Here is a 72,089-nt window from a genome sequence, read left to right on the forward strand (position 1 = left end):
CACCCAATTTTACATATTGAAACAGTTTCATTATCCTTGCATGACCTTTTTTGCATGATAGAGATGTGAGAAAGAGTATACTTGATGTTGTGTATATAAATGTTTAGGGGCTACAAAAAATATATCTCTTAGTGGAAAAAATATTTTATCATATTTCTTATTGATTGTTCAAGAAAGTTATGGACATATTTCATGAAGAAAACAAGTGATGTGTTTGAGCACTTTAAAACTTTCAAGAATGCTATTGAAATAGAAATAGGCTTGAAAGTTAAGTGCTTAAGGTAACATGGAGGGGAAGAGTACCTCTCTAATGAGTTCTTTTTGAGGTCTTATGGAATAAAGAGACAGTTTACTTGCAAGTATATCCCACAGTAAAATGGGATTGTAGGTTATGTATAGACAGTATTTACCAAATCTAGGTTATGTATAGACAGGTAATGATTCATGCCACCCAATTTTACATATTGAAACAGTTTCATTATCCTTGCATTACCTTTTTTGCATGATAGAGATGTGAGGAAGAGTATACTTGATGTTGTGCATATAGATGTTTAGGGGCTACAAAAAATATATCTCTTAGTGGTAAAAAATATTTTATCGTGTTTCTTATTGATTGTTCAAGAAAGTTATGGACATATTTCATGAAGAAAACAAGTGATGTGTTTGAGCACTTTAAAACTTTCAAGAATGCTATTGAAATAGAAATAGGCTTGAAAGTTAAGTGCTTAAGGTAACATGGAGGGGAAGAGTACCTCTCTAATGAGTTCTTTTTGAGGTCTTATGGAATAAAGAGACAGTTTACTTGCAAGTATATCCCACAGTAAAATGGGATTGTAGAAAGGAAAAATAAACATATTGTAGAAGCTGCATAGAAATTAATGTTGAAAAATAATTTTTAAAACATTTTTGGTCTAAAGTTATTCATACTATTGTCTATATTATGAACAAAACTCGCACAGTTGTAATTCATGGGATGATCCTCAAGGAATGCTTTAGAGATAATAAGCCCGATATGTGATACTTAAAAGTGTTTGGTTGTATTGCTTATGTTCATGTGCTAGATGAGCTTCAAAAGAAGCTTGATTCAAAGGCTAAAAAATATATTTTTATTGGATACTCCTTAGAAAAAAAAAGTATAATTGTTATAACCCTATTAAAGGTGAGTTGAGAATGAGCATGGATGTTATTGTTTATGAGATGAGTAGTTGGTATCCATCTAGTGGTGATGCATTAGATGATGATAATGATTATGATAATTATAAGTAGAAAGAAAATCAAGAATCATGGAGCCTTTGTTGACCAAAAATATCATCTTGTACTACCCTTGGTCTACGAGACTAAGGAGCAGTCCCATGTCTTCAAGTGCATCTACTAGTATTGCAAGCAAAGACAAAGGGAAGAAGTGTCAAATGGTAATGATGCATCTACTAGTCATTTAGAGTTTGATGGAGATTCTAGCGGTTTAGAGAGTTTGGATGATCATCTTAGTATTTCTTCAGTCAAAACACTAAGTGTACAAAGAGTACATGGTAGTTCAAAGGCTCCACTGAGTGATTCACTAGAGTCTAGCAAGGTCAAATACCCTATTAAAATATTTGGTTGTGAAGGTTATGTAGCTCACCATTTTGCTTATACGGTAAAGGTGGTTGATAATGTTAAGCCCACTTATTTTGAGGATTTTGTTGGTCATGCTTATATTGGGACGCAACAATGGATATGGAGATGGATTAGAAGCCAATAAGACTTGGGATCTAATACCATTGCCTAAGGAAAAGAAAGCTATGGGTTGTAAGTAGATCTATAAAATGAAGTATAAGGATAGGCTGGTTGCAAAAGGTTATGCTTAAACATATGGCATAGATAATAAAGAGACATTCAATCTAGTTGCTAGGATGGCAATTGTTAGATGCGTGATTGCTTTGACAATAGTCAAATGTTGGATTTTGCTAAAAATTGATATAAAGAATGCCTTCTTGCATGGTGAATTACAAGAAGAGGTGTATATGGAGCAGCCAATAGGTTATGAGGATGTAGAGCATCCCACATATATGTGTAGGTTAAAGAAGGTGCTCTATGGGTGGAAGCAAGCACCTAGAGCATGGCCTGACAAGATCAGATAGTATATTGTCAATATTAGCTTTTATATTTTTTATGTTGATCACTAAATTTATTTGAGAAATGGAGATGCACATTTGTTTGTTATAGTCACCAATGTGGATAATAATAAATGCTTTGGAATGGGTCATCCAATTAGAATGGCACTACTTGTTATCATTTCAACCTATTCAAAAAAGTAATTAAAGACCCTCAAATAAGGATATAATGGTTGAGTTATTATTCAAAGTAATCAAAGGTCATCCAATTTTCCCTATCCAACTTTGTGCCTTGCACCCTAATATACATTGGCTTAAGCATTGTTAGTGTTTTAAAAAAATATTTTCAGTAATAGATATGATAACCTTTAACTCAAAATTATGGAGGGATTTTTGAATAAAATTGCATATATTTACCATTATTATAGCTATAAATTTTAGAATTCTTAAGTTTTTAAACATTTTGTCTTAAATATTTTAGGCATTATCAATCTACTAAATTAATGTCATTTATACCAATAATGTTTTACATGGAAAGGCTATTAGTTCTAGTGTTTTTGACGTAATTGAAGGTTTTGTGCTACTCATAATTTTCATAGCTACCATTATAATATTGGTTGGGGCAAGAGTTAAAAGTTTTCTTTTCTTTTAGGGTTATGCACTCATCTTTAGTTCTTCTTCTTTTTTGATGTCTTTGATAGTAGAGCTATGAGCTTTGTCTTGCTCCTCCATTGTTGCATGCATCTTGAATTGCCCTCTTGCCATTATGTCCAATAATTTGATAGTAGAAAATCAACTCCATCCTTGAGAAATTGATGACTACATTGAGTCACATCTATCAGTTACCAATTTTTTATATATTTCATTTTATAAATCTTGCTAGAATCTACTTTATATTGAATGGCATTTCTAAATTATGTAGATATATGTACAACAAATATGGAATCATTCTAACGTAGAAACATACCTGTTACTTGTTTGACATGGAAATACTTTATAGCAATATATTGAACAATTGAGTCATGCATTTGAGATACCAAAATATCTAGGTGAAATGATGTATTGAATATGATGTCATTTAAGGGTTGTGGAATGCTATTACAAGTATAAGAAGTGAAATGCACAATGAGGGCTAATACATAAATAGTTACAGTTTGAGAATATGAATGGGGGTGATTTCACACAAATGTCATCTTTCTCAATATAACTATAAAGAATGACCAAAATTGTATAGTTTTCTTAGTATTACGTTATACCTTGTACACTTCTACACATTGGCTTACTAGATGTTATCAATCAAGCCAGAGTAGTTTAAGATCTATACTCAAGTATATGCTCTTTTCAATGAGATCTTTGTAGAGATGATTTCTCATCAAGTATGAGTAGGTAGAGTCTATATTAGTACAATCATCTAGCTCACTTCATAACCTTTGTTCTAAAAAGCTAAGGAGCAGCTCATTTTCTCTCCAACTTGTATTGGCTATAATAACATTCTAGTGGGTTTTGTAAAGTCGTATGTGAGGGTTTCTAACTCAATAAGGTCTTATAATGTAGGTCTAAGAAATTTCACTAGTAATTAAATTTTGTTTCTCCGTTAAGCTACTACTTTGAGTAAATACAAGATTTAATCTATTGGGATTAACTTATTATATGCTGATGGCATTTATTGATATTTTATACAACAAAATCACTAACATATGCTAATGGCGTATTTTTTGTACAAGGTGGCATGACTAAAATGTATAAACATGTAGTCAAAGGATACTAAACATAGCTCACTAACTAGAGGTAGAGAAATGAAAAGATAGGAAGGGATAAAATAGGAACATCTTACTATGGCATATCCTTGGGGAGTCCACCTCATAGAACATGTAAGATACCATGTGAGTTCAAAAGAAAGGGTATTATATTTAGTAAAATTTACAAGGTTATATTTACAAAAGGGGTTTTTTAATTGCAATTTGAAAGAAATCCATAAGTTTAGTCAAGTAAAAGGGGTCATTTTAAGACCTTGCAGCGTGTCAAGAAAGGTATTTCTTAATATCCTTTGAATTCACATTATATAGATGATTTATTATAGGTCGACCCCTTGGGGGCCTATCATTAGCCCTACTTGATGGAATGGGTCTACAAAATGATTGACATGTGTAATTATAACTTAGCCTCTACTACATGTCCTTTGGTACACAAAAGCAATCTTGAAAACATCAATAGCCATTGATTGCATGATAGTCCTTAATCTTGGCTCTTTCCTTGTTGGAACCTTTACCTTAAAGTACTTTAGTCCTGAGATCCTCATGTTCCTTATCCTAAGTAATAACTTAGCGATCTCAAGGATCATAGGATTATCAAGTATGGACACATATCTTAAATTTCAAAGTTCAACAATACTCTTGAGAAAGTCTTTTCGGATTAAGGCATTCATGATAGCATTACTCTTTCTTGGATGATATTTGATTTTGAAATGAACTCTTGTAGTGTCTCTATCAGTCTCTTGGCCTCATGCTTAATCCAATGATTGGATATCTGTGATATACCAAAATTGTCAATTCAATTCACAAGAGCTTTATTGGCTAGGACTAAAAACAAATGTGCTAAGCTATATAACCCAATGCTTGATTGTCAAAGGGTCAAGGTAGAAAAAATCAACATGCCAAGAGAATCGAAATCCTTAAACATTCCATAAATGAAATGGGAGTAAAAAAATATAACCTTTACGTTGGATGATCTACTACCTTTGGTGGGTATGATTCCATCATGTTAGTAGTGGATAGATTGACCAAAGTTGCACACTTGAATATGATCAAAACTACACAAGTCATTAGATGTTGCTCAAGTTCACCTATAAGTTTTGGGTCAAGACTCCAAAGTTCATGGCCTACCAAAGAGCATAGTGAGTGAGTCAAGGCTTCAAGTTCACCTCTAAGTTTTGAAGTTACTTATTTCAAGCAATCTAAACACAGTTACACTTTATTACTACATATTACCCACAAACTAATGGCCAAATTGAGAGGATGAAATGAACCATCAAAATTATCCTAATATCTTATCGTGGTAAAGAATTGAGCAATGGATTAAGCATTTACCTCTTATAGAACTTTCTTATAATGATACTTATCAATAAACAATCATGATATCGCCATTTGAAGATTTGTAGAGGCAAAAAGGCCACACACCCCTAAATTTTTTTAATCCCACTCTTAATATCAAAGCATCCAAGGCTACACTTGAAGAACTAGGCTAATAGACTCAAACTATCAAACATGATATCAAATACACCCAAGATGAATAGAAGGCATATGCTAACCTTGAAAGGTCTACATGCGTTGAGATGGCATGTTCAACACATATGGATATTGATGATGGAATGCCTAGTTAGATGGGTGTGCATGTTTATAGTTAGCATGTCGATGGTTATTATTATGATCCTCACATGACCACTAACTTATCACTTATTACATTTGGTTTATTGCACCTACATGCAGTTGGCATAGTTATAGCATCAATCGATTATTATAGTTAGTTATGCATTGTTTGACTTAGTAGGCCACATTCCTTTATATTTGGTTTGTTTCACATGCATACATTTGGCATAGTTATAGCATCAACCGATTAGTATAGTTTATTATGCACTTTTTGGCTTAGTATTTCAAGCCATCTTAACGCAGTTACACTTTAGAACTACCTATCACCCACAAACTAATGGCCAAACTAAGAGAATAAAATGAATCATCAAAAATATCCAAATACCTTATTGTGGTAAAGAATCAAGGCAATGGATTGAACATCTAGCTCTTATAGAATTTTCTTATAATAATGCTTATCACACAATAAACAATCAAGATATCATTATTTCAAGATTTGTATAGGCAAAAATGTTGCACACCCCTAAATTTTTCAATTTTCACTCTTAAGGTGAAAGCATCCAAGGCTATGCTTGAAGAAATGGACTAATAGATTCAAACTATTCTACATGATATCAAAATGCACCCAAGATTCATAGAAGCCATATGCTAACCTTAAAAGGTCTACATGAACATTCAAGGAAGGTGACATGGTTTTCCTAAGGGGTGAGACCAAAAAAGAGCTCCTTGTCCTTAGAAGATCCCTCTCAAACTCCATAATTTATTTCATATAAGCCTAGTCAAGCCTTATGTACCAAACCCAAAACATATACTTGATGTTGAACAAATAATCATGAGGAATTCTAGAAATGCAACCCTAGAAGATGCTAGACACAAGGGGAAACCCCCTAAGGACTCTTAACTCAAGAGAACACCTTGTCAATGAAAGGATTATCCTAAAGTAAAAACTAAATTATAACATTAAAATACACAAAACCTACACATGTTAAATTGGGATATTTAACATTGAATATGGAAAACATTAGTAGTATGGATGCACTTATCTTGAAAACTAATCAATCACTTTACTATTTTACAGTACACTTATCTAGCTCCCACCAATACCAAAGAGGTTACTAATGGCAAAATTCAATCCAAATCTGAAGCATGTCCCAAAGATGTTCTCAAACCTGCACAACTTGAAGAAATGATCATCACATGGTAATTGAGGTGGTTGTTATTTCTTACAACAATGATGTATGGCTAGGTAATTGGTAACCACGATTGGTGAAACAATTAAGGGTAAATTTTGAATTTCTAGAATTATTTTTAAAAAAATCATAGTTTTCATACTTATTCTATGCAATTGTTTAGATGTACTTTATAATAATTAAAAGAATACCCTTGGGATGGTTTAAAAACACATAGAATGAGTCTTTTACCTTCATAGATTATATGTGTTTATAATTTACTTGAGAAGAAGTTGGAAAATGTTGAAAACACATTAGAATTATTATTTGATTTTTAGTCAAGAACATGGTTTTAAAAAAGGGTAGCTATCATGTATAATATATACTGAAGTACTCTAAACACAATGTTTCTATAGTTATGACTATCTTTATTTTTATGAATATTTGAATATGTATCTTACAATTCTGTGCTAGTAACAATCAAAAGAATTGTGATGGTTCAAGTCATTGGAATCTGCAACCCCATACTCCTTATCATTTTGCAAAATGTCAAAAAAATCAACAAAGGGTGGGGACCCTATGGTCCCATGGAAGGTTGATGCTTATGCTTTTTTTTATCACTCAAGCACATGAGAGGGAAAAGAGTCGAGTGATAAAAGTAGCTCTACTATGTAGGATAAGTCTAGAGAGCGTTGTATCAAAAGGAGTATGATCATATACAGTCTAATCCTACGGGACTAGAACATTCTATCCTAAGCTGAACATTGTATTCTTTATAAAGAAAGGTTTTTGTGCCATTGTGTAGATTTATGATTTTTGTTTTTTTTTAATAATGGCATAAAGTGTTGATTTTTGAAATATTTTTCATGTGCTAAATATTGAGTTTAATGAACCTTGTTTAATAGAATAATAAAATGACTTTATTTTTATGTTTCAAAATAGTGTGATAGGATACTCTACCCTAATTAGAAAGCTAAAGCAAACATAATTAAGAAATGTGGGAGGCTTCAATCCTAAAAATCAAATGCGTATGGCTAGGTGGACCATATAAGATAGATAACTTTTTGATATTTGATAGATTTTTTTAACTTGTGACCCTCCAAACTTTGTAGGACTAGTTACTAGGTTTAAGACTATTTTAGGGGGCTAATGTTGAGATTTTACATTATGGATAGGGGAATTCAGTTATACTCTCCACTGTCTCTCACTCTCTTTGGACCAAGTGTAGTGCTAGTCATGCTCTAACCTTTGATTTATTAGAAAGTAATATTTCTTAAGTAAGCCCTAGACTACTGCTAGGAATGACCTATCTATGCTATCGAGAGATTTGTCATGTCTGACAACCTAAAACCACTAGCATTTTGGTAAGAAGAGCTTATAGAAAAGAAGCAAGAGAACCCAAAAAAGAAGGCAAGTAATGATTGAAAAGACTTAAACATAGGCAATGGAAAAAAATCCACATGTAGTTTGTATTTATCATATCGAAGCTTTGACTCAAATTGTATCAAGAATTGCATGGTGGGGGACTTGCTTGAGCTACTACACCAAAAACACACCATACACACAAGAGGAAGCCCACTCAAGAACATAAGAAGAGAGATGGAGGTCAAAACCTTTTCTTGCTAGTTTTTTCTTCCTCTTCTTCCTCACATAATACAATGTACACAAAGTATAGATAAGATTTAGCATAAAGGAAAGTGGCCTACTAAGTCAAACAGTGCATAATTGACTATACTTATCAATTGGTACTATAACTATGCCAACTATAGGTAGGTGTAATGAATGACAAGTCAGTGGCCATGTGAGGATCATAATGATTACCAACGTGCTAAGTATAGACGTGTGTACCCATCTAGCTAGGCGGTCCATCATCAATCTCCGCAGGTATTGAGCTTGCCATCTCAACACTCCCCCTCAAGCTCAACCATATCTTTGCAACTCCAAGTAAGCTTTGAAACTTTCGAAGCTTCTGTGCACTAAATTCCTTTGTGAAAATGTCAACTATCCGATCATGTGTGCTGACATGTACCAAGTCAATCTCTCCTACAAGTACCTTCTCTCTCACAAAGTAGTAATACACCTTAATGTGCTTTATCCTAGTAGTATGGAACACTTGGTTACTTGCTAGCTATATGCTACTCATATTGTCACAATGAATGACAATTGAACTATCTCCCTATATAACCAAATAGCCCAATAACTTTTGCAGTCATACCATCTCACATGCTACCATAGCAGCACCTTTATACTTAGCCTTTGTACTTGATAAAGCAACTATAGGTTGCATTTTGTTGCTCCATGTAATTGCTACACTACCAAGTGAAAACATAAATCCACTAGTAGATCTTCTGTTAGACATACTATTAGCCCAATCTATATATCTAAACACTTATATATCCTTACTTGCCCCATAAAAAGTCCATAATGCAAAGTGAACTTCACGTACCTCAACATGCATCTAATTGCATCCAAGTGAGGCTTTCTAGGCATCTATATAAACTCGCTAACAAGGCCAAAAGCATAGCTCAAGACTAACCTTGTGATAATCATGCAAATCAACTTTCTACTATGCTTCTAAACATAGTATGACCTTCTATCTCATCCCTAACATCAACACAAGTTCACATTTCAAGTCATACTACCTTTGGAATAGCCATATACCATCATCGCATCTTATCACCTCAATTCCAAGAAAGTACCTCAACTCACCCAAATCCTTCATCTCAAACTTATTTTTGAAAAAGTCCTTCGCTTCAACAATCCCATTGTCTCACTGTCACCTATAATAATCAAGCCATCCATATAGATGACTATGATGACCAAGCCTGCATCTCCTTTCTCACATAAAGTGAGTAGTTAGCATTAGAAACATAAAAGCTAATGTTGACAAGATACTCTTTGATCTTGTCATACTATGCTCTAGGTGCTTGCTTCAACCCATAGAGCACCTTCTTTAACTTGCACACATATGTGGGATGCTCTAAAACCTCATTGCCTGTTGACTGCTCCATATACACCTCTTCTTGCAAGAAGGCATTCTTGATATCCATTTTCTATAAATTCCAACATTTGGCTATTTCCAAAGCAATCACATATCTAGCAGTTGCCATCCTAGCAACTGGACTAAATGTCTCTTCATAATCAAGGCCACATGTTTGAGCATAGCCTTTTGTAACCAGCCTAGCCTTATACGTACTAAAATAGAACCATCTATATTATGCTTGATTTTTTAAACCCACTTATAGCCAATAGCTTTCTTTCCCTTAGGCAATGGTACGAGATTCCAAGTCTTATTGGCTTCTAATGTAGCCATCTCCTTATCCATTGTTGCATCCCAAAGAGCATGACCAGCAACATCCTCAAAACAAGTGGTCTCAACATCCTCAACCACCTTAACCATTTAAGCATAATGGTGTGTTGCATAACCTTTAAAACGAAATCTTTTAATAGGATATACGACCATGTTAGACATGTATACCACTAGATCACTTAGTGGAGCCTTTACATTATCATGTGTTCTCAGTACACTTGGTGTCCTAACTAAAGAAATACCAAGCTCATCATCAAAACTCTCTAAACCACTAAAATATCCATCAAATCCCAAATTGAAATCCTCCAAACTCCCTAAACTAGTGGAATCTCTATCAAATCCCAAATAACTAGTAGATGCATCATTACAATTCAACACTTTTTTCTTCTCTTTGTCTTTACCTGCAATACTTGTAGATGCACCTAAAGATATGGGGCTACTCCTTACTCTCCTAGACCAAGGGCTAATTATAGATGTAGTACCAGATGATGTTTCTGATCCACTACTAAGGCTCCATAATTCTTATTTTTCTTTCTATACATAACTATCATGATGATCATCATCATCCAATGCATTACCACTAGATGCATACCAATTGATTATCTCATCAAAAATAACATCCATGCTCACTCTAAACTCACCTATGATAGGATCATAGTAACAATACCCTTTCTATTCTAGAGAGTATCCAATAAAAATATGTTTTTCATCCTTTGGATCAAGCTTCTTTGAAACTCGTCTGGTACATAAACATATGCAATACAGCCAAACATTTTCAAGTGTGACATATTGGGCTTCTTACCTATAAAGCATTCTTCAAGGGTCATTCCATGAACTGTAATTATGAGAGTTTTGTTCATAATATAGATAGTAATATGAACAAATTTAGACCAAAAATGTTTTAGCATAGTCTTTTTAGCTATCAATGCCCGTATAACTTCTATAATATGTCTATTTTTCCTTTTTGCAACCCCACTTAGTTGTGGAATATACCTGCAAATAAACTCTCTTTATCCCATGATACCTCAAAAACTCACTAAACCCATTAGAGAGGTACTCTCCCCCTCCATCTAATCTCAAGCACTTAACTTTCAAGCATGTTTTTGATTCAATGGAAGCCTTGAAAGTTTTGAAGTACCCAAATACATCACTCTTTTTCTTCATTGAGTATACCCATAGCTTTCTTTGACAATCATCAATAAACATGGCAAAGTATTTGCTACCAAATAGATATATTTTGTATACGCCACAAAACATATGTATACATAATATCAAGTATATTTCTACTTACATCTATGTCATGCAAATATGGTTGTCTTACATGCTTACCAAAGTAACATGCTTCATACACTTTATGAAATTATGTAACTTTAAAGGTAGGCAATCCTGTAACCAATCCTTTGGACTGCATTAATTTCATTCTTTGCACATTTGTATGTCCAATATGTTTGTACCATATTTCAATGTCTGCAACTACTCCTTTGTCTTTAGCATACATGTCAGCATTCATAGCACGAATTCTAGCATCTAAAGTGAACATGTGGCTAGCTCTACTTTATTTTGTGGCCAACCTCACTTATCACTAAAGTCTTCTACAAAATAATATTTTGTATTAAATCAAATGTGCAACCCTTACTCTACTATTTGACCAATATATACTAAATTCTTTGTGATTGATGGTACATGCAATACATCTAACACACTCTTTGTCTAGCCATCATGCAAAGATAGCGAAATCTTTCTAATGTGTGAAATTGTGTGAAATTTAGTGGCATGTGTAAATCTTACATCTATCCAAACCATTCAGCATGACTAGTCATATGATTAGATGCACTTGAATTGACATACTATACATCATCATGTGTCCCCTTTCATGTAACGCTATTCATCATCATGTGTCCCCTTTCATGTAACGCTATTCATCATATAACACTGTATTAGAGAATTTGGAAATCTCCCAAGTTCCACTTTTAAATAAGGGATAAAGATTTGGCCATGTGCCTAAATCTTAACCCATGCTTCAAAGTGAGACTTGGAAAGACAACCTATATGGTAATTAGGATAGACTCCACTTTCAAGTAAGGGGACAAGATTTGATTATATGGCCAAATAGTGACTATATTGGAAATTTCCAAACTATATGAGAATTTCAAAATTCCCTAATATAGTGTTATATGCTACATAACTAATAGATGCTCATTTTTATATTCATTCTATCGCAAATACAATGCATAGTTTCCTAACCACAATTTACCACTGCACATATCATCCCTCTTAGCATAACAATGGGCTACAACATGACTTGTTTTGCCACAATAATGGCAAACAATACCAAAACCTCTATTATGTTATCCACCTCTTTCTCTAGAGCTCTCCATGTCTCTAAAAGTTCCATGACCTCCTGAAACCTGTATTTCACCAATTTGCTAATTTAACCTTCAAAATATACTCATTATTATGCATTTTTCCTTTCTTTAAAGTATTCAACTTTTGCTTGAGTTGAATCTTCCATGCCTTTGTAGTTACTGAAAATATGTTCTCAAAAATTATCCAAGCTACATGTAAGGTTTTTGCATTTCTAATATACCTCAGCACAATATTATCAATGACTGCAGATAGCCAATGCATTACCTTTTTGTCCTTTACATTCCATTCTTTCCATGCCTTTAGTTCTACAGTAGCATGGTTACTCAACTCTGGCTCCTTTTCTTCACCATAAAGGAACTCATAAATGCCTTTTCCAATAAGGAAGTTCATCATATGGAATTTCCATGATGGATAGTTGTTCTTGTCCAACTTCTAAAAAAATGGGGTTTCTAACATTTTTCACTAAATGCTCGATAGTATATGTAATCTCTAACCTACTTGCAAATAAAACTTATGTTTGCTTCTTGAAAAATACCTCAAAACTTATAGATTTAACATTTGTAACCTATGCACCCACTTTCAATCGACACAATCAAAATCACAGTATGTCCTAAAACTATTGTTCACAACCTTGCATGTTTAAAACAATGCTCAAAATGGACTGAGATGCCCAAAAAAAAAGTGGAAAAGCCCTAAAGATCTTATATGTAGAATTTGCATTGCTCTAATCACACACCAAATCTCACAGCAATCTGAGATTTTCATTCTATCTTGCTTTTGGTACCTCCACTCCTTTACTTCAGTCTTTAAAACCAACCTCTCTCAGTGGCACCACTCTGATACCATCTCAAGAATAACGTGGTGGAGAAGTTTGCTTGAGTTGCTATGCCAAACACACATCTTACACACAAGAGGACGCTCACTTAAGAATAGAAGAAGAGAGATAGAGGCCAAAACGTTTCTTTATTGGCTTCTTCTTCCTCACACAATATAATGTACACAAAGTATATATAAAATACAAAAATGTATTTTACTAAGTCAAATAGTAAATAATTGACTATACTAATTGACTGGCACTATAACTATGCCTGTTGTAGGTAGGTGCAACAAACTAAATATAATAAGTGAGAAGTTAGTGGTCATGTGAGGATCATAAATATCACTAATGTACTAATATAGACGTGCAAACCCATCTAGCCAGGTGGTCCATCATTAATGTCCGCACATGTTGAGCTTACCATCTCAACAAATTCAATACATCATATGTTTTCTCTTTCAAATAACAACCCTAAGACTATTGTTGTACATATCGAATGCAAGATATGCACACAACAAATGACAGAAGCTCTCCCTCTCACTCTTTTCTCATAAAATGAATAGGATGACTCACATAAGCCAAATTTAGACTAAAGAAGACAAAAGAAAAAGTAAAGTAGAATGAAGCAAGATACAACTTTTTTCCCATACATGTAGTGGGTTGCTTCTCCATGTATGTATTTATGATATATTTATTGAAGCTTGCTTTGGCCAAAGTAGATCCTTTACATCACTCTTTTGGTAAAAGAGTGTGAGTTCATTATATCAAAGGCTACTACTATTTGCATATCTCTTTAGCATTGAGAGCCCTCTATTATTTATATAATATCTTCATAAAATCTCTAATAAATATGTCATATCAATAAATAATTACAAATAGTTGTGCATAAGACATAAGCTAATCGATGGTATATCTTATTAAATAAATACTAAATAAGAAAATATTCTTCGAATGAAATTGTGTGTCCTACGTGTATCCAATTTTTCATATCTACTTTACACATCACTTGTCACAAATTCAAAAAATTATTGTTAGTAAAATAATTAACTAGATTAAAACAACTAGCCATAAATTATCAATTATCAATAATAAAAATTTCATTAAATACTAAAACAAATAGACATTAACACTTGTGATATGGATGTTGTGGCCTCACCCACAAACAAATTCACTCGTGTTCACACCAAGTTTCACAATCAAAAAGGATAGGCATCTCCATCAACCTTTTGCTTAAAGGAAATGTATCCACTCTTAAGAATGTACCCTGCATTAAAGGAGAATCATTTAAGGTACTCATCCCTTAAACGTGCACACAAGGAAGAACCATTTAAGGTACTCATCCCCTTGTATAGGTGCCTCCTGGCAACATACCCCTGGGATGGGATTGCAAAGCACATCCAATCATTCATTGAGCTTTCTCAATAGGATGATTTTGAAATTTTACAAGATATTGAGGATAGGTATTGATAGTATGGGTAATCATATAATCAATGTCTATGATAGAGTCAAGAATTAAAATTACATTATCATCTTCAATCAAAGGTGAGTGGTAATAGATAGGATGGATAGGAAGGGAACCTTTAAAGGAACGTAGAAGACTAATGTGGAATATATTATAAATTTTCCAATGTATAGGTAAGTCTAGTTTAAAAATCTTGGCATTGATAGAATGAAGAATTTTAAATGGTCCATCGAATCTAGGGGCAAGTTCCACATTAGGATTCATTTCCATACTATGTAATCTTCATTTCTCAATGCGCAACCATACATAAACTCCTCCTTTAAAAGTCATGGCTTGATGTTTCTTATTAGCTTGATTGGCATAAGATTACTGGGCCTTAACAATCAATTGCATAACTTGGGCAAAAATAGTGGAGTGATTATATATCCAATCATCAACAAATGGAGCTTTTTGAGTTAAATGAAAAGTTGGAGTGGATATTTTTCAACCAAAAATAATTTCAAAAGATGCATTGTGTGTGGCAGAATGAGGTATATTATTATAATCAAATTGTAGTAGATATAAATGTTGATCCCATGTGCCTGGGCAAGAGATAGTAAATGCACAAATTAAATCACGAATAATACTATTGGTAGCTTCCATTTCTCCATTAGTTTTAGGATGAAAAGATGAAATAAAATCAATTTATCCCATGGATAGTCTGGGATAGGTAAAGGCATCAAAATCCCATACTAATTACCATGATGTCTTTTAATCCTTTGGCAGATAAGACATTCAGAGACAAAGGAAGAAACATCATGATTCATACACGGCTAATAAAAGTCTTTGGTCAAATTGTGAAGAGTAGAAATTATACCACAATGGCCCATGTAAGGTGGATTATGGATTTCTTGAAGGAAAAAAATGTGAAAAGGTTGAGTAAAATATAAATATTTTTCATAAAAAAGGAATCCATCCAAGATAGGAAAATTATTAAAAGGAATCCATTGGTTTTGTGATAAATGTTGCCAAGTATCGTGAGAATCAAGATCATGTAAATAAGTATTTTTCATGGGATCTAAAGAAGATGTTAAAAGCATAGAAATATTATTCATAGAATGTTTACAACCTAAAGCATCAACTACGACATTTTCTTTTCTAGGTTGATATTGAATTAAAGTATGAAAAGATTGAATAAAAGAGGTCCATTGAATATCTTTGTCAAAAATTTGTGATTGCAATAGAAGATGTTTTAAGCTTTGTTGATCTATTTTGATAAAGAATTTAGAACCCATTAAATAATGTTTCCATATTTTTAATGCATGTACAATAGCCTAGGGTTCTTTATCCTAGATATTATATTCCAATTCAAAGGTTTTTAATTTACAAATGGAATATGCAATTGGATTATCGTATTGCATTAACATGGCACCAATGCCAAAGCCACTAGCATCAATAAAAACTAAGAAAAATGGCATATTGAAATCAGGAAGTTGTAAGACAGGTACATGTGTTAGTGCATGTTTTAACTCAAAAGATCATTATTGACTTTCACCCTAACAAAAACAAGTTCTTTCTTTAGTAACAAAGTCAAAGAAAGTAATGAAAATTTACGAATAAAATTGCAATAGAAACTTTCTAAACCTAAAAATGATCTAACTTCATGCACATCTCTTGGTTTAGCTCATGTATTGATGGCTTCAATTTTTCTTGGATCAACCTGTATACCCTTTACAAAGACAATATGTCCCAAATATTCAATCTCAGACTGGAAAAATGTACTCTTTTTTAGGTTAGCATATAAATGATTTTGTTTCAGCAAATGAAAAACTAAAGATGAATTCTATTCATGCTCTTTTTCACTTTTATTGAATACAAGTATTTCATCAATGAATACAATAACAAAATGTTGAAATTTTAAAAAGACTATATTCATCATTCTACTAAAACTTGCGGGGGCATCAATAAGGTTGAAAGGCATTACTAAAAACTCAATCGCTGAATTCGGTTTCAAAAGAAGTTTTGTAAATGTCTATTGGGGTCATGCGAATCTAGTGATAGCTAGAATTAAGATCAATTTTACTAAAGATAGTGGCACCTTGAAGTTTATCATCTATTTCGCTTGGATTTTTGCTCATGAGTATTGCTTCATCAAAGTCGGGCATACCTTCCATGTCATCAGTGGTGTCATATGCTCCAAGATAGTTGAGATGGGAAAAAGTTATAATTTCTATAATTCAAATAAAAAACTTGGAAAGAAGTGGAAATATTCCCTCTCCCAAATGAGGCTCAAGTAAAAAAGAAACCGTGGAGGGTTGTAGAATGTACACGGAAGAGGCATCCTATGATTCTATCTAGACTTGGGATTCTTCTTTGATCTCTTGCATGCCCATTGCATGTCAATACTATCTAGCTCCACGTATATATGTTTGTCTGTCAAGCCTTCCAATTTGGCTTTTTCTTTGTACATATATAGGAGTTGATGCACTAATTGCATCTTCTCTTCAAATGATGGGCAATTATAACATGTGTTTGGGCAACGCCTTTGCTATGTGATTAAAAATTGACCCATGGTACACCTAATTTCATCACATCATGTCTTAGATATTTGAAACACTACATCCAAACTCTTGAATGGCAAAGCCCCTTGATAGTAGTTAAATGCAATATGTGTCAACAAGTTGGTAACAAAATGGTCATATGTGCTCATATTGACACTATCAAAAGACTGCTCGAAGATGTCACTCATTGAACTCATATAAATATTGACATATAATTTCACTAATATGTTTTCTTTGACTCTTTCAAACACTGATATCATCACTTTCCATTTCTAAAATTAAAAAAAGAAAATTAAGGTGAGTAAGATTTTGAAACATTATTATTTAATTTATGTAATGTGAAAAGAAAAACCAAAAAAACACATTCAAAACACTCTTGACTCAAAATGCTTGCATGCATTGAAATGTGTCTATTCTCTAACATGTTCAAAAACAAAAGTTTTAATATCCATATACTAGTAATACCAACTTGAAGTAAATCTTTTACACTTAGTAAGTCTTAGTTCTTCATAGAAAATTGGCAAGCATTTTTTATAAGTTGTATTGTGTGTGCGAGTACAAGCCTCAATCACAAAACACATAAAAGCAATAGTAAAATGTAATTATGTCTTTAAAGTGTGAGGTAAGCCTCTAGCATAAATAGAGTCAGATTATTCTAAAATTGGTATAATTTCATACTGAAGTGAGAGGCAAGCTTCAACACACACAAGGTTGGGCTTATAAAAGGGTCTACTAGTGAGACCTAAGGAAAATCTTGCACTTATGGTTGTGAGTGTGAGTGTTAGCCTCTAACACAACACGAGTACAAATACCACATTTTGATTTTTTACCCATAAAGTGTGAGGCAAGCCTTAACACTCAAAGTAATAAAGATTTTATTGCCTAGGCATACTATTGGAGTGTGAATAAATCTCAAGCACTACCAATGACGATAACTAAGTATATCACTTGTATTATGAGTGTGAGTACTAGAATCTAACATAACACAAGTATAAACATCACAAAGTCTTTATTCATTCATTGAGTGTGAGCCAAGCTTTTAACACATGTAGAAAAAAAAGTTTTACTACTTGAGCTTATTACTGCAATGTGAGTGCGAGTCTCAAACACTAGCAATGGTAAATTCAAACATGTCATATATTTGAAAGTTATGTTATGAGTGTGAGTGCAAGCCTCTAGCACAACACAACATAATTGCCTAATCCTAATGACCCATCTCTATCATGTGTGCAAGCCTTTAATACACATAGATATTGGAATCAACATAAAACATAAACTTTTGGAGTGCGAGACAAAGCTCTAAAACAAGAAAAGCATATAACAACTCAAAATAAAATTTAAAAACCAAAATATATTGGTTATTATAATTTTTAAAACCTTTAAAAAACACTAAAATAATTACATCTAATGTGGAAGTCGAAGGTAACAATGAGATGATAGTTAGGAAAAGAAGGAGGGAGAAATTTGAAATATTTTTTATTATGAAGTCTGTCCATTATTTAGGAAAACCCTAAATAACAACATATTATCCATAAAAATAAGCTGGTCACTATTGCAATCACTCAAAAACAAATGATCATAATAAGCACTTTACTGCATTTGATCATGCTTGAAGTGATGCTAGTTTTTCAATGATTGATCTCATATACACACCCCCTAATTGCATTTACAAAGATCAAGATGGACATGTGGTGGTGGTAGATAACATATTGTAGCATATGGCATTTCTAAGTATATTATTTCTTGATAGTGACACCGTATCAGTTTGATCACCTTACACTAACCAATAAGCATGTTTCTATACCCTACTCAATACCCTGTCTATATTGTTGTGTAGGTAGCTACATCATACATATAGCTTAATCACAGCAATCACTTGATAACGAATGACTATATTTGACTATATTTGACTATGCTTGAAGTGATGCTAGTTTTTCAATGATTGATCACACATACACACACACACACCCTAATTGCATTTGTAAATATGAAGATAGATATGTGGTGGAAATAGATAGCATTTTGTAGCATATAACATTGCCAAGTATATTATTTCACTACAAGAAATTAGGCTTACAGAAGGTTCTCCTAATGCATTTTTTGAACTTTAAAAGAAAACTTACATGTGTGTCTACAATTGTGCTACAAAGCTTGCTAGAAGACTTGTGTCCAAAATTACATTTATTTCACACTATATACATGCAATTGTTATATCTTTGTAAACAACTTTTTCTATAATTTTCATAGCCATATTCACACACTTATAAATGTGCAATACAAGAAAATAAAACTAGGGAGTTGCTAGTTATAAAAATATGGGGCCGAAGCCATAGTTTTGCAATAAGTAGCTCCCTATTTTTCTTTTACCCCCCCCCCCCCCCTTTTGCATAGACATTGCGCATTATTTACACAAACTTAACCCACATTATATTAAAATATATACACAATATCGTTGTTTGACATAATAAAGTGTTGAAGGAAAAAAAGGAGATCGATGAAAATGCATACTCGCTTGCATTATAAATGAAATATGAGTCTACAAAAATGCTAAGTTTGGCTTGCATACAATATTTGAAAATTAAAATTTTACTTAAGCTTTCAATAAGGTATTCTAACAAGCATACCCTACTGATATACATGGGGCTCGCTCCCTAGGAAATGCTTGTTGTGGATGAAGATTTGAATCTCCTCGTGATGATGTACACATGATATATGGAGTTAGCATAATGTTTTGTTCTTCATCATGCACCTCCATCTTCGCTTGCAATCCTTTACAGAATATGCAAGCCATTGCATCACAAAGTAATATTGCATCCACAAGAACGTACATGAGCATATATGCCTCCATTTACAAAACAAATATTAAATAAACTTAAGTATACTAGATATTCAATTAAAGAGATATGGATCAAAAACCCCTCAATAGCATCAAAAACCTCATTTGCACTATTACATGCCTAGTGACATGGTGATATTGGTTTGCATGATAGAGAGTTTTTTTTATAGAGAGGTGGATAAATAGTGAATCGTGTTTAAAGATACATGTAGAAATGCATGTAAAAATATGTTTTTTACACCATACACTCACCACCCTCTTACATGCTCAGACACGCGTTGTTTTCCTATTGAATACAAAAAGTTGTTTTTACATGGAGAAAATGAAACATTGGATCGCATTTTTGTATGTGTGTAAAAATGCATACACAAAATGTTTGCTATCTCATATACTCACCTACCCTCTTCCGCACTCAAACACACACAATTCTTCTGCAACCCCTAATTTTCCATATCCAAGAAGAACGAGATGGGAGATGTATCCCATGTTGCAACGGAATGTTAGGCAAGATGCCGAATTGCGATAGGAACATCAATAATCTAAACTGGCTAGGCAAACATCCTACAATATTATATTCAAGGTATTGTCCATCCTCAATTATTTGACCCATGTGGAATTTTTAAAAAGGGAGAACATGAATGAAGAAATGAAAAACAAGTTGCAGAAGAGGGCTAGACAAAGCAAAAAATTTCAAATGGGGATTTTGCCTTGGGAGTCAATTAGGTTCCTTACAATCCTAATTGAAGATCTTAAAAGTAAAAAGGATAATGTTACATATGGACAACAATTGTAGATGAGTTCATCCTTAAAGAGACAATGGCATGGGCTAATCAGTATCAAAAAAGTGAGGATCAGAGTTGAGCATGTGTGGGTTGTATGCCTGTCAAATGTGATAGACATCATACATGTTATGGATACATGGATATATGGAAGGAAAATTGATCAAGTTTATGTAGATGGTAAAGGTAAAAAATTGTACATAGATATGAAGTTCAAAAATAGATTTAAGAAAATATACTTAGAGCTAAAGTTCAAAAACTATTAGATACATGGTTTATTTTCCCTATTGATGATACAGAATGGTTATCTGATGTTGTAATTATACCAAAGAAAAATGGAAAATGGAGAGTCCACATTGATTTTAAGCCTCTTAGTGTTGTGACCAAAAGAAATTACTATCCTCTTCCATTTCAGAATGAGATTTTGGATCAAGTGGTGGGTCATGAGCTTTATAATGTATGTGATGGGTATTGTGAATATTTCCAAATTAGAATAGTAGAGGAGAATTAAAAAAAGATAGCATTCATTACTCCTTGGGGATGTTTCTATTATAGGGTAATGTCTTATGGTTTGATGAATTCATATGCTAGCTTTCAAATATGGGTTAATTGTGTATTTGCTCCTTTTATTGGGAAATCCTTGCAAGTGTTTATATACGATTTTTGCATCTACAACTCTAGAGCTTTGCATGTTGAAAAGCTAGATGAGGTTTTTTGTAAACTAAATCAAGATGGGGGACAAGTAAATCCTAATAAATGCAAGATAGCAAGGGATAAAGTAATACTCTTTAGTCATGAAGTATTTGCCAATGGCATTTCAACTGAACCTAGTAATGTTGAGGCTTTGCTTCTTATGGAATCACTAAAAACTATAAAAGAGTTGATAAGCTTTGTTCAGAAAATGAGGTATCTGCCAAGATCTTTTCATATTCTAGCTAAATATGTGTATCCTTTATAAATAGCAATTCAAAAAGGTCCTTTAGTTTTCGCAAAAGAGGATGCATTCTTATAAATAAAGGAGAAGCTAAGTACTTTGCCAATTTTCATGCCTCCAAATTGGAACGAACCTTTTTCATTAGCATCAGCATTGGAAAGAATACTATGGAACTATTTTGATATAGAAAGGAAAGGGAATGTTTTATATACAGCATGTGTTTTACATAAGAAAATCCATTGGAGTGACTGGAAAGGCTTGGATAGAAGAAGAGTTATTAGTATAGAGGATGGTGTATGCAGTTAAAATATATATATCATATTTGATTCAAAAACCATGTGTAGTACTTACTAGTTCCTAGTTATTACTATCATAGGTTTTACAGTTTGCTAAAAATGCCCAAAGGGTAACTAAATGATTGTTGATTCTACTTGAGTCAAATTTACTTGTTTGAAAGAAGATAATGTAAGAGCTAATTTAGCTAACATGTTGACCTCCAAAGAGCTTGCTCTAGTGTAGCTATTATTAAATGAAAGTTGATCCCGCATCTTCAAACTCATGAGAATTGAAGGATAAAGATGCAACTTCATTTTTTGATGGCACCTATAAAAGAATGTTGAAAAGGGGAGGTTTGGGATTTGTCATTTTGAATGATGGGTCAAGAAGTCTTTTTAGGAAGTCACAAAAGTAAGGAAATACAAAGCTTACATGCTAATTTAAAACAATGTATTTAGTTGGGATATAGAAAGGTAGTGGCAAAGGGGATGCTATGTTAGTTGTCAGGCACGTTCAAATGTTTGGAAAGCTAACAAAGAAATTTTAAGGAAGTGGTTGTTCAAGATAAAGGGGCTAGATAAGCAATTGCAAAAATTTGAAATTTGGCATATTGACAGACACATTAGCACTGGAGCTAATGAATTGGCTAAGAATGCTATTTCAAATGATGTTGCTATCATGAGGATAGACATTGTTAGATATGAAGGCAAAGAATGCTTTCATTTGATTGAAGAGTTCCTAAAAATTGGGAAACTAAAATCTTTAGCTCTTATAAGTGTAAAGGTATACAATTATTAGAAATGCCAAGTCATACATGAATGCTGACAGACGAATTGTTGTATATGAGAGGGGCTATCAAGGTACTAAGAAGAGTATTAGATAGCTCTCAAATTCTTACTTGTTTATCTTCTTGTTATGAAGAAGAATGTGGATGTCACTTTGGATTTGAGCTAACCAAAAGGAAAATCTTGTTAGCACGACATACTTAGCCTAGTTGGGTGCTAATGTTGTTCACTAGTGTGACAATTGTCATGCTTGTCAATTATTCATTAAGAGGGTGTTGATTCCAAAACTTGCTAAAGCTATTGTTGCCTATGGGCCATTTGAGAAATGGGGTTCAGATTTCATTACCTTTGCTAGGTATTAAGAGATGAAAGTCCTATATCCTTACTGCAGTTGATTACATGACTAAATGACTTGAAGCAAAAGCTACTTGAAAATGTAAGAAAGAGGATGTAGCCCAATTTCTAATGAAGGATATATGCTGCAAGGTTGGGATATCATTGGAAACAGTGACTAATCAGGGTTTTGATTTCAAGAATAAGCTAATTTAGAAATTGAGAAGAAAGTTAGATATAAAGCATGGGTTTGCTACCCCTTACTACCCTCAATGTAATGGGTTGGTAGAACCATTCAATGGGACTTTGCAAAAGATTCTCTTCAAATTGGTGGAAGACCATCCAAAGGACCGGGACAAGTATTTGTATCAAGCTTTATGGGCTTGTAGGACAATTTGGAAGACAAATACTGATTTCACTCCTTTTCATTTTGCATACGGTCAAGAGGCTATAATGCCTATGAATGTTATCTTTTCCATGATGAAATTTATAAGAAGATATCAATTGGATCTATTAGGGTCGGAAGTTGATAGAGGATTAAAATTGCATATGCTACAACTAGAAATGTAGCACTCAATGGATTTTATGAGAAATAGATTTAGAAAAGAAGGGAATGGTTCAATACACAATTGAGGAGGAATGACCTTAATAGGGGAATGTTGGTCATGAGATATGACAGTAGACTGGACTCTACTTTTCAAACTAAATTTTGAGTCACATGGGAAGGACCCTTTATGATCAAGTAGAAGTTTCAAAATGGTACTTTTATGTTATAGGGTCTAGATGGAACAACTCGTAAAAGTAGGATCAATGGGTTCCGTCTTAAGAAATATATTTGCAAAATCATGTAAATACCAATGTAATAAGTAGTGTATATACAAGTTATAGAATAGTTTATTGTGATTCCCAGTTTTGGTTTTCTGAAATCTAGTGTTAATCGGGGGGTTCAAATGATGGACAACATGCTCAGATTGTACTTTCATACCTAACAAAGATCCCTAATGTTTGTAGGAGAGTGCATGCAGAGATGCCGGACTACAAACTATACAGAGGTTTTTTGGGCTAAAATCTTTGAAATTTGACTCTGATATCTTTGACAAACTCTTGTAGCTTGGAATAACAACTACAACTTTCCTTCAAAAGCTTAGCGATCTGAGTTACAAATCAAAAGTTATGAGGAATTTTGTGCATAACTATCTTGATTAACAATATTTTGGAAGTCAAAGCATATCTTTGTCAAAGGTGGTTTGTATTTTCAAATAAAGGTTTATTCACACTTTTTGTAGCAATGTAAATGCCGCTCATTTGACTTTTCAATGGTTACCCATAGTGGACATCATGTTAATGTATGGGAGTCTTAAGTGGTAACTCACATGTTTAACGTGTTTTTGCCACTAAGTTTTGATGTGCATTCCCATTGCAGGTAGTGCATTCCCACAAGCGAGATTTGTGGTCCTAAAGTAGTATTTGTGACCTTGTGCATAATTTTAAGTATTTAGTGGCATGTTTGTCACTTGCAAGTGAGAGGGACCTTAGTAAAAAGGAAAACATAGGAGATGTTAGAAAGAAAGGAAAAACACAACATGTGGAGGAAAGACCTGCAACAAGTGATTGAGGCTTTTGTAGATTCAGAGCTCAATAGCGATGTGCTAAAGATGGAGCCGTGGAATGAATTCTGTTGCTACAATTCCTTTGTCCTCTAACTATGACAAGGAGGGCTAATTTTTAGCTTCTTTGTACTTTTCTACTGATGTACGAAACACAGTGAGTGCAGTCACTTGTTTGAGGTATTGTTATTGGCAAGAGAAATAATAGGAAGGCTATTTTGCTTTGTGTTATTAATGTATATGTCACATATCAGAAGTTTCTCATGTTGGGGGTAAATGCGCCTCTGCCTAGCCGCCCGTGTATTACTACACTGACAGTCATCGCCACTACACACTGCAAGTGGCGGGCACCCGTCACCTCACTTTATTCTTTATTCTTTTAGTGACGGTTTGAATAAAGGAAGGCCCGGTCACACATTGTGACTATTGGAGTTCCCATTTCTAGTCTCTCCCTTTCTTGCTCTTGCTCTCCCGCCATAGCTCTCGAGTCCAACCTTCGATCCGTCGCTCCCTTTCAATTGGTATCAGAGCTTTGCTTTCCGACTCTTGAGCTTGGTTTGTGGCATTCTCAGCATCCCATCGACTCCCTACTTGCATTGGGTCTCCTTCTCGACAGCCATATCCGATTCCTTCGAGCTCCCGTCACTCCCCGACTTCCCGAGCACCTTCCCGGCATTGTTGGGCACCTTCAGGGAATTACATCAGAGGTATTTGATCATTTTCTTCATGGTTTACTTCAATTCTTAGGTCTCACAAGCTGTAAACAAGATTGGGGCAGCCACCATTGAAGCTCCGTTGCTTCATATCTCACTTGCCTTTGAACAAGTCTTGCTGGAGCTTGTTTGAGGCATTCATTGGCTTTAACCGCGGACCCCTCCGAAGCTTGGCCACCATTTCTTGCAACCCCAGGACCAGCATTTACAGTTGGCAGAATCATGTAGCCCTCCTATATGTGTCTTCAGCATTGACAGTCACAACAGTAGCTCGCCCCCTCCATTGGCACTTGGAAAGGCTCCATTTCGGGCATATGAATATGCTTTGATGCTTGGTTTTGATGGTTGATGTGTTGGCATAGCATTTGGACTGATTTAACACTGTTTTGGGACTATCATAACAGTCCACTGGCAGTTTATGACAGTGTCACACTGGCATTTGATGCTACTGCTTGTTTGGCATTGTCATTTGATGCCCGGTGGGTCTCGTTTGATGCCCAGATGTTAGAGGAATGTATGCCTATTGTTTGGCAACCATTTGGATCCGAATTTGGTGCTGAAATTCTCAGTTTTGAGCAATAAGTCACTGCTGTACACAATTGGGCTGAAGTCATTTTACTCATGTATACTTATGCCTATACTTTTCGGGCTATGTTTCGAACATATATGGTGATGTATTGACACTTGGGGCTCGACATAGAGCTTGGTTTTGATTTGGGATCATTGGTTGAGCTTGAGCTTGCTTTGCAAAGCATTTGGTTGCTCCATCTTGGATGTACTTATGGCATGTATGTTGCTTATGTCTGACCGGTCTTGACATGCTTAGCCTATGCCATTACTACATGCTAGTTACATTGTTTGGAGCCTATTGCTACTGGAGCTCAGTCTTGGCTTGACCTTGGATTCTCAGAGCTTACTTGAGCTATTTATTGGCTTGCCAGAGTTGTATCTTGGGATGTACTTGATGTCTTACATGCTTATGGATGCTATATACTCTACCGCCTACATGTTCGAGATGTACTATTGATGTATTGTCTTAGACTTATGTCATTGGCACTGTGTCTTGCCTTGGCTTGAGCTCTTGAGCTCGTACATATGGATTTTGTGCCAGTGGGAGCATTCTTAAATGCTTATCAGACATTGAGCAGGTGGTACTTTTATGCATTGAGCCGTTATATGCTATTGAGCAGTTACAGACACTTGAGACTTTGGGACTTCTTACCTTTTGGGATGATACATCATATGTCTTGGTTCACTGTATGCTTATGAGCTAAGTTTTAGTTTTGGATCCGTATCTTTGTGAACTGACCCCTACTTGTGTCAAGTTTTGGTAGTGGCAAGAACACTTTGCCCCGTTGCCTGCTGGGGGGTGTGCCTATTCACTGGCAGATGTTTGTATGACATACTTGGGTGGATTCATGCTTATCAACTGTCATATGCTTATGCTATGCCCGGATGATGTCGGCTTTGGTCTTGGCAGTATCTGATTGCCTTGGGATCCGATTTTGGCACTGTTAGCTCTCTTTCACTGAAATCTGAAACTTATTACAGCAAGTATATATGTATGGACTGACATGTATTTTTCATGCTGAAACACTCTGAAATGATGTACTTTGTCTAGTACTTGGTGGGCAGCAGCTTTGGTTTCACTTTCTTCGCCATTTTTCCTCGATTTTGGTGATTTTTTTGTCATTTTCTGCAGTAAACAGCAAGTAGTTTGGAACTGTCTACAATCTTCTAGCTTGTATTATGGTGAGTTTGTCCACTGATCATGCTATTTTCAACATCACTAAGCTTGATGGTACGAATTACTCTTATTGGAAGAGCCAAATTTGGCAAGTGTTGGTGCAAAAATCGTAGATCAAACCTTTGAGGTTAAGCGGGCATCCGCTTGCAATTATGCCAGATGAGGAATGGCTTGAACTTGATGAGTTATGCAAGTCCACTATTGTATTGTCTCTCACAGAACATGTTCACTATAATGTCTTTGAGGAAGAACAGAGTGCATGGCAGTTGTGGGAAAATATCAAAAGTCTCTATGACAAGAAAAGTCCAGCAAGTCAGATGTATTGGCTGAAGCAGATAATGGATTTGCGCATGAAGGAGAATGTGACTATGTCTACTCACTTGAGCCAGTTCCATGCTATACTCAAGAGCTTGACTTCGCAGGACATCACTTTTGCAAATGATGTCACTCCTCTTTTCTTGCTTGGTACTCTTAATGAGTCATGGGATGTATTCCGCACTGCATTATGTACCTCTACTACTACCTTGAAATTATCTGATGTTGAGAGTGCTCTTCTGCAGGAAGAGGTTAACCGTAAGAATTTGGATGCCGGCCGTGTGTCTCATGCTATGACAGTTAGAGGCAGGAATGATGGATATGGAAAGCATGGCAGTGGTAGTGGTCGTGGATGGGATTCTTAGAAATCTCAGTCCAAGTCTCGTGGGAAGTCATATAGCAAATCCCGTGGCAGGAATGTAGATGTTACTTGTCACCATTGTGGGAAAAAGGGTCATATTAGGCCACAATGCCATGAATTGCGCAATGAAAGGCGCAAAGATAAGGGGAAAGACAAAGTGCTGGATAAGTCTTTTGATTGCAACATAGTACCTGCAAAGTCCAGTGTTAAAATTGAAGAGATCAATGTTATGCAGCCTGAGAATGTTGATGATGATGACAGAGATACACTCTATGTATGCACAGTGTTGGCTCTTGGACTCAGGTGCGTCCTTTCATGTGACACCTTGCCGAGAGTGGTTTCATTCATACCATATTGTTTCGGGTTCTGTGCGCTTGGGTGATGACAACTCTCTTGATATTGTGGGCATTGGTGATGTTAGGCTGCAGTTTCCTTCTGGCAGCAGTTTTGTTATGCAGGATGTACGTCATGTACCTACTTTGACACGCAGTCTCATGTCAGCTGGACAGCTTGATGACGCAAGACATCATGTATGTTTTGGAGACTTTGCATGGAAGATCACTCGTGGTCGACTTGTGATTGCGAGAGGTGCCAAGGCTAGCAGTCTCTACCCCTTGATTGTATCGGCTTCTTCCCTTGATCATTTTTTGTATGTGGGTTCTATCCCACATGTATCTCTTTGGCATGCCCATTTGGGCCATATGTCTTTGAAGGGAATGAAAATGCGTTCTGGTTTGCAGTACTTACCGCCTCTTGATTATGCATGTTTTGATTCATGTGAGCATTGTCTTTATGGCGCAGGCAGATTAGGTCTACACATAAGAAGTATGGTAAGCCATGCATGAGTGAGCCCTTGGCATTGGTACATTCTGATGTCTGTGGGCCCATGCCTTGTCAGTCTATGGGTGGTGCAAAGTATTTTGTTATGTTCATAGATGATTTTTCACGGAAAGTTTGGGCTTATCCCATTAAGCTGAAATCCGATGTCTTGGTTATGTTTCAGAGATGGCTTGCATTGGTTGAGAACCAATCTGAGTATAGGCTAAAATGCCTAAGGACAGATAATGGGGGTGAGTATGTCTCACGTGCTTTTGAGCAGTTATGTGATGAGAGGGGTATTAAGTGTCAGTCGACCGCCCCCTACTACCCCCCCCAGAATGGTTTGGCTAAGCGGATGAATAGAACCATCCAGGAGCGTGTACGCAGTATGCTTAGCCATACAGGCCTACCATAGAGCTTTTGGGCTAAGGCAGTTAGTACATATGTGCATGTCATAAACAGATCACCCTCTAGTGGTTTGGATTTCCAGGTTGCAGAGGAGGTATGGACTCGAAAACCTCCCTCTTATGCGCATCTCCGTGTCTTTGGATGTGAGGCATTTTGCCATGTGCCCAGGGACAAGAGAAGTAAGCTAGATCCCAAGAGTGTCAAATGCATTTTCCTTGGTTATGGGGATGCATGCGAGATGGGTTACCGTCTCTGGGATCCGCAGGTGCAGAAAGTCATCCGCAGTCATGATGTAGTCTTCCATGAAGAAAAAATACATAGGCAGCCTGAGAGCGTTGTTGAGATCCACAGGGTCATATTTCAGGAGGAGCCGAGAGCTCCCACACAGCCAGTTAGACAGCCTACAGTTGCAGTAGATGCTCATGGTCAAGGTGTTAGACAGGCAGCTGGGCAAGCAGCAGAGCCTGCCGTGAGACGGTCTACTAGAGACAGACGTCCACCTGATAGATTTCAGCCCTCGATGCATTATGTCTTGGTTACAAATGCAGGAGAGCCTTTCACCTATGATGAGGCTATGCGCAGGGGTGACAGTCACTCTTGGGAGAGGGCTATGCAGTCTGAGATAGACTCCCTGCATAAGAATGACACTTGGGATTTGGTTTCCTTGCGTACGGGCAAGAAGGCTTTGCCATGCAAGTGGGTGTACAAGCTAAAAAGTACCCCTGGACACCCCAAGCCGGCATACAAGGCTAGATTGGTAGCAAAGGGTTTTAAGCAGGAGCATGGTGTGGACTTTGACGAGGTCTTTTCTCCTATGGTTAAGATGACCACCCTGCGCTTAGTCTTGGCTTTGGTTGCTCAGCTTGACTTGGATTTATACCAGATGGATGTCAAGACGACTTTCTTACATGGGGACTTGCATGATGAGATTTATATGGAGCAACCTAAGGGCTTTGCAGAACCTGGCAGGCAGCACCTAGTGTGCAATTTGAAGAAAAGTTTTTATGGCTTAAAACAGGCACCTAGGGAGTGGTATCATAAGTTTGATGCCTTTATGCAGTCACATGGCTACAGCCGCCGGAGTGCTATGGATCCATGTATTTATACGAAGAAAGCCCGTGATGGTTCTTTATTGATTTTGGTACTCTATGTGGATGATATGTTGATAGCAGGGAAAGCTCATGATGAGCTAGATGCTCTCAAGGCTCAGCTCAAGAAGAGCTTTGAGATAAAAGATCTCGGACAAGCCGCTCACATACTTGGTATGCGCATTAGACGCGACAGGCATCAGGGACTCCTCTATTTGTCATAGAGGGAGTACATTTATAAAGTCCTTGAGCGCTTCCGCATGCAAGACGTAAAGCCTATTGGTTGTCCATTGCCTTCTTATGTGAAGGTATCATAGGCTGATTGTCTGCAGATAGATGAGCAGAGGACTGAGATGGCCAGGATTCCCTATGCATCTACAGTGGGCAGTCTTATGTGTGCCATGATAGCCACTCGTCCAAATATTGCCTTTGCAGTTGGTGTTGTGCCACGCTATATGGCTACACCTGGCAAGAAGCATTGGAATGTCGTGAAGGATATCATGAGGTACCTGAAGAGCATTGCAGATATGTGCATATGCTATGGCAGCTAGAACACAGGAGTCGTGGGGTACACTGACTTTGATTATGCAGGACATGCAGATAGTAGGAACTCCACTTTCGGCTATGTATTCACCTATGTTGGAGGTGATGTTTCTTGGATGTCCAGGGTGCAGAAATGCACAGCCCTTTCTACTACAGAGGCCAAGTATGTTGCAGCCACTGAGGCTTGCAAGGAGGCCATTTGGTTGGGTCGTTTATTTATTGACCTTGGTATTGATGCTATCCCTACACTGCATTTGGATTCTATGAGTGCTATTCAGTTAGCCAAGAATCTGGTCTTCCATGCGAAGACGAAACACATTCAGGTGAGGTATCAAATTATACGTGGGGTCGTTGAGGACAAGTCTGTTGATCTTGTCAAGATCTTGGCTGACCAGAATCTTGCAGATCTGCTCACGAAAAGCCTCTCTATAGAGCGCTTTGCCTTCCTCAGGAGGTTGATGAACATGGGATGAGATGACGTCTTTCCTCATCCTGTTGTACATGTGTACATATTGTACTGTCTTTTTTCTTTTACTTTTCACTCCTCATTGGGGCAGATTCGCCTTTAAGTGGGAGGTTGTTGGGGGTAAAGGCGCCTCTGCCTAGCCACTTGTGTATTACTACACTGACAGTCACCGCCACTGCACACTACAGGTGGCAGGCGCCCGTCACCGTCACTTTATTCTTTATTCTTTTAGTGACAGTTTGAATAAAGGAAGGCCCGGCCACACATTGTGACTGTTGGAGTTCGCATTTCTAGTCTCTCCCTTTCTTGCTCTTGCTCTCCCGCCATAGCTCTCGAGTCCAACCTTCGATCCGTCACTCCCTTTCATCTCATTAGTAAGAAAAGAAAAATGAGAATTTCGGTTTTTTGAGGAATTGATGTGTTGCAAAGGCTATGTACTATTATCAAGATTACAGATGCTACTTAAGTAAGTAGAGGATCTGAAGATTTTACAATTGTGAAAGTAATAAAATTCTAGGTTACTTTGGAAATGGAAAGATTTTCTCGCATGGCTTTGTTTAATACTTGCATAGTCTTCACTTCAGCAGCTCTTGAAATTCCATAAATGATGCTCCACAGGATGTACATGCCCCACAGCCAGTTTTGAGGTGGTCCACTAGAGATAGACGATATCTTGCATAGTTTGAGCTCTCTATGGATTATGTTATGGTGACAGATAATGGTGAGCCTCTTACTTATGATGAGACCATGTGATAAGGTAATAGTCACTGCTGGGTGAGAGCCATGTTGTTAGAGTATGACTCACTATAGAAAAATCATACATGGGATTTGGTTCCTTTGCCTAGTAGGAAGCATGATTTGCTATGTAAGTGGGTATTCAAGTTAAAAAGTAACCTTAGATGCATCCAATCAAGATACAAGGTTAGATTGGTTGCTAGGGTTGCAAGGAGAAACATGGTATTGACTTTGATATTCGCTACTACCTCGAACCCTACAGTTTCTGCAACAATACTTGCAACTCCATGACAACAGCCTACGGTAGGTCTTGAAGCCTTGTAGTGTTTTATCAGAGAAGAGTGTGCTAAAATACATGCTTTTTCATGTTGAAATACAAATCTGAAAGCAATTCACTACTCGCAACTCTGTAGCGATACTTGCAACTCCACAACAACAATTCTTGTAGCGGGTTTCCAAATCCTTACAAAAAGGAAATGTGTAAATTTGAAAATTTAAACTATTAAAATGTTGGATTGAGCTCTCAATGGAAAGAAAGTGATATAGGGGACATTGTTTTGCTTTTTGTGGTGTTGATTCAAATACTTTTGTTACGAGGGATTCTTGGCTTTTATGTTGTGGCATTGTCTTGGGAGTTGATAGAGGCAAACCACCCAATTCACCTACCAACATGTGGGCCAACTCCTTTTTGTTGTCAGAAGCAGGTATGCCTTGTGCGTGATGAGAACTCTTGATAGTTTTGGCACTATAATGATCGTTTGAGGCATTGTGTAGCCCAACCAATCACAAAAAAGAGTTGGCCCATGGGTGTAAAGATCTTCTTGAAGTTGATTGGCATACATTCAGCTCTTTTCAGATGCAAGGTCCAGAGTGCTCTTTTTTCCATGAAGTATGTTCATTTGCCCTGTGTCTAACCAACTTGGCTTGTGATAACCCTCGCACGCACACGAGGGATGGAAGAGCGTAAAAGAGAAATTTAGTGAGTGCTTTTCTTATGTCCCATAAGATTCTTAGGTTAACTCGGATCTCCTTGGTAAATGAGGATGGAAGTTTTTAAGTGTACAATGTCTACGCCACGATTGGTGGTCCACCATGGAATAAGCATTCTTGAGATTGCTATCAAATACTTTTCTCATGTAAATACCAAAACACAGAATGGGTAGATGCGTTTCTTCTGCTGGTTGTGAGTGCATCACCTGCGAAGGCTACGAGTCTATAAGCTGTTAATTGCACACAAGCACGAGTATCATACTCTTTGTGCTGGGCGGTGGAGAACGAGAGAGAGAGAGAGAGCCAGAGAGAGAGAGAGAGAGAGAGAGGGGGGGGGGGGGAAAGAAGCAGCCGTAGGTAGGTAGCCGAGTCGCTGTGGTATCAAATCAAACAGTACGATATCAGGAGTTGCCCACGACAAGTAAAGGCACAGAAGACGGCTTCCGTCGTGGCCGCAGCAGCAGCACCATCATCATCATCAGCCATGCCCTCCGCGCCCTCGTCTGTTTCCCCCTCCTGCCTTAGCCTGAGCCTCACCAAATGGAGAGACAAGCAGCTCCACTCCTTCTTCCGATCTTGCGGCCTCGAGCAGCAGAGCTTTCATGTGGACCCCGAAACCCTTATCTCCATCTGGAGGCCCTCCAAGGACGTGCTCGATCGCAGGAAACCCGCTCTAGTCCTCATCCAGGGTTTCGGCACAAGCCCCCTGTGGCAGTGGCACCAACAGGTGAAGCCCCTGCACAAGCATTTCCGTCTCTTCTTCCCCGACCTCATCTTCTTCGGCAGCTCCCACACCTCCGCTCGCCATCGCTCTGAGGTCTTTCAGGCTACCATGATCGCCAAGGCCTTGGAGATTCTGCAAGTGGCTGAATACAATGTGGTGGGCACGAGCTATGGCGGGTTCGTGGCGTACCGGCTCGCGCATCTCTTCCCAGAGCGCATCAGTAAGGTCGTCATCGCAAACTCAGGGGTTTGCAAGACTTCTGAAGATGATAAAGGCCTCCTTGCAAGGGCCTCTGTGGACTCCATCCCCAACCTTCTCTTACCGCTGTCGCCACCGACACTCCGGACTCTCATGAGCCTCTCCTTCCTGAGGCCACCCCCCTTTTTACCCTCCTTTTTACTCAACGATGTCATTCAGGTGAGTTCTTTGCATGCTCTTGCTTGATCCTGTCAGTCTGCATCAGTTGGCTGTGGAGTCTGGGCAAACTCTTAATTTGGAATCAAGCAGTTTCTTTTACTTCCTTTGCTTTTGAGTGTTTAGATGTTGTACTGTATTTATGTTTGTCAAGTTAAGTGATCTTGGGTTACCTATGATCAATGACTGGTGTAAGGGCACTTGTTGATGCTTGAGTTCTGCATTCTTCGCCTTGGGATTTTGATGGTCTCCCAGAAGCTTGTTTGCACATTTTGTGATGGTGCTCTATCCCCTGTTGGCATCTTGCAAGTGTTCATCGTTCATTATTGGGTACAGTCTGTAACTATGTCGCTCTTAATCATCGGACACTTGAGATGCCACTTGTTATTGTTTCATGTTTGTTTCAATATTGACCCAAGCAGTTTATTGCAGTCATGCTATGCTCTCAAACAGACAATTGTCTTGGCAGTACTTCTATGTAGAGAATCGAGAAGAACGCGTCGAGCTTCTGCATGGGCTTGCTTTAGGGTCTGAAGGCGCTGAATCTCTGCCTGGCCTTTCACAGGTGAGACTGGATGACTATATTGCCAGGCATTGGATAAGTTTGATTTCGATATCACAAGTTGTCTATTCACACAAGCTATGCTCTGGCAGAATGTTCTTATCATATGGGGAGATCATGATGGGATCTTTCCCATCCATTTGGCTTATCGTCTTCAAGAGTAAGCACCATGATTATCCAGGAAATAGTTGCTGGTTGCCTTCAATCTAACAGGGGGCATGGCTGCTTTTGGGCAGGCATTTGGGTAAGAATGCAGAGCTTGTGATTGTTGAGAACTCAGCCCACTGTGTACAGTTGGAGAAACCAGATGAATTCAATAGACTGGTGCAGAGCTTTCTGCTTGGGAGTGAATCATGAGTTTCAAAGTGGTGCCCCTGCAGGGCACAGAGTGAGTCATCTGCCTAAACAATATTCACATACTACATTAAGCTCACCATCAGTCTTGAAGGAAAGCATCATTTAAGCCATTTTTGATGTGATTGAGAACGTTTTCCTTGTTTTACAGGTGAATATTCATATGCATGATACATGCATTTGAGCAAATGCAATTACATCTTATGCACCGACCCAGATAAAGAGACATGAGTCAGGGGTACTCATGATCATATAAAGCCAAATTGGCATTGCAAGGACCGTTTTTACATAGGCACAAGCTGGCAAGGCATTGATGTTACAGAATGCCAAGCTTGCACTTGATGTGATGCGTTCTTTTATTATTGATGTTAGGAAAGGCAAGGTGTCAGCGTTAGCTCTGGAAAGGGCCTAAGAGCTAAAGGCCTAGTACGCTTTTGCCCTGTTATTATGGGGTCGCTTGAGAGCCCACAGCTTTGAAAAAATCTGCATAAGACATAGAGAGCTTAAACTATGGCCTATATGTTTTAGATGTGACGTTTTTGTGCAGGCAGCTAGCATTATCAAGAGGGAGATGGAGATGGAGGTGGAGATATTGGTGGACTTGGGCTCCACTTTTACTGTGGAAAGGATCTTATTTTCCATCGTACATTTAACGTGTGGGCTCTCATGGGACTAACCTTAAACGTTAGGAATGTTTCTATATTGAGTTCATACAGTAACTGTAAAACTATTACTAGCTAACTATTGTAGTTAGCAAATGTGTTAAAAGGGTTCCGACAATGACATTGTAGTTTAATTCTATCATATCCAAAGACTTTGTTTAAAAAATGAGTAGACAAATTTATTTAAGGAGAGATTATTCTTGTCAAGTAACAATAGTCATCTCTTTCTCTCTCTCTCTCACACACGCACACACACACCCCCACACATTTTATAGTTATATTATAAACAAAACAGTTTTCTACTAGTGAGATTCTTTGATACAAAGAACACTGCATCTCAATTTACTATGATTGGTCTTTGCTAGAGTTTTTATCAATTTTGTGTGTGCTCTACTTTTTGGTGGTCCTCTTGATATAATCTAATAGTTGTCTATCTCACCTTTGTTAGTATAGTTATATAACATCTCTTTGATTGAAAGTTTTGTTGCTCAATATATTTGACCAACATTTTAAGTTTGAGTTTTGAGTCATTGGATGTTAGCCTATGTGGTAAACTTTTCAGCTCAATTTTTTACATAATTACCCATGTGCCTTATCATGTGTTTTGCTAATACATCTTTCAAAATAGTAGCCAAGAATAGCAAGATCTCTTAATTCTATGAAAAATTGGCTAGTGAAAAGTTTTCATGCTCAACTTCCTTAGCAACAATTCCTGTTAATACGTCTTTAAAAATAGTAGCTAAGAATAGCAAGATCTCTTAATTCTATGAAAAATTGACTAGCGAAAAGTTTTCATGCTCAACTTGGTAGCAATTCATCATATAAGGGCAAGATATGAGAGAGAGAGAGAAAGAGAGAGAGAGAGAGAGAGAGAGAGAGAGAGCATATTATAATTCTATGAAAAATTGACTAGCGAAAAGTTTTCATGCTCAACTTGGTAGCAATTCATCATATAAGGGCAAGATATGAGAGAGAGAGAGAGAGAGAGAGAGAGAGAGAGAGAGAGAGAGAGAGAGAGAGAGCATATTATAAAGGAGGTGGATAAGTCGTGTTTTGAGGTGTCGCGCTTGCATAAAGAACACTTTGTTTGCAGACGAGTTAAGAGTCTATATGTAGGTATATCGTGCATGTATATATGTGCTCATTTGCACTCATGAAGAATGCATATTTGAATAGTTTAACCTACTAAAGCAACAATATATTATATTAAAGCAATAAAGGCAAATGTGTATGCATATAGTATGCATGCATATAAATAAAAGAAAACAATGCCTCGCTACACATAAAATCAATCCTATGATTTTTGCAAAGGTTTTTCATTGTGCCACATGACTTAGTTGCTAGTGCATTGGTGAGGTTGCCACATTTGATCCTAGCAAGAAAAAGAGGGGATCTTGTTCTTTCGCTGATGCTCACATTGCTTTTCTCCTTATGTCTTGCCCTTTGCCATCTTGGGTTTCTTGAAGTGCAAGATTTCAACCATTGTTACTTGCCATCTTAAGACTCCCCCTTAAGCTCAATCATCATTATTAATATCACTTGCATTTTCAAGAAAAGCATATATATCCAGTGTCTCTATATCTTTTGCATTCCTAGTGCTTATGTTGTCATTTTTTAGAAGAAATGTATCCTCTGCACCTCTAGGCAAAGCATTTATTGAAAACTCATATTTAGCATTAGGCAACTCATTAAACAAGTTATTTGCATCTTCAATATATTGAGCATCTTTTCCAAGTTGTGTTAGTTTCCATTGTAAGTCGTGCAATTTATGTAAGTTCCTTGACTTATATCCTGCATAGTCATTCGTGCATCCTTGTTGCAAACCATTCCTTTTGATATTGTTTACTCTTTTTCTTAAAGTATTGTAACCTTCAACTACAACTCATATAATTCTTGTAATGGTTTTAGTAAATTTGATTCTTTAGACTTGTCAAAGGCTTGCTCTAGACTACCATCTTGCCTTGGATACTACATAAAATATTCTTATTTAAGAGCTAGCTCAAATCTCAATACATGCATTGACATGGTTCTTGTGCATGACCAATACCCTTGATCTTCACGTCAAAATAAATCCCAAAGGTCCATGTACTTGTCATAGATTCTTTTAGAGAGCAATCTTGTCTTGAGCTTTCTTGGAAGTTGTTTCCATGATAACTTTCACGTATGAACTTTGAATGTGGTTTTAGATTGAGGTTTAGGTTCATAAGGTAGGTAGTATTTTGTAGTGACATGGTCAAGATTTAAAGCAAGAGTCTTTAGAGTTGAAATAAAGGGTTAAGGGTTTTGGTGATTTAGAGCACATGTTAAGGTCTTTATGAAAGAGTATCAAAAACACACATGCACACATCTTTTTATTTATGCTCTTAAAATTGTGCCGTAGGCAAGATCAATTTGAAGGTTGTTGCTTAGACCAACCATATTAGAGCGAGTGTTGTGTGTATGTAGCAAGTCTTACAATTTTACTTTGTGTTGTATGGGGGTGCATATCCAGCATCTTGGTTTGTACAAGTTAAAATATCTAAGCACAATAGGAAGTGAAATTATGGGTTTAAGTTTGTGTGTGTGTATGCATGTATATGTGTATGTAAACTAGATGTGATAAATTTACATATAGATACTTTCTCATTCATTTACGAGTAAATGATGGTTTCATAGCCAATACAAAGGTTAGATCCTAATCCTAATAGTGCACCTCTCTCTCATGATATTATTTGCATTAATGGCATATAGTCTTGATCACTTTTATTAAATGATATACTTAAATTAATGATAATGATTAATTTAATCTAAATTTAAATTAGTAAAAACTTGGTATTCATTTTTTTAAATTTTATTCCTCTTATTTTTTTTCTCTTTTGTGGTAGTCTAGTCCTCTGTGTGTGCATGTGCACACTTACGTGTGTCACGAATATAGAAATTCGACATTCAACAAGATGTCCAAGCTCCCAAATCACATTCATATCAATGTTTAACTCATTCAAAGTAGATGGAAGATGGATTTCTACTATCATTAGCAAAGGTAGTTGGATTACCATATAGCAAGTAAAATGTAGAAAAAGATGAAGATATGAGAGCTCATCCATCTTTGCTTGAAAGGATAGGATCTGAGATTAGCATAAAAAAGACACTAGTGCAACATGTGTTTATGCTGCATAGAGAGCTATATTTGGAACTTGGAACTTCAAATATTCATATGCATAGATCGAATTGTAAGAATTCGATTTTTAAAGTCTTTCTTTTCTTGAACTTAGTTTAAGATTTTTTATTATAACATTTGTTTGTCTTGTAGATGTCTATCCCTTTAATCTTGAGAAATGGTAACTGGTCAAGTCTATTGTTGATGTTATTGATGTTATATATGGTATGATTGGAGAAAAAATGTATAAAGGTAGAAAGAAGACGGAGCTTATAGAGAATGGAATATTCTTTTATGATCATTTTTATATTGTTCCCATGTAGTGCATGCAATGGGGATAAATATCCTTTTTTCCTTTGCTAGAATTTACAAGCTTTGAGTGGCCTTTGTCAAGTCTTGCTATTAGTGAGGGTTATAGATGTAAAACATTTTTCGAGAGACAGAGCATTAAAACCTAATATCTCAACAAGCAGACTAAGCAAAGTTACTTTGTTTATTTCTATTTATATATTTGTTGTTTTTTTTTTCTAATTCTAAGATAAGATCAAAGGCCATGCTTTCAGTGATGAGACTAATATATGATGATGTTATACAATTTGTTGAATAATGGGATAGTAGGATAGATGAAAATTATATATATAAGATACATTAAGACTATAGTTTGTAAATATATGGTTGCTACTCAATTTTATCCTTAGCTTTTATTATAACAGATGGCATTATGTTGGCGGTAATCTGTTTACTTTAGATCAAATTTGGATAATGTTAGCAAAGTTTCTATATTGGATCTTGATGTTTGTTTCAATGAGAACATTATTATAATCCTAAAGGTTAAATCATTCTATTCACTACATCAAGTGATGATGGATTTACAGAACGAAGTTATTGAACTACTATACTCATTTGTGTTTCAACTTAATAATAAATGAGTAAGTTTTTTTTATATCATAATATATCAACTTAGGTATATATCTAATTCCATTTCTTAATTAATAGACATTTGTAACATATTTTTTGTAGATGTCAATGAGAGAAGAATAAACAATGCAAAGAGATCTCTTTACTATTAATATGAAATATATGTATAAATTTTGTGGTAAATTTTTATCAGTTATCCTCAGAACTTGTATACACAAGGGCTTACAAACAATGAGACAAAGCTACTTAATTTTTCGAGAACTTTTCTTAGGAGAAGGGACATCCTTTCTAGGAGTCCTTTTGACTTTCTTTTATGCTTTGGTTGCCTTAGGTGTTGAAGGCATAATTTCACCTACTACAATTACATGCACATCTTCTCCTCCATTATCCATTATCCAAGCTCCTACTATTATCTGTTTTTAGTTTTATACAATTGACGAATATGTACTTCATGACCTTTGCTCTTATATGCCAAACATGTTTACTTGTATAGCAATCCCTTGAACATTGCCATACATTTATAAGAAAAGAGTTTTAGTTCATTGTTATTTTTTTACAATGGACTATATTATTATTATCAATGGACTATTTTGCAATGAACCTATATCTTAAAGTTAAATATCTTTCACATAACCTTTACAAGTTTATAATCATTGAGATAAATAAACTTAACCAATCTTTTGGCATTTATAATTACTCTCTTGTTGCCACCATGAAAGTGACTAGCATCCTAATGAGGACATTGCACACCAACAATATAAAGTAAAACCATGAAATTTATTTATGGTAGTTTATAGAAAAAAAATTCTTATTATGTTTCAACCATATTAATTAAGACCTTACAACAACTTGTTTATATTGCATTGTTGCGAGTAAAACAGAAGGCATGAGAGGCCTTTTCTCTAATACTTCAATTTAATCTTTTACATATTTGTACCAAATAGACAATAAAATTTAGAGTTTGCAAAAAAAATGATCAAAATATCAAGGAGAACTTGGATTATATAACTTATAATTTAGCATTTTCATGGCTTTCTTTCAAAGAATTGATGAGAAAACATTGCTTGTTCACATTCTTTTTCAATTAGGCTTCAATGAGAATTGAAAACAATCATACTTCAATAACTTAGCAAAAGAAAATCTCATAAAATCTAATAGAATATCAAATTACTTACTTTTTATTGTATGAAATCAAAAGGAGCTCCAAAGTATCAAAGTTAATTAGATTGAACTCATGATTAAATGTACTTGCGTCAAGCTCACTCCTCATATAGTATGAGATAGATGGATCAAGAACCTTTTAAAAAAAAGTATATCAAGGGGAGCTCATGTATTATATACCTAGCAAAGGAATGGAGATAGTAAGCATATTCGATCTTCTATTAATATCACCAAGTAAAAAACAATAGACATGGAAGTCCTCATGATCAACCTTTTCAAGTAGGGTAGATAGCTCTTTTTCAAAAGATTGTAGTTGCTCTCTTTCTTTTCTTTTATCTTCTTTCTTTTATACTTCCTCCATTTATCTGCATGCTCTTTTATAGCCATTTTTCTTTCTTATGTAGTCTGTCTTTTTCATGGGTGACATCTTCAACCTTAGGACTTTGATCACATTTCTTTTTTCTATATGGAAGCACATTTAAAATATTGAAAGTCTTCTCATTAGTAGGGGGGGGGGGGGGAGGTTAGGGCGGGGGGGATTGGCTTGAGGACCTTTGAAAATTTGTATCTCAACCTCCTAAGAATTATCATGTCTTTGTCTATAGGTGTAAGCCTAGGTGCATGAGCAACACAAATATAGGAATCTTGAAAAAACTCAATCAAAAAATCTTATGTAGCCTCTTGAATGCAATTGAGAGCTGTCATTGTCCATTTAAAGCTATCAAGACTATGCTTGTTACAAATTTCTTTGACAAGCCTTTGAAAGGGTAGTTTTGGAATTGCATTATCCAGAGCCTTCAGTGCACTTCTAATCTTCTTCACGTATCTAACATGTTGTGAAAACTTTCTCCTTGGCTTTAATTTCCTTGGAAGTTTATAAGGCTTGGGGGGCTTGATGGATCTTTGAAGCAAGGCCTCTAGGATGAACTTTTTGCTTTCTTACATCAACCTTAGTTCTAGCCATTTGAAATCTCCAAAAAAAAAAGAAGAAGCACAAAATTAGGACAACCCTAAGTCAAACAAGCAAAAGGTTGATATAGCTAAGGATCTTATGCATCCACAATTGTTAGCTTGATGTATGCTATAGTTACTACGTATCTTTACATTGCCTATGCAATGGAAATGGTTAGTATGTATATGACAAACCCTAGCAAAAAACATTAGAAGGCAATATAGAGTATCATGAAATACTTAAACGATACTAGTGTTTGCTATGAAGTGCATGAAAGTTCACTTGCATAATTTGATGTATGAAACACAAACTGAAGACTTGTGCAAAGAGAGATACCATTTTTATGTTTAATGCATTCAAAAATAATTTTAAAGAAAATTTGGAGAAAACAATTTCAGAGAAAATTGGCAAACGAAAAATGATACAGAGCTAGCCAAGATCTATCAAAGAATATTACATTACTATAGAGAAATTGTCTTTTTTTAAAGCCCAAGTCTATAGAAAATAATATGCATTATGAGACCTTGTGTGCGATGAAATCTTACATTGTGTTTTGGCTATTGGAAAATTTTGAATTGTGATAAAGTTGCCCCCTCGTGCGGTGCTGGTGAATTGGAGCAAGAAAAAAGACCTTAGTGGTTCTAAAATTCACTTTGTAATTCAAAAGTTCTTTTTTAAAAGACATTTCCTTGAAGTATAGTGAGCAATTTACTTCACACGTATGGTAGGTATATTGTTGTCACCTTGAAACTTGTGCCACGTATCATTGACCTTTCCGAACGTTATGGCACTTTTATGGCATTATGTTTTAGGCGAAAGAAAAGACTTCTGAGCCTTCTTTTTCTAGTTTAAATATAGCCTTTTTTAATTAGTGCTTGCATGGTACCTTTTGAGCAAGTTTTAAGCTGATCATTTATAAATAAATACAAGTTGTATAGCCAAGTCAAACTGGTTTTTACATAAACTTTCCTTCTATGTATTTTTTTTTCTATCCCATAGCTCCACACCATGCACATCGCAAGCTAAGAATATACGTGCTCTTGACAAAACTAGTTCATGCTCACAAAACAATACATTTCTAAGGTAACAAACTTCTATTGATATTTTCTCTTACGCACAGGCATCGTGATTTATTCTTAATTTCACTAAGAGCGATAGAAATGATTGAATAATTTATTTTAAGGAGTTCGTCTATACTTGTGTTAATTTTTTCATTACTTAATGGTAAATTTTGTTTGGAAAAGCTCCTCTGAGCTCCACAATCATGTTTCATAAGTCATAAACTCATAAATCTCAAATGCTCGATGAAAAACCAAAGATAATGCCATGGTCTATTGCTTGAATACTTAACTCGCGTCTCATAAGTCGTAAACTCATAAATCTCCAATCAAGAGCATATTTCGGGTGATGTAGATTGAAAGATGTATTGCCATTTTTTGTTGATTCATTTTGAAGGCAATCAAGACTTATACAAATTTAAATTGCTTATTTGGATATAAGAAAATGTGGATTGGTTCTTTGTATTCCTAAACTTATCTTGTTGTTTCAAAATTTGGTTCTATGAGTAATCATGATGACTAAAGTGAAGATTTCTCTAGAGGGAATGGAGGAAGGGGATCTGGATGATACATGTGATGAGAAGCTCTTTGATTTCCTCCATGCAATTAATTTAACTACATCAGAGATATACTCAATGTTCCCTTTGATTTGCATGTGGGAGCCTTTGCTCAACCGCCAAGACCCATGGACCACTTATTGCTTCAAGCATTCCAAGCCGAGTACTAATGGCTACCTCTCACATAGCCGACGCGCCATCCATATCTACGGGTGTAGTGAGCTTACCTCCATGCCGATCGAGTTACCTCCTCTCCCGCGCACTCCGGTAGCTCCACGATCCAAGTGCAAGCTTCAAGCAAGCTCCATCCTCAAGCTCCATGCTTCAAGCTCCATTGTCGTGAGCAAGAGAAGAGAAGAGAAGAAGAGAGGAGAAGATGGAGAGATTCTCCTCCCGGGTTCCTCATCCTCATACACTCACTCCCTTACACTCTCACTCTCCCTCTCTCAAGCACAAGCTCAAGCAAGCAAGAAGAAGAAGAAGAAGAAAAGGAGACCCACTTTTGGCCACACACAAGAATGAGCTTCTCATTCACTTTTCAACTTTATATACAAAACCCTAAATCCCTTTTGGGCGGCCATCCCCTTATTCCCTTTTTTACATGACTGGCCATGGCCTAGGCCTTTTTTCCCATTGTCCTTCTATCTTCCTAGCTTTCGTCCTATCGTCCATCTACCTTTACAAATTGCACGGTGAGAGCCTAGCGCTTGGAAAATTAAACCATGATGCGCTTGCGCTATTTTATAAAAGTATTGACTTGCGCTTTTTCTTGTGCGCCTTTTTCCTTTATTTAGGACTTTTTTACACTTTTTGTACTTCCACATTTTTCTTAGCGTACCTTCGTATTCTGTTTCACTTTTGCCTTGGCCTTTGTCTTCTGCTTTAGATTTTCTAGATTTTCCACCTTGTTTGTCTGACGGTTAACATTACCCCCCTCCTAGACGAGTGCCAGTCCCATGGCACTCACCGTCGTAGGTAGCAGGCATTGGCATGCACTGAAGACGTGGGTGCAAGGGACATCTATGGTTGTCGTGGAGGAGTGTTGGTGTGGTGATGTGGAGAAAGGTCGTTGGGGGCACGTTGGTGGCCTAGGTGGCTGGTGGTAGGGTTGTTGGAGTTGGTGGTAGAGCTGTTCTTTGTTGGAGATTGCACTGATGGTCAGCACAAGTGTTGGTTTGTTGGGGATTTTGCACATGACGATTCTTGGCGGGCTTGCAGGATGATAAAGGACAAGAATTCAGAGTTGAGTGTCGATGAAGAGCAAATGACACTTTCGTTGGAGTCTTCAATACTTGCAATTGAAAACCTCTCATATGTGGTCTCTCCCTAGGGGTAGTGCTAGTCTTCTTTATCGTGGACAAGACGTAGTTCAATTAGTTTGGGAGATAGGTCGAACTCTAAGCAAGCTGAGAGTATTGTCCTGCACTTGAGGACCCAAACTATGTATATATTTCGGTGCAGATATTATGTGAGTACTCGTGCATACTTAGATATTACATAGTTAGAAGACCGCGGGCTGGTTTCTCGTAACAACGTGTGGATGAAGCAAAGTTGTCCATGTTGAGAAGTACACGTGAAGGTGTATGAGACATCCTTTGCGTTGTGACTGTAGGACGTAGCATAATTGAACACAGGGACACCGTACTTTCGGTAGCTGGTAGCTATTGGACTTGCGTGATGAGAACGGTATTCTTTTCACCACCATTCATGTGGTGCTTACCACAATTGATTGAAATGGTATTAAGGCAGAGTGCAAGAGGGAATCGTGCGAATGGGTCAGGGTGACAAGTCTAACCATAGGCGAGACAAGCTCCCTGGGTATGCCCTGCCCTTGATGTGCCCTGAACAATTGTGGGTGATGCGAAAGGGTGAGGGGACTAGGGATGGAGCTAGTTGAATAAGGTCACTGGATGTACCTACTTTGAGGACCCCTAGGTGCTGTGCTGTGATCATGGGTGCTTCTTATCTTGTCATCTCTTTTCTTTTCTTTTTTCCTTTTTTCTTTGTTTTTTTTTTAAGACTTGTCTAAGTACAACCATTGCAATATGTTGAGGCTGTCAGCCTTTCAATGGGTTGGAAAATGTCGAGCTTCGAAAGGCTCAGGAAATGGATATTACAACGATGATTGCGCCCTAGCCTCGTTGTTAGAGAAGCAGTTGTTGAGATGGGGAGATACACTTAAGATTTTGCAACCCTCTTTAGAACGTGCGATGTTGGTACAATTGAGGTAACAACTGCTGTGAGTGCTCGGTGTAGAGTGTAACCCAGAAAGAGAAAGTGGTTATGATCATGCTTTGGGCCATGCGATGTGGGCAATTGGAAAGGGTTACTTTCACTTTCGATAGCGCGACTTTGTCACGGCTATTTGTGAGGTTGGTGGTCTCGCGATGACTTGGGCATTGAACACTTTCGCACAAAGACATGCGACGTCCTACATCCACTTGTCACTTCATGAGAGTATATGCAAGTCGCATGCATCAAGTACAACGAACAGATGCAATCACGTCAAGATATTACTTTATCAAAATCCTATGATGCTGACTGCGATGCATATTCCGATGCTTGTTAAAGACGTGGCATATATTAGCAGTAGGTAAGTAAAGTGTATACAGGTGGGGAGCCTATCCCCTTAACCATTTAAAGACAAAAAATTTTGCCAGGATGGCCTTTGTTAAATAGCTTATACATCATAAGGGCTACTCTATTTGCACGAGACGGGGTGATTCCGGGTGGTCGGGCGACTGGGGCTGTGCCGGTGAGGAGCTCCTGTGAGGCTGGGTGAGGAAGATATTGGTCAGGACGTGAATGGTGTAGTCCCTGGCCGCAATTGTTTCCAGAATGCTTGTGAACAATGCATCAAATTCCTGCTTGTCTCGAGCTTCCCTTTCCTCTTTCAAGCACCTGGTGCCCAAGCGTCTGGTGGGGGCATCCGTGACCGGTGTTGCCACGCCCCGTGTGCTCCCTTGAGGCGCCCTTGTCCTCTTGTCTTGGGGAGTTTTCAGCCTATGTCCTGGGCGGTGTCGTTTGGGGCCTCTTTTCGACGCGTACCTCTTTAGGGTAGGCACGGAGCGTTCTGGTGGGGGCGCTAGTACCTTATGCTCCCTTCGACAATGGAGAGCTTCCTCATAGGCCAGCTGCACTATGTGGCCCATGAATGCTACCGTAGGGGGAACCTGCAAAATGTGAACCAAGGGTTAGGCCCTGAGGTAGGATAAGACTATTCGCTTGGAAGGGATTATACAGTGGGTTATTAAGCACATATGACGAGGAGGGGTGAGGTGAGGCATGCAACGTTTGTTGTAGAGAGATGCCCCCTTGTTGATGTCTGTTTTGCCTCCATCCATTAGCAGATCTTGGCTTATGCTAAGTTGCATGGACTAGTTGTCATGGAGTGGAGTAGGGTTCATCCCCGGAAGGATAGACCGGAAAGGGGAAAGGTGTATAGAAAGGGATGGTGCCCCGTCTACACCATCAGAGATGTTGGTCAGGGCTTCCTATGGTGGTAATGAGGGTTGCATGCCCTCCACCTAGAGGCGGGAATGGTCACACGACTTTTAAATGTGTGGTGAGAGGAGGACATGAGGAGCTCAACCTGTCAAACCCAACTCTTCTCCCTGCGCTTGACTATCATTGCTTGTGTGTGTTGATATTATCTATACAGGGTCACAAAATTCATTGTTTATTTATATACATATTCACAAATCCATGTCAATTCACGAGGATAAAAACCAATTGTAGAACTTTGGATTGTACTGGAGTGTGGCACATGCATCTAGTACTCGTGGCAGCTTACTCAATAACGATAGATATTTTGCAACATTGAGTAGCATGGCACCTTGTCCGAGTCTACTGGCAACATGTAACTCCTCCTCAGCAAGAACCTTATTAGCCAGAGAGTTCTCTTGGCTAGCTCCAGCTAAGTTTGTACCCTGAATGGCAGTTAGCACTCAAAAGGAAGTTTGTGCCACATAGGTTGGGTCTCTTTGAGACTACCATTTGGCCAATCACTTCTCTGAGACTGTCATAATTTGGGCTCCTAGTTTAGCCATTGCAACATGGTTTTGCAAACCAACGTTTTTCAAATTGACTTCGACCCTCTGATTTTCGCTTTAGTTGCTCTATCTCTAAGAGATTTGGTTAGCAGAGCACGCCATTAAATGTTTCAAATTGACTTTGACCCTCTGATTGTCGCTTTAGTTGCTCTATCTCTAAGAGATTTGGTTGGCAGAGCACATAATTAAATGTTACAGTTAAGCGTAGTTCATCAGCTTCCTCGTCAAAGGTGAGTCGCATGCGTTCATGCAAGAGCCTGCCATAGTGCTCGTCAAGATGTTCTTGCACTTCCTAGAATAGGGGAAATGACAAGTATTCTTCAAGTTGCTCCTTAGGGAATGCGCCCATGTCTGCAAGGACATAGACACATGCGAACACTTTGAGCTTAGCATCCAACTCAATTAAGCATTCTACGACACTTCTATGCTCAACAAGGGCTTGCTCGGTTGCTATCTCATGCAAGGTTCTAGGAGTTTCCCTAGGCTTTAGCATAGCTGGGGGACTTAGGCCTAGATGAGCAAGATTGGTCAACGCTAGGGTTGCTTATGCTCTTGGGGTTCCCATGTTTCCCCTGAGGCCTTGTTGCTATTGTGTCATGGTTCTCCTTGGATGTGAATAATATAGCCTTATCACCTTGTTGCGACAGTGTTGTGTCCACTCTTGATTGGTCAAACGTGAGTTTTGTTGTCGATGGATTGAGTGTTGCAAGAAACCATTGATGGTAATGGTTGCTTTGATTTTTCAGGACACACGAATGTGTCTGAGGTTTCACTGTTATTAGGAGAGATATCAATGGGTTCCTTGGTGGATGGACTCGATGCTTTATTCCTCAGCTCTCCAACGCTCTTGGTCTCAATGTTCTTGGGGTCCACAACCACTTGTAACTGCTTTTGTTTTCGTTGTTTTCTCCTCTTTTTCTTGGTCAGTGAAGGTGCATAACTTAACAACTTAGGACCCTGAACCAGGTCAGCCATTGATGTGCTTGGTTGGGCCTCAACTTTTCCCTTCTCTGGTGTGTCCTCATGGGATGTAATTGCGACTTGCTGGACAACCTTACTAGGTCGATTGGTCAGATGTGCCATCTCCTTGGCCACCTCTTTGAGAGGTTTCTCCTCAAGCCTAGTCTTTAGGTGCTTTGGAAGTGCTGGAGTTGTCAAGGATGTTGGTTGTGGCACCTCCTCCACAGATGAACTGCTAAGGACATGTTTCGCAAGGGGCGTTGTCACGACCAAGGGCTGTGACTGCTGTGATCCCTAATTGGAAGTAGTAACGGCTAGTCTAGTGGACTAGCTACTATTAGTAGATTGTGGTGTCAGGTCCTCAGGCAGATCGGAAGTGGTGTGTCTTTTGTTGCCCTTTGAGCATTCACTTTTGTAGATCGAGCCTCAGTTGATCTAGCCACATTAGATTTCATAGGCATATCCTTGGGATGAGAGCTACGACTGGTGTCATGTCCCACCTCTTGGCCATTTGGAAGCTTAGCTAGAGATAGAGATTGAGATTGAGTAGCTGCACTTGACGAATGTTGTTGTGCTTCCTGTGTTCGTTTAGGGAAAGAGAGTGTAGGAGACTTGGGACTCCTAAGTGGCTTTGACACTGGCTAGAAGATTTGCTCGTGGTTGTTAAATGATTTTACCATTTGCTTTGTTGACCATTTAACCTTGCCATGAGCAATGTTGTGCCTATGATGCCTGTTATCCTCTTGGGAAATCAAAGGCTCCTTGGGCACTAGTGGCTTTTGCATATCCTCAACGATTACATCTAATATCTGCTTTGTCAAGCACGCTAGGCTAAGGATCTACCCTTCGATTAGTCCCGTTTGGTTTCTTGATTTCGACCATGAGGGGCTCAGTCACTCCAATGTCTTTGACTTGAGACTTGGTTTTTCGTTTAGATTTCCTCCTACGCTTCTTTGCTCTTGATATGACATGGACTTCGGCTGAGAGAGGAGATTTAGCAAGAGGTTTTGGTATCCAAATCCATCGATTGCCTGCGTAATACCCTTGAGCACGATAGCAACGCTTTGGATATCCATCTCGGCGTTGTGTTGGCTCTCCATCGATGCCTTCATCTATAAGGCTTGGGCTTCTTTTGTGGTCTTCTACGATTTTTGTAAGTCCAAATCCTGTCCTTGGCATTGGCTCCTGACCTTCTTGTTTCAAGCTTGGCCTCACTCATTGGTTCTCTCTGTTCAACATGCGCTTGTAGCAACTCTTTCAACAAGTCCTTGCTCTCATCACTAGGCTTGCTTGGCATGTCGGAATGTTCCTTGTCTTTCCCTCGAGGTTTGATGAGGTCACCCTTACTAAAGGTTGTGATTATCCTCATACCCAATAGCATCAAGTGTATCCTCTATGCTACGTAATCAGCTTCACACTTGGTCGCCCTTTTGAAGGGTCTTCTTAGAAGGGTTTCCTTTCCGCAATTAGCACTATTTAGAGGAACATGAAATAGGATAGGCAAGCTCTTAGTTTCCATTGTCGCGAGGATTTTGCACTTCTCTATAAGTGCTTTTGGGTGTCCCGTAAGGACTAAGAGTTACATTAGTCAGTGTGAGCTTTGGTTAGCCTAGTAGGGTTCATGATTGCGGTGTGTTTGGTTAGCCTAGTAGGGTTCATGCTTGCGGTGTGTTTGACGCTAAGATAAGCATGCGGTACTATGTCTTCATCTTCCGGGTCTTGGCTTATAAAATTGAGCCTTCTGACAAATGCCCTTGAGTCCCCAACTGCACGACTAGATGTGGATTCTCCACTGATGTCTTTGATCGTCTGTGCAGTGCCATTCAAGGTGCATCTATCATTAGGACTATCATATCTAGTCATCCTTGCAGTTGTAGCTTGAAGTTGTTGATTTTCACTTTGACTAGATACAGTCCGAATGCAACACATACGCGTTTTTGCGGTGTGGCCTTTTTGCCCTTGTTGGCTAGATTGGCCCATTGAGGTTCTAGGGTCTCTGTTTTATCTTTGTTCGGGTATAAGCTTTTGGTTGCTCTTTTGCAGGTGTGAATCCATGCTTGTGTAGAGCCATGACTACACTAAGATCTAATTCAAAGGATCTATCACGGCGCGCATTTTCTCTCCAACCTACTTGGGGGAGGTGCAGAGGGGATAGAGCCCTCTGTGTGGGGGTCCGGGGAGGGGCAGTCCCCCCCCGGTCCGCAGGGCCGTTACAGTAAATACCATGCGCAATTTGGAGGACCATTAGCTAAGTTTCGAACTACTTGCTCTAGATTTCAGCCCAATGATAGATCTATGATGTGGTTTCGACTCTACATGGTCCCTTGGTCAGTTTCAGGGTCTACAGGTTAAAATTTGGAAAAATCCAAATTCAACCGAATAGGTTCGAATTGCAGGGGCCGAATGCCTGATTCGGCCCGTTGAGGGCTAAGGACCGAATGTAACTAGGCCAAATGTCAAATTCAGCCAGTTCGAGTGTGGTTGTCCGAGGGCCGAGTCAGGTAGGCCGAGTCAAGTGGGCCGAGGGCCGAGTGGTGAATTCGGCCGAGGCAAATGCCAACTTCTTCGAGTAGGATTGGGCCGAGTCGGCTGGCTGAGGGCCGAATATCAAGTTGGTCCGAATGGTTGATTCAGATGGGCCGAGCAGCGAGTGTCCGAGTAAGATGGGCTAAATGGTTGATTTGCGACCGAGGCCGAGGGCCGATTTTGGGACTCAGCCAAGTTAGGTTGGGCCGAGTCAGCAAGGCCAAGAGCCGAATTTCGAGACATTCGAGTCGAGTGGTCCAAGTCAGGTGGTTCGAGTGGTAGTGGGCCGAGGGTCCATTCTGGGACTTGGCCCAAAATTGTCCTTACTCGGATAGGCCGAACGTGACGTGACTTTCGCCGGCACAACGATAAATCGCTCGAGTCACACGATTTAGGTCACGGCCCATCACACACACCTCTAGATCAAAGCTATGGATGGAGGAAAAGAGTTGTATATACTTGGAATAGCCAATAAACTCCAAAATGCAAATCGGCAACTGAATCAAACCCTCATGCCCTGTTATAACAGTAGAAATCCTTATGCTTGTTTTTATTCTTTTTCTTTGTTTTTGCCTATCCTAATGCATCCAAATCACAAAGCAAATACCTACACTACTCCAACATGCTTTTTCAAATCCAAAAAACCAAAAACCTACTTGCTAAGGAGATCGAATACCTCTTCAAGCTCCCTCGCTTCCTACCTATCTACCTCAAGCACCAGTTTGGAGAAAATCCTACTGCAAGCGCTCAAGGTTGAATCCGTAGGTCCCGGAAACGCAACCAAAATGTGGGAGTCTTTGCTTAACCATCAAGACCCATGGACTGCTTATTGCTTCAAGCATTCCAAGTCAAGTACTAATGGCTGCCTCTCACATAGCCGACGTGCCATCCATATCTATGGGTGTAGTGAGCTTACCTCCGTGCCGATCGAGTTACCTCCTCTCCCGCGCAGTCCGGTAGCTCTACGATCCAAGTGCAAGCTCCATCCTCAAGCTCCACACTTCAAGCTCCATTGCCGCCACGAGCAAGACAAGAGAAGAGAAGAGAAGAGAAGAAGAGAGGAGAAGATGGAGAGCTTATCCTCCCCGGTCCCTCACCCTCACACCCTCACACACTCACTCTCTGACACTCTCACTCTCCCTCTCTCAAGCACAAGCTCAAGCAAGCAAGTAAGCAAGAAGAAGAAGAAGAAGAGGAGGAGGAGGAGGAGGAGGAGACCTACTTTTGGCCACACACAAGAATGAGCTTCTCATTCACTTTTCAACTTTATATACAAAACCCGAAATCCCTTTTGGGCGGTCATCCCCTTATCCCCTTTTTTACATGGCCGGCCATGGCCTAGGCCCTTTTTCCCATTGTCCTTCTATCTTCCTAGCTTCCTTTCTACCACCCATCTACCTTTACAAATTGCACGCGTGAGAGCCCAGCGCTCTTAAAATTAAACCATGATGCGCTTGCGCTCTTTTAGAAAAGTATTGACTTGCACTTTTTCTTGCGCCTCTTTTTCCTTTATTTAGGACTTTTTTGCACTTATTGCGCTTCCATATTTTTCTTGGCACGCCTTCGTCTTCCGTTTCACTTTTGCCTTGGCCTTTGTGTTCTTATTTAGATTTTCTAGATTTTTCACCTTGTTCGTCTGTTGGTTGACATTGCAAGAGCTCTTGAAGGATCTTGAAGACAAACTGAAGGATTATAGGGAGTGTTATGAAATACATGTGCATGGCCTAGAGATTAAGGGATTTGTCCATTACAGTGATGTAGTGGAAGCTACCAATGCAGCTAGAATAACTTAAAAAACAAGGTTTAGACTCATCGATGAGGAATTCAAGAAGTGGAACTAGATTTTCCTTTTCATCAGAATCAACATCAATGTCTTCTTGTCCACAAGGATGTTGGATTTCTTGTATATCTTTTGTATATGGATAGTTGTTCTTTAGATACAATACAAGAGAAGAAAATAGAGGATATTGTAAGTAAAGATAAAGAGATTGAAGAGAAGGGAAAAATTTTATAGGAGAATTTTGTGAACCAACTAGTGTAGCAATTTGATGTTGCTTTGTTTAAAAGCGAGAGTATCACAAAAGTGGAAGAAAATGAGATAAAGTTGAGTGTAGGGACTGAAGAACGTCCTCTTGATTGTGTCCCAACATTTTTCACTTACCTCATTAATGAAAAGAGGTATGTATTGCTAAATGATATTCAACACCTTTGTTTATCTTAAAGACGATTACTGCTTAGCAATCCTTGCAAGATGGGGCCAAAATGATAATTTATAGGTTATGAACAGAAATTGCTATAGCAAGTCTTGACGTTGAGAATTTTCAAGACAACTCTGTAGCCTTGTATTCGTATATTAATCAGATCATGGAATATGAAAAGGAGGGGCTACCTACAGAAGAGGAGTTCTCATAGGTTCAATAGAGGATTGGTATTAAAGACATGGGCTATGAAGAGAAACTAAAGTCTCTATCAAGGATATTTATCTATTGACATCTTACACTATTGTGGTTTATTGTGCAAATAGAAATTGAAGATCCAGACAACTTTCTTGGAAGAGTCAAGGGCTGAAGGCCATTGAAGCTTGGCAAAAATCAAGGCCTTGGTCATTATATTGGAAGCTTAAATAATCAAATAGTTGAAATTTATCATAATAAGAGAGGTTGCCAATGATGGCTTTGAAAGCTATCTCTAAGGTGACTGGATCTCGAGTTTTCAATAGAGGATCAAATAAGATAATTTCGGTGCACAAGGAATAAGCTATAAGAGTTTTTGGCTTCATGATCGGATATAGTGGATCTAGGGTAGGATACTTTGGAGTTCTTAGCTCTTATTTGCTTTCCCATCATGTAGGGAGATGCCAAGAATTTGAAGCTCCTTCTAGGCTATAGGAAACAAGAGTACTTGAAATGTAGAGGTCTTATTGAGTGGGATGAAACAAAAGATTCCTTTAGAGGCCCTAGTGAGTTGCTTGAAACTAGAGACTATTTTACAATAGAGTCACACTAAAAGATGCTAAGGGTTTCTTGAAACCCATATTTTTCCATCTCTTTGTCTAGTTTGTAACCATTCTAAAAAAAGTTGCTTTGCACAAGAGTTTAAATATCCCTCTTCTCTTCTTTGGGTGACAATTTGTATACTCCTTGCCAAAGATGATGTATTACATGATGTGATTATGTCTTTGAGCTTGAATTTGTGCCAAATTTGTCTATAGAACCATTGAAAGACCTCTAATAAACTATTTGCTTTGTATCTTTCACCTCCATGTCTTATGTGTCTAAAGTATTTTGTTCTTGCTTGATAATGTAAATTTTCCATACCTTGGGTTGAACAGATTGCTAGAGATCCATATTTCATGATAAAATATGGAGCATGGTTGTACAAAATATGTTGTATAGTTAACAAATAAAAAAAGTTAATTAAAAACCCTTATATGAGTTAGACAATGAAGTGACATATATATGCAAACTTCTTATCATATAGTGAATGAAGTGTTAATCACCCCAAGCTTCTTTCATTGCCTTTTTAAAAAGGTTCAATTGGTTTTTGAAGTCTTTGAGATCATCATCATCATTCAATTCAGTTTTATCACAATAAAAGAATACTTTATCTAGTGTTTCTCAAATATTGACTTTTCTATTCCGAGCTTGTCCATTATCAGAATGATTCTTAATTGCATTATGTAAAGACTTCCACTGATTAGTTAAGCCACCATTCCTAGAATTTATCTTACCAATTCTTCCATAAAATCCTAGGAATCTTCTAGCCTTCACTCCACCAATAGATGGCTTTTTGGGGACATAATTGCCATCCTTAGACTTTTGAAGATCCGGTTCAATAACAACATTACCACTATGCAAACCAATTGCAAATAAGACATTTTCAATCTTTGTTATAGCATCTATTCTAGCTAATAATGGCTTCAGCTTCCAATGCAAACCCTATATAAAGTTGAACATGCATTTCAATTATCCAGCAAAGTGCATGAGGTATACAAAGATGGGCATTCACTAAAGGAATATATAGGACTTGCTTAAACCATGGATCCTTGTTATGCCTAGAGGGAGCTCTATTTCAAATGCTTGAGTCCAACTCTATGGCGGCTGGGAACATGCAATATAGATAAGGAGATCTAGAGTTGGCTCCCTTTTGTACATACATTTGAGTGTCTTTAAGTCACTAGTTATGTGCCACTCAATCTTATAGTTTCGAAATCCTTCAACAAATAGCTCTTCTGTCTTGCCTATATCTCTTAATATCATATATTTTGATAAAAGACCCAATACGATATATCAAAATCCTCTATATCTACTTCGAATGCTCCTAGCTACTAGATGTTGTGTCCATGAATATTAAATGACATTAAGCGATTGCAATGATCTTATGAAATTGCTCTATTCATCAAGATAATAGAGAACCTCTCTAATTTTGTATCTTTTAGAATATCACTTTCATTAAGTTTAACCACAATTCTAGCCACTCCTTCTGTCTCTTCTAGTGACAAATCATAGAGCTTGATCATTAAACATTGTAGGGTGGAAAAGTCAAGGAAAATATTGTTAAATTCATTAAATAAAACTTCATTTTTCTTGCCCTTGAAGCTAGTTTTGATATGAAAAGGCTCACCCAAAATCTCTATCACTTTGTGATTCACTCTCTATGTCTAATAGTTCTAACCAGAGATGGCCTTGGAAGTATGCAATTGCATACCTGTCCTTGCTTTATATTTGATTGTAAAAGATGAAAAATTTTCATATAAGCATCTCGACTGATACCAATACTATCTAGTATCATCTCTACTAATTGAGTATCCAAAGAATGATTCTTTATAAATGACTCCAAGCATTGTTTCTTTGCCTTTTTAAATTTCTTCTTCTCCAAAATATCTTTTGAAACTATTAAAGGAAGCAGATGATAATAAAACTGAGATGCGTTTAAAGAATTTCTTTTACTTGCATTTGGTTGAAGAAGAGATATAATCAAAATTAACATAATAAATCAATAAAATTAATTATAAAAATATATATTTATGAATTTTTAAAGTGAAAAAATATATACATTACTGCTTGGATTCTTTTATTAAAACCAACCTCATCATTTGAGACTCTCAATATTTTTAAGAGCCCTTTGTCGATTTCGAAGGCCTAAAATAGTTTGCTTTTGTTGACAAGATTTGATGTGTTTTTCCAATAAAACGAATCCTTTATTGACCTCCCTCTAGCTTTTGCAATAACTCATTGTTATGTTTTGATAAAAGATGGTTCTCCAATTCAAGGACATACTTTTCTGCAACCAAGTTAAGTGTATAACCTAAAATTTCATTATAACCATCAACAAAAAATCTCATCAATGAAGAGCTTTTATATAAAAGTGGAGTGCTATTTTTGCTAAGATCTTTGGGATATAGCTTGCCATCTAACCAAAGATCAAGATTATTCTTTCCTTCAAACCTGACTATATGTTTCGTAGACTCTTCAATAGTAATGGGCTTTGTTTTCTTTCTTATTGGTTCATACTCACTATTCAACTCAATATAAAGTTAATAGAGAGGTCTTTTACTAGAGCTATAGAGATAATTGGATTATTGATCCATAGCTAAGGATGTGATTAGAAGATTGGATTGGAAAACTATACGAATTAGAAACAAGAAGAAAAACTAAGAAGAAACTAGTAAGAAGGGGAAAGAAAGAAGAGAGTGAGAATGGAGGGAAGTAATCAAATATTGAACAAAATTAAAATTGAATATTAGTTTTCACTTTAATGAGGATGAGTAAGGTCTTCATTATGACAACCTTTGTCACCTTTATGGTGACCTAGATTTCTATGTTTGATATGACCATGAGAATATCACAACAATGACTTATTAACAAATTTTGATATATACCAAAATATAAAGGTTTCAAAAATCCAAAAAAAAAGATTTTATTTCATGAAATATTTTATCTCTATAGGATCTCTTATATGGCATTTTTGAGATCTCAAACCTTCCCTAATGTCCCTAAATATAGAACCACGAAAAAACCTATATGCACCTATAATAGCACCAGAAACACATCATACAAAGTCAAACTTCAACACTTGTACATCTATATATACACAAGCATGCAAGAAAGGTTATATTAATTTCTAAGGAGCAAGGGATGAAAGAAAACCAACACAATGTGTCATGCTTCTATGGAGAGTATTTGCATTCTTTGATACTAGTCTGCACCCCCACTCCCCCAAAGAGAAATAGGGCCTTAATAGCCAATGTGCCATTGAGGGGCATCAAGAAATGAAAAACTTAGTTGCATGTAGAATTTTGGAAAAGTTTTGTTTGTGTTATGATGACTTTTACATATAAAACTAGACTTTATTTTTTATGGATGGTAATGGAACTAAAAACATTTTGTCTTCTTGGGGATTCTTTTCCCTTTCTTTGATAATGGAACTAGAGTTAGTAGATATGTTTTTCCAACTCTAGTACATACTTGCAAAAATAATGAAGTGCATTTTTGAATAAGGATGTACAATTTATATTATGTTCAAGAAGATATTGCAAATGCTTTATGATGAAGAGGGACATTGTAGCCTAGGATTTACACATGAATAGCAAATAAAGTTCCATAGCAATTTGATATTTGAGGTGGTTCTATTATTATATTTCAAGGCACATCTTCATATCAAATTTGGGTCTTTTGTATATATAATGTTGAAAATGCTTATATTGTTCTTTATGTGATGAAGGGTCCACTTCCTCTAATAACACATTAAACATTTTGGATGTTTCATAATAAGATTTTTGCACCCAAGTGACAATCTTAGAAACATACATGTTAAATGTATTTTATTAATCTTTCTTATGTATACCTATGATTATGAGTTTGCCATCCATATTTTCAATTTATAGCTTGTCATATTTAGCATTGATATAATAGTGTAATTATTTGATATCGTGCATGTGAAAAATTGGCATATAATATAGAGAGGCTTATTGACTCAAGGTCCTTTTATGATGACCAAAATAATGGAGTTTTGAGAGATTTTCTATTTGTGAGAGAGTAAGAAGCTTTCTTACAAGATAATGTGGGCAAGTGAGGGACAAAGGGGAGCCCTTCCTAGTTTCCCTTTGGACTTGACTTTTCTAAGTCTCCCTTTAAACTCCGATTAACATTCATTCTTTAGATCTTTTTCCTTAGTTTTCGTTGGTTTTTGTTTGCAATCTTTCATTCCTAACCCTTGTCAAGGATTGTCGTTGGTCTTTGTTTGCAATCTTTCATTCCTAACCCTTGTCAAGGATTGACCCCTTGACCTCAAAGTTTATTCTAAATTGTGGAGATTTATTGGATCCTCGAAAATAATAGTGACATTTTCTTCCTTAAGAAGTACTTCTAATTGACAGCTTTCAATCATCTACTTTAATTGTCCTAATTCACTTTAAGTACCAAGAAAAAGTAAAAATTTTCTATGTTTATAAATATTAAGGGAATATGTTCTCGATATTTAAGAAATTTGTAAATGCAAAGAGAAATATCCTTGATATTTCATGTTTTCCTACATTCACATAATTTGTAAAAGCTAAAAGAATTATTCTTAATGCAACTTTCACTTGTCCTAATGTTTACATAATTTATAAATGCAAATATGCCATGTATAAGTGCTAATGAATTTATTCTTGATGTAATTATTTGTTTATAAGGAACTTAAGACAATTTATTCAATGTGATGTTATGCAATTTATTCAAATTATACAAATCTAACTTAATAGTCTTTACTTGTCTTATCAATTCTTTTCACTATAATTTCTTTACCATATTGAAACTTATTGATTTACGTTCCTAGCCATGTATTGAATCAACATTAATTTGCAAAGGAACTTGGTATTGTGCTACATGTGATGGTGTATCAACCACGTTTGTGATCGCGTTGGTAGCTCCCGTGCTTCTTGCTCTAGAATACTGTCTTTTTGGGGCCATTGCAAGAAGACATCCACGGCACTAGCTCTCTTGAAATCTAAATAGTTTGGCAACTCCTTGTGGGATTGAAACTTTGCTAGGGGAGGAAGGACTTGTGTCCAAGTACGAAGGATAAGAAGGTGGATGCGACTCTTGCGGGTTGGAGTGGTGCTCCTCTTTGTAATTCGGGATGATCTCCTCTTTCTCCTTTGTCTCACTCCCTCTCTTTCTTCACTCTCTTCCTCTCTAATGTCTCTCTTTCCTCCTCTCTACTTTCTCTCTTTCCTCCTCCTCTTCCCTTCTTCCTCTCCTCTCCTCTTCTCTTCTTCCCTTCCTCTTCTCTTCTCCTACATGTACTCACCTCACCTCTCCTTCTCCTCTCTTCTCTTCTTCTTCTCTACTCTCTCTCTTCCCCTCCTCTTGTCTTCTTCCACTCCTCCTCTCTTCCCTTCTCCTCCTCCTCTTCTCTTCTTCTCCACCTATCCAATTCTTCTCCTCTCTTCTTACCCACTTCCTCCTCTTTCTCTCCTCTTCTCTTCTTCTTCTTCTTCTTCCCTTCCGTTCTTCTTTTCCTTCTCTTCTCTTCTTCTCCTCTTATTCTCTTATCCTACTCTCTCTCTCTCTCTCTCTCTCTCTCTCTCTCTAAGCAGCAAAACTGGTACACATGATAAATAGCATTAGTCTAGGCTAAAGCTAAGGCTAACTTATATAACATTATCAAGGCTCTTAGTCCCTTACTCTCCTTCTTATAGTCCATGATGCAATCAAGGATGCTGTCGATGGCAGAATTTTGTGGACTAGTGACGAGTTCGAAAAGAGGGTAGCACTGGCAAGGATTATGAGGATCTCATCATTCGAGTTGACAAGAGTTCTTCATGGAAGGGTGGTGTCATATGGCAGCAGCACAATGACTGATATTCTTCTTCTTTTATTTAATTTTTTTTCTAAAGGCTTTAATACCTTTAAGCCCCCCCTTAAACCCCCCTTGACGAGCAGGGTAGTTACATCCTTTTCCCCTTAGGGGAATCAAGATGTCCTCATCTTAAAGTTAGGGAATAGGTTGGATTGTAAGATTGTATCAATCTCAGCTCCTTGCTCTCCTTCTTATCATCCATGATATTCCCTAATGGTCATGCTTCTAAGGATGTGTTCTCTTATATCAAGTACACTGATAAGTTAAAGCTCAAGGACTCCTTGTCTTGGCATTGCAACTTATTGATCATCAAGAACATAATCAAGATTGGATACATAACCTTTTAGAGGGCTAACATGAAATACATTTTGAACTTTCAGGTATTTAGGAAGTTATAGCTTATAAGCATTGAGTCCTAGACACTTGAGAATTTTATATGGTCCACAATATCTTAGTCTTAGCTTCTTGCATTGACCCAAGGATAAAGAGCCCTTCTTAGGATCAACATGAATCAAAACCATGTCTCCATCCTTGTCTTCCTAGATCTGACATATGCTTTCTGTCGATCCTTGACAGCTTAGATATCTTGTCTGATAGCCTTAACTTGCTCATCCTTTCAACATCTTTTTGGAAGCTTCTACCTTTAAGGTAGGGTCAGTAATGTTTCGTGGGGTTAGGTATTCTTTTCCATTCAAAGCTTGGAATGGGATCATCTAGAGACTTTGATGGTAGAATACATTGTAAGAAAACTCTAGCAAAGATAGATATTGTATCCATCACTTACGCTTCTTGTAGTAGTAAGCTCTAAGTATGTCTTCAATGACTTGGTTGACTCGGTCAATTCGCCCATTAGTTTGAGGATGATAGTTGCACCATTACTTCCACCAAAGTCCCCAGCTTCTCCCATCAACTTCAAAGTATAGCTATCGTTGCTTGATTTCGAGGAGTAGTTTCTATAGTAGAAAAGTAATCCTCCATAGATTCGATCCAAATTTTCACTTCAGACTCAACATCCTTTCCTTTGCCATCAAACTTAGGTAGTTTGATTTGCTCAAAAAGGAATTCTTCTCTTGTGCTTTGGTCGGGGTAAAGCATAGACATGGAAGGCACAATACCCTAGTTTTGTTAACATTTGTGAGATTAGTTGCATGTGTTGAGTGCTTACAATACTTGCCTCTCTTTAAGGTATTTTCAATACTTGAATCCACGGATTTTGAATTTATAGAATACGGTTCATATGAAGTGCACAATCTTGCAAAAATTTAAGACTCTTTTATTATTCATGACTCATAATAGGGCTAACCAGATTCCTTTATCACATCAAGTAGATAGTTGGAATCAAGCCAGGGAGACTTTTTTGGGTTACAACAATTCTAATTGTGAAATTTAGATACATCAATGGTTTTGTCGGTTGTTGGAGGTTCATCAATTTTTAGGATTTTGTATTTTTGGGAAGAAAGATTTAGAAATCTGTCTTTACAATAATTGTAATGGCATGAGTGCCCTAAAATGGCAATGTGGTTGGCTAGGAGAACTTGGAGCACTCGAGGATCATAAAGATAACAATTCTGGCGAATTCGCTCTCCACCTATGTTAAGAATGGGATTTAGGCATGATTCTTCAAAGATGAACAACTTGACTAATTTAAGGTCTTCCATCCACTTAATTCTCTTCAGATTGTTTTGAAGGTAGACAAGTTGATCAGCATTGATAAAGCAATAGACCCCGCTATCGTGATGCTATACAGACAGTGTGAAAAAGCATGGAATGCATCGTCATTTGACTTTCTTTGATCAAGAGAGTCAATGTGATCTGAGTCATCAGTACTAGTGGATGGCATGAATGGTCCAAAAATACTAGTTTTTGGATACTTTTAACCTATTTTTTATATTATTTATTATAAAATTCCAAAAAAGTTAGAAAATCTTCTAGATTAGTATGGCATGCAAAAAGCAAGTTGTTTTTTCAGCCAGTTATGAGATTTTTCATAAAAAAAGATAGATTGACAAAATTGTGTGTATCGCAATTGCTGTTGATAGGTTGAAAACTATACTTTTAATTGGAAAAAACAGGAAGAAGTGAACTAGGAGATCCCTGACCAAGTGTCTTGGAGTTTTACCCCCTTCCAAAGCCAACAGAGCCATCAAATTTGGGTTTCAAGCAACAGAGAAGGAGCTGTTATTTTTATGCACGTTTTTGGTGTGCGAAGGAGCTCCAGGAGATCTAATGCTTGGAGATTACTTCTGAGTAGTGCGAGACAAAGGATTTCAAGTTCTGTTAATACATATTGATTCAATTCATTGTGCTTTGTCTTTATCGTGTTTACCTCTTGTCTATTCTTTTTCTTCTCTTCCATCTCCTATCTCTACTTCCTTTTATCTCTGATCCCTGGTGGATACGACCTTTCGACAAAAATCCCTCCGACATTGGTGAACCTGACATGAAAGGTCGTCAGAAGAAGGAAAGACAATATGGGAGAACCTTCGAACACAATCTCCAATGATGTTTTGCAACTGTTGGTGCAAAATATAAATATGCTTATGCAGGTACAACAGCAACACGTGATGCATACTTCTGCTCAAACACCAAAAGTGTGGTGATGAATGCTTTGCAAGTAGTAGAGTGTGAGATAAAGTTATTCAATGGCAGGAATGTATCTGTATATGTACACATCTATGCTCAAAAGATGGAATTGTTTGGAGTGGCTCAACTTGCATGGAGATGATATTTTGTTCGGATCACTGTACATGAACTGAAAACGCAAATTACTGAATTATACATGCAGGATGCTGATTGGGTAGCTTTCAAGAAGACACTCAGCAAATAATTTTACATTGAAGATACCAGTTTGATTACGCGCAATACTTTTCAAGAGTGGGTTTTACAACCCAATAAGAGTCTTGTGGCTAAAGAATTGTTAAGAGAATTTGAAAGTCAATTTAAGCAGTTGGATCTTGCAGAATAGCAAGCCCTTGCAAGCCAAAAATTTGAATTGTTTCTACAAGCAGCTGATTCTGAGCTTCAAGAGAAGCTTGATGATTTGCTAGAGGATCAGACTATAGAGACAGGTTTGAAAACAGAGTGGAGACATGTCAAGGAACCTGTTATTACTGCACTTGTGAAAAAGCATAGAAGAAGAGAAAGATTGCATGTCTCTAGCTTGCCCACTGTTATGGGCAAGACAATTGATGTATCCGGTAAGCCACCCACTTCTATGGCTAACCCTATGGTTGTACCTGCTATTGTTCCCTCTGTTAGGGAATATGTCTTGGATGAATTGGTCAAATGCATGTGGGATCTTCAATTGAAGGTTGTAAAATTGGATGAAAAAGGACAAGAGAAAAGGGGACGTGCAACAGCCCCTAAGCCAGGAAAAATATGTATATGGTGTGATAGTTTGCAGCATGAGAGAAAGGATTGTGCTGCCTATCTGGAGACCTTGGCTTAACAACTCATCTTTTGAAAAGATGGAAAGATCCATACACAAGAAATGGGATTGTCTCTTGCTTTGAATTTTGAAAAGGGAGGTATGTAGAAGTTGTTGGAAGACTTGGCTATTTGAAATGCTTATGCAGCGGTACATGCTTCTACTTTTGGTCTACAGTTGGATAGAATGCATGACCAAGTGATGGTTGGTCCAAAGGCTAAAATATGGACACATGCTTTGCATGTAGCTGAAAATAAAAAAGTTATTGATAGTGAAATGTCTCATGCAAGGCAAGACATTCATCACATAATTGGTTGGAAATCACTGGTAGATGCATATTCAGTGTATGCATATTTAGCAAGGGTGCAAAACATGAATGTACTTGTGGAAGAAAAACGAAAGAGAGATGAAGATAATGCAGGGACATCTAAAAGAGTGACTAGAAGAAGTGTGGATCAGCCTTGTATACGTAGATGAAGAAGATATTTTGATTGCTGTAGATGATGATTGAAGAGCAAAGTGAAGTCAGAGAGATTATACAACACCTTCCCTTCTTACGAGTTGCTTTTGTGCTGAAAACTTCTCATATGGCATTTGACTTTGATAGCAGATATTTGAAGGCCAACTCTTGAAGTATTTTCACTTTGGAGGTATCTTTTTTCTCCATGTTTTATTCAAGAATAAAATATAGATGGTGGCATGCTCTCATATATCAAAGAAACAGAATGTAATTGAAGGCAAAAGCCTCCCTAGATACATCGAATATGCTCCTCAAGAGAGTAAAAAGCAGGATCATCTCATTAACTTATTGAAGAAGCCTTGTCTATTCATCTTCGACTTCCGCTTGGTCGTTGTTGTTCATCCTCCTCACAAACTACAGTAAGCAGTCCTTCAATCCAACATCCCACTCCCTTTTTATGATTATCAACTTTGTTAAGATTGTAGTAAGATCCTTCTCATACATATTGATAGCATGTTGATAAAATGATTGGCTCCATGGTCATATACTGCTTGTCGCACGAGTCTTCGTCAAGACTGATGCTTCGTCTCAACTTGCCATCATCAACTTCATCGCGGTCTCATCCTCGTCTTTTGCCGTTGTTACCTTCCGTTCGCAGCTTCACCTTCGTCACACATTGTCGCTTTGGTCTTCATGGCTACAGAAATCATGTTGCTACTTAACTTCCTTCCAAGTCGTTACACAAACATGTCTTTCAAGTTGCCGCATATTAGTAATAACTGCACCTCCATAAAAAATAGAATCACCAAACATGATGGGGCATTCATACCTCACCACCCTTCCAAACCTTGAACGAATCTTTTGTATTTCAACCAAACTGAAATTTCCTTCATGTTTCTTCCATAAACTTTCTTCATAAGCTCCATGTAAAAAATACACGGCGCAGTGAACAAAATCTGAGAAAGAGATAGAGATAGAGAGTATACAACAAATAAGAGGAGAATTAGAATATTTCTTTAGCTCCAAACAACTAATACAGAGATGGCTCTGTCCACATGTGCGCTTCCACAGTGAAGCTTAGATGGCGATCTAGACAGAAGATATGCAAAGAGCTTAAGGCTAGCTGGAACAACTCTGACTGGGTGAAAGATAGATCATCGATGGCTGTGAAGGGGTTTAGCTTTTATAGCATGTGAAGGTGGTTACGTCGGCATGATCAACCTACCATATGAGCCTCCACTAGTCGGCCAAGGAATATTCCCTTTACCGTCGGGCCGGGGGCGCTACCCCCCGGACCCCAACTTAGGGGCCCCTTTTAACTCCCTTACCCCGCAACTTGATGCAATGTGCCTCGAGTTGCTACCAGCTTAACTACTCAGTCCAACCCAAAGATTAGACCCACAATGGTCACCTTTTTTCCATCCAGTCACATAGACCTCATTTGATATACAAGTCAGGACTCAACCAATGGATCATTGGTGGCACCTTATGAGGGTTTACATACCATATTGGAGTGTTAGATATGCTCAATGCCCCACCCTCATAAGGTGCCATCAATGATCCATTGGAGTGTTAGATATGCTCAATGGCCTATGGGGTGGGGCATTGAGCATATCTAACACTCCAATATGGTGTGCAAACCCTCAGAGTCTTCAAAATGATCATTCTCTTCATATGAACTTGTTCTTCCATGCAATGTATCCTAGCAAAAATATACTTTGGAATAGAACTTCATGCTCATCCACTCATATTTTGAGATCAAATGCAATGTTCAATCCATGATATGCAACCAATCAAACAATGTTCACTCAAAAAATTATGAATGCACTGAAGAGAATGTGTCTAATCTAACTACAGGTGCTCGTGCGTCATGCAAATGCAAACATAAAAGATACACACAACGAAAAATAAACTTGTAATGATGTTGACTAATGTGATCAATTTCTTGGCGGTAAACTCCACCCTTAGATTTGTAGTGGTGGACACGCAGCATTACGACAACGTGTGTATATGTGTATGTGTCACTACAACAAAAAGGCTCCATAGACACAATTGTAGACGTAATATTTGAATTGTGAAAAAAAATGTTGGGCGCATTTATTAACGCGTCTATTTTCGCGTCTACAAAATCGCGTCTAAAAGCGCGCTTATGATCAGAGTTACACGCACACTTAAACGCGCATATAGAGGCGCGTATAAACGCGCTACATAAATATATAATCATATTTATAAAAAAGTGGACATATTCATATTGTGAGTCTATACACGCGTGTATCTACACGTCTAAAACCGCATTTACTCTGAAAGTTTTTGACGAGAATAGACGCGCATTTATCCTGTAATTTAGATGCGCTGATAGACACACAAAACAGAGTTATTAAAAAAAAAAACCAAAGAGCATGTGGCTCATGCTCTCTGGTTTTTTTTCCCCCATCAACATCAAATTATATGCTTAGGAAAAACAGAGAAAGATTATTTCAAAGATTGGATACTGAAAACAAAACAATGTATGTAGCATACGAAATTTCATATATATAGATGAAACGTTTTTACATTATGAGTTCTAGTGCTTGTGACGTCATGGTCGCAAGCACTAGTTGAAAGTAATACATATCAAAAATAAAAATTACAAGCCAAGGGGAGACATGCATGCATGGGGCTCCTCTATATCTCCTCAGAAGAGGCATCATCATCGCTACCACCACCGCTGCCGTTGCCGCCACCGCTACTACTAGTCCCCCTTCGCTATCCTCAACTGCATTAGGGTTCGCCTACATAAAGGATTAAGGTATATAAATATCATTACAAACAATAAATTAGAGTTATCTATACTTTTCATGTAAAAAAATAAAACATACCTCTTCTGGTGGTGGAATCCTCATGGCGCGATTATATTGCTCCTCCGTGATGAGTCTCTCCTCGTAGAAATGCTGCCAAGTGGACGTCCGGTTATGACCTCGATAGTAGCCTACCTCTCTAGGAGTAGGCATCCTACCAACGATATGATACTACAAAACAATTTGAACATACAACGTATTAAAACACACTACATAATGAAGTGAAACAAATTACAAAATTTAATTTAAAAAAAGAAATCAAATAATACTTACAAACTCGACCTCCCATGACTCCCTGCTACCCGATCCATAATGCAACGATCCCATGGTTGCCATCTGGATACGTCGCGCCTCTGCATGCTAGCGACTTGTCATTTTCTCCGCTGCTCTCTTCTTGGCCTCTTTCCACTCCTTGCGGTGGCAATTGGGTGGTTGGCCATATCCAGGGCACCCCTGCTCTTGTCTCCGCAATGACTCCTTGGCGCGTGTTATAAGGTGAGACCTCTTGTTATGAAGCGCGTCTCTCACCTTTGACCATCCCCAATCATCTGAGAATCGTGAATTCTCGGGATTAGGGTACCTTTTATGTACTGCCCGCAGCACCTCTTGCCACAAACCATTTTTTTTGTGCTTGAAGGGAATCATGCAATCTTTGTATGTGGCATGCACGACACTCCTCAAGTAGGCTATCACTTCTCTCCCCCCAAACTCATGCAAGATACCACCAACATCAGTGATAGAGTAGTACATTTGTGGAGACTCACCTCTCTCATTTTTCGGTGAGGGTGATCGAGAGCCACCACCTAGGCAACCCCCACAAAGCTCTCGAACTCCTCGTCCTCCTGCACCACTCTCCCTCCCCCCTCAACGTGCACTACCCTCTACCTCACTCGATACACGTGCTTCTGCAGATACACGTATTTCGACCGATCCATGTACCTCAGCTGATCCCTGTGTAGGCAAAGATGTGATAGGTATCCCAGACATCACACTGAAAACCTCCTCTGCAGTGGGAGGGCGACCAAGATAATTGGTCATCTTCCCCATGAATTGCTCCTTGTTGAATGGGGTGCTGGAGGATCTAGGATTCCACATCTACACAAGAAAAATCATATTACCCTGTGCAGATAAAACATATTACATGCAGCTTCTATACCTGCGCCTCTGTGCACGTCTATACCTGTGTCTCTGTGAGCATCTGTCACCGCGTCTCTGTGGGCGTCTGTCAGCACGTCTATAGCTGCATCTACACTGTCATCTGGACGCGCTGACAGACGCGCACAGTCGCACCATTTCTTCTCAAACTTGCTTAAAAAACAAAGCGAAAAAACCTCCATAGATAACAAGATCCAACATGTGAAGAGAGAGAAGAGAGAGATAAATAAATAGAGAAAGCAAACAAGATTGAGAGAGAGAAGAAGAACTCACCTTCTTTGCTTGTTCCAACGGGTGGCGGCTAGGTTGTGAGCTCCTTGTCCTCCTTCTCCCTTCCCTTGGTAAGTTACTTGAATCTTGTTCTCTTCCTTGCTGTTTGGATCTTGTTATTCACTCTTTGGCTCTTCTTTCCTCCTATCCTCTTTTTACTCTTATTTCCTTGCCTCATTGTCTTCATGAAGTGATAGAGAGACACAAGTAGTGATAGCTCGAACTGCAGAAAATGCATAAAAAACACAGGAAAGCACAGGTTTGAAAAGAAAGCCACAACTTTTTTTAAATTTTTCTATACTTGCGTGGCGCGTCTGTAAGCGTGTGTAATTGCGCGTGTATATGCGCAAATAATTCATGTTACACGCGCTTACAAACGCGCATGAACAATTTAAGGAATCAATGCATGCATTTAGGGAATCAATTGACCTATGTGGTGACATATACAACAAAGCTTGAGGATAAGAGATAACACATTGACAAGTCAATTGGCACATATGTAGTGACTTACTAGACCATCCCACTTACAATTGCATGCAAGTATCAATAGGTGGATAAAGCAGAAATGGTTTTTAGCTAGAGAGAGATAATGCAATGAAGGTGTACACGAAAGAGATAGAGAAATGCATATTATCCATCAATCAATCAAAGATATGTACATGAAGTGACTTGATATAGTAATTAAAGTATCGTCATTTTTAGGATGCTCCATTGACTTCTGCAAGTTCCTATAACCTTGAAGTAGAATATAGCCAACCATGGAAGGAAAACTTGGTCTTATCAAATTAACCAAGTTAATTTACTTATACATTTCATAGATAAGAGATTTGTAGTTGGCTTGTTGGTATTAGTCACCAACAAGTGGATACACTGGCTAAAGATGATGAAAAGAGGACGTGTGCACATTGGTTACATGTGGTCCACCTTATCTAAAATTATATGTGAGCTATAAGTGCACCTTGACATGATTGGAATAGCTTGCATATGCACAAGCCAACTGATTTACATCAATCTACTCATGCTATGAATTGGCATGCATGGCTAGGTTAAGTGCACAACATTAAATGAGACATGTGAGTGTATTGATCAGTTCTATATATATATATATATTGAACTGATCAATACACTCACATGTCTCATTTAATGTTGTGCACTTAACCTAGCCATGCATGCCAATTCATAGCATGAGTGAATTGATGTAAATCAGTTGGCTTGTGCATATGCAAGGCTACTGCAATCATGTCAAGGTGCACTTATAGCTCACATATAATTTTAGATAAGGTGGACCACATGTAACCAATGTGGGCACATTAGTCTTTTCATCATCTTTAGCCAGTGTATCCACTTGTTGGTGACTAATACCAACAAGCCAACTACAAATACTTGTGTGAAATGTATAAGTAAATTAACTTGGTTAATTTGTAGTAGGACCGAGTTTTATAGAGACTTTATGAGAAATGAAAAATATGTGCGTTTATTTTCGCATCTATAAGCGCGTTTATCAGCGCGGATATATAGACGCGTTTTTTGTACTAGCGTAAATAGACGCGCTGATACATGCGCTTATAAACGCGCCCGCTTTTTCGCCTGTACAGTGCGCGTCTATAGAGCCTTTCTCTTGTAGTGTGTGCATGTGCATATGTACGCACATGTATGGGGATGTGTGGGTGTTTATGTGCCAATGCCAAGATGTGTATGCAAGGTTAGAGTGTGCAAGTGTATCTATACATAGTTCGATGTGTATCTGTGCATGTGCATGGACAATGGTGTGCAAGGGTACTAATGCACATGTAAGGGTGTGCAAGTGTGTAGTGTGCGCATATGTATGTGTACTTGTGCATAGTCATAGTGCAAGTACAGAAGAGTTGCGAGCACATGCACATGTCTATGTGCAAACGTCTTATGCTGACAGATCAGACTCAAAAAATTGTTTAAATATTCATGTATCCCCCACTTCCTTCAATTAATTAGTCCACCACCTCCCTAGACTCTCCTCTCTCTCTCTCTCCCACCACTAGCAAGATTACAGAGAGCTAAGTTGGTCGTGCTCCCCACTTTGTCTCTCATCAATGCAACTCTTCCCCTAGTTTGTTCATGTCTAACCATCATATCCCATTGAATACCAAGGGATTTGACATCCAATAAATTATAAATTAAGTACCTTGATCAGTAGTGGCTGAAGTTATTTGAGTGGCGTTCTCCGGTGACAGTCCACGCTCCTCGCAAAGCAGCTCTCCTTTCCCCGGACCCTTATTCTTGAAGTCCTTCTTGCTGAAATACTCCTTCTTGTAAGATGTGTTAGTCCGCCGTGGATGGCGTCATTGATGGAGATGGAGGGGATAGACGGGGGATATGGGAGATGTGGAGGAGAATGGGGTGGGGAAGGTGAAGCCAAGGGAGGTACAAAAGCAACATGCCGGGAGGGCCGCGCGCGGGGGGGGGTTGGTTTAGTGAGGAGGCAGATGGAGGCGATGGCCGTTTGCGATGGATGAGATAGAAGTAGAGAAGATGGCAGAGGAAATGGAGCCAAGGGAGGTGGAGGCGGATGGTGACGGCATAATGGGCGGCCACAGGCACATGCGCAGAAAGGTTGCAACCCGAGGGGGGTTGTGACGCCTGTAACCGGAGGCAAAGCTGTGCTTGGACATGACCCTATGTAGTGGCGACGACGGGGTGTGATACCGAGGAGGTGTAGGAGAGGTCGGGGAGGTGCCTATGACAGCCAAGAGATTGCAATGGGACGGCAAGGGGCATGCCCGTTATGGTGGCGGCAGGAGTACGTAAGCGCGTAACAATGGGTGATAGAGCGTATGCCCAGGATGACAGTGGTAGGGATATGATGCCGAGGAGGGTGACGATAGCGTAAGCTACGGCAGGCGGAATGGATGGGGAGGTGGAGGAGAATAGTAATGGATGTGATGGCGGCCGCTGGCGCAAGCAGGCCTGAGGAGGTAGAGGTAAGGTTGGGGAGGCGGAGGTAAGGTCGGGGAGGTTGAGGAGGGTAGTGCTAGGTGTGACGGCGACGGCTGCCACTGGCGGAGCAGATGGAGACAACGGGGGAGAAGACGGAGATACACGCCAGACGAAGGTGCAGAGCCTATGGCAGGGATGGTTGATGGGGCATAAGCCCAGTGCGAGGGCGGGCAGTGGACTTGAGAAAGGTGACGATGACGTGGCGTAAGCCTTGTAGATGGCGATGGAGCACATAAGCCTGAGGATGTGGCGATAGCCATGTTGCAATCATGTGGACTTGAAGCTCCCAATAGGGGGCTATGAACCCTCGCTTCCCTATTCGTGAAGGCTAAGCTTTTGGCTATTTGTTTTCCTTTTGTTTTTTCTTTAAAAAGAAATAAAAACAAATATTCTTTCTACTAAGGCTAAGCTCGCGAAGAAAAAAGAAAAACCAATCTTCTTTTTAACCCCAATAAGTAATTTACCAACGCTAATATTACTTAACTAATCTCCCTTTTCTTTTAAACAATATAAAAAATACAAATAACTAAAACATGAAGGAAAAAAAAAAGTGATTTAAAGAAAGTATAAACAACACCTCCCCCTCTACAAAAGAAAATGACTATCCAATTAACACAAAACCCCTCTCTCTTTTTAATTCAAAATAAAAAATAATATAATAAATAAATAATAAGAATAGCAAGATAGTTCTAGGGTTTTTTAGCCCATGTTACTTCTTAATCTAGCCTAAGACCCAAACTAAAGTGCCTAGTCACACAAAAGAACACTGATCAAATCACAAAAGGTGTTTCGGAGTTGTCAACCCTTATCTCTCCTATTATGCTGCACAAGACATGCAACCGACCTCGTGTTCAATATGTCCTTAGTCTCGATAATGGAACCAAAATGTTGTGTGTCACATGCTCAATGATAGGATGTTAGACACCCTCTTATTAATTCAAGAGGTTTGAACACGCAACATGGTTAGCTCTCACGTAGCCTCTTACACATCACAAGAACCCCAAACCCATTCAAGTGAGCTTCTTTGGCCCTCCTTGAAGAATAAAGGTAGCTCTTGGGAAGCTCCACAACCCATATATGAATATACTCTCCCTTTTCACCCTCTATGGCCTTCACATACAAGGTAGGAGCATGAGGATAGGCATGCAAGCATACTCAAGAGAAGAGGTGAAGGCTTCACCCTTGGTCCCTCACTCTCACACACTCCCTCTCTCAAGCTCTCTCTCTCT

At 38.0% G+C, this 72,089-nt stretch overlaps 2 protein-coding genes across 3 annotated transcripts; one reads left to right on the forward strand and one right to left on the reverse strand.

Annotated features, from left to right (window-relative positions):
* The first annotated feature begins 33,007 nt into the window (after window positions 1-33,007).
* Window positions 33,008-35,778, forward strand: LOC148017402 (uncharacterized). 2 transcript variants are annotated; one of them, XM_087662872.1, is made up of 5 exons: window positions 33,013-33,999; window positions 34,466-34,561; window positions 34,651-34,718; window positions 34,795-34,946; window positions 35,064-35,778. In XM_087662872.1, the coding sequence occupies exons 1-4, from the start codon at window positions 33,343-33,345 to the stop codon at window positions 34,913-34,915; spliced, it is 942 nt and encodes a 313-aa protein (XP_087518998.1). In that variant the 5' UTR covers window positions 33,013-33,342; the 3' UTR covers window positions 34,916-34,946; window positions 35,064-35,778. The 2 variants fall into 2 exon arrangements, 1 of the variants encoding a protein (XP_087518998.1); XR_015687869.1 differs by lacking the exon at window positions 35,064-35,778 and having other exon boundaries at window positions 33,008-33,999; window positions 34,429-34,561; window positions 34,795-34,865.
* A 30,190-nt stretch (window positions 35,779-65,968) lies between these two features.
* Window positions 65,969-67,364, reverse strand: LOC148017403 (uncharacterized). Its single transcript, XM_087662746.1, has 4 exons — window positions 66,736-67,364; window positions 66,484-66,633; window positions 66,256-66,396; window positions 65,969-65,977 (listed from the first exon to the last, which is right to left on the reverse strand). Exons 1-4 carry the CDS (start codon window positions 66,796-66,798, stop codon window positions 65,969-65,971), a joined length of 363 nt encoding a protein of 120 aa, XP_087518872.1. The 5' UTR covers window positions 66,799-67,364.
* Window positions 67,365-72,089: the final 4,725 nt, after the last annotated feature.

The sequence above is a fragment of the Lygodium microphyllum genome, chromosome 22 (genome assembly GCF_053477565.2).
Source record: "Lygodium microphyllum isolate KBCC chromosome 22, Lygodium_microphyllum_v1.1.10, whole genome shotgun sequence".
NCBI classification, from domain to species: domain Eukaryota; kingdom Viridiplantae; phylum Streptophyta; class Polypodiopsida; order Schizaeales; family Lygodiaceae; genus Lygodium; species Lygodium microphyllum.

Excerpts from the sequence above, each read along its gene's own strand:
- LOC148017402 (XM_087662872.1), top strand. The coding sequence starts at position 33,343 with ATGCCCTCCGCGCCCTCGTCTGTTTCCCCCTCCTGCCTTAGCCTGAGC. Across the intron at positions 34,000-34,465 it reads TACTCAACGATGTCATTCAG|TACTTCTATGTAGAGAATCG; the intron begins GTGAGTTCTTTG and ends TTGTCTTGGCAG. Across the intron at positions 34,719-34,794 it reads TTGGCTTATCGTCTTCAAGA|GCATTTGGGTAAGAATGCAG; the intron begins GTAAGCACCATG and ends GCTTTTGGGCAG.
- LOC148017403 (XM_087662746.1), bottom strand. The coding sequence starts at position 66,798 with ATGGCAACCATGGGATCGTTGCATTATGGATCGGGTAGCAGGGAGTCA. Across the intron at positions 66,634-66,735 it reads AGTCATGGGAGGTCGAGTTT|TATCATATCGTTGGTAGGAT; the intron begins GTAAGTATTATT and ends ATTGTTTTGTAG. Across the intron at positions 66,397-66,483 it reads GGATTCCACCACCAGAAGAG|GCGAACCCTAATGCAGTTGA; the intron begins GTATGTTTTATT and ends TCCTTTATGTAG.